This window comes from Tenrec ecaudatus, chromosome 2 (assembly GCF_050624435.1).
Source record: "Tenrec ecaudatus isolate mTenEca1 chromosome 2, mTenEca1.hap1, whole genome shotgun sequence".
NCBI classification, from domain to species: domain Eukaryota; kingdom Metazoa; phylum Chordata; class Mammalia; order Afrosoricida; family Tenrecidae; genus Tenrec; species Tenrec ecaudatus.
This window is the reverse complement of record NC_134531.1, coordinates 117,457,128-117,529,216: the sequence shown is the minus strand read 5'-3', so window position 1 is coordinate 117,529,216 and position 72,089 is coordinate 117,457,128. Positions and strand designations below refer to the sequence as shown.

The 72,089-nt window shown below is 41.5% G+C and overlaps 1 protein-coding gene and 1 pseudogene across 1 annotated transcript; both read left to right on the top strand.

Annotated features, from left to right (window-relative positions):
• Positions 1-14,084: 14,084 nt before the first annotated feature.
• FEM1C (fem-1 homolog C) lies at positions 14,085-39,593 on the top strand. Its single transcript, XM_075541407.1, has 3 exons — positions 14,085-14,242; positions 15,027-15,752; positions 35,013-39,593. Exons 2-3 carry the CDS (start codon positions 15,209-15,211, stop codon positions 36,320-36,322), a joined length of 1,854 nt encoding a protein of 617 aa, XP_075397522.1. The 5' UTR covers positions 14,085-14,242; positions 15,027-15,208; the 3' UTR covers positions 36,323-39,593.
• A 10,342-nt stretch (positions 39,594-49,935) lies between these two features.
• Positions 49,936-50,429, top strand: LOC142440941 (proteasome maturation protein pseudogene; annotated as a pseudogene).
• Positions 50,430-72,089: the final 21,660 nt, after the last annotated feature.

Genomic DNA, 72,089 nt, shown 5'->3' with positions numbered 1-72,089 from the left:
AGCAGTCCTGGAATTTGGGATGGTCACCTTGGCAGAGGTAGATGCATCGAGAATGATTCATCACAGCCACGCGGAGGGAAGTTGACTTTCAAGCTGAGTGTCCAAGGAAACACTTGGGAGCTGTTATATGGGGATGGCATTGATAGGTGTGTGAGAAGGAAATATTGAAGCAGAGTCTGGAACTGGGGCAGGCTATAAAGATAAAGGAGTGGAGACAATGAAGGCACAGTTTGCTTCCCAGGCTGCGTAAAAAGTGAAGGATGAGAAGATGTTTTGGGGTCTCTAGCATCTGGCCTGCAGAAAAACAAACAAATCTGTGTCAGAAGTACAGCCAGAATGCTCCTTAGAAACAGGGAGGGCGAGACTCCGTTTTACGTACTTTGGACAGATTCTCAGGAGAGAGCAGTCCCTAGAAAAGGACATGCTACTTTGTAAAATAGAGGGTGAGCAAAAAAAGAGGAAGACCCTTCCTGAGGTGGATTGATGCAGTGGCTACGATAATAGGCTCACACATCAGACAATTGTGAAGATGATGCAGACCTGGCATTGCTTCATTCTCTGAAACAGCCCCAACAGCAACAGCTTCTGGCCAACAAGGAGTTGGGAGCAGGGCTCAGAGACAGAGGTAGGAGCGGCCTAGATCTAGTTAGAGAGGGAACTAAGCATTTTCTGCTCTGTTTGGGGGCCTACAATAGAAGAGATCTGACTCCTCCCACCACAGTAGAGCTGGCTCCTAAGACTTCAAGTGGAATCTCCTATGTCTATAACGCACAGGAAGTGACCCCATTTAGCATCAGTCTGGACGATGATGTAGAACTCAAGGCCAGACTTCTTCACTTAGGGTGTGAGTCAGGATAATAACTTTATTCATAAGCAAATTCTCTCACCATTGGTGAAGTAACCCATCAGCCATAAAGACAGATATTGCTGGACCTAGGCTAATGTTTCCTGAAAGTCCTTGGTCATCTATCTGTCAGCATGTCTTGCTGAGCACAGACTAACTTCACAGGAAGGGATTGTGGTTGGGGCCTATACCAGTCAAACAAGTGACTCACATCCACATTTGTGATGCCATCTTTTCTTCAAAAAGCTGAAATGAAAGGATCATTATTCTCAAATTTAGTAGGCATGAAGATCATCTGTAGAATTTGTTTAAATGCTGCTTCTTGTGGTTTACACAAGACCTATGAGTATGAATTTCTGAGAGTGGATCCCAGCAATTGTCATTTTAAAACAAGTTTACCAAGTAGTTCTGATGCCTGAGATCTGTGGACTCTACTCTAAGAAACCATAATTTAGAGGCCCACTTCCGGTAGCAAGTGAAGATAGATTTCATATCATAGGTAGAATTGGGGAAATGCCCCAGTTAGACTTACTCTGGTCCACATGTGGTTACAGTGGAATTTGTGAGAAATGTAGCTAATCAGACTGTGTGATGGTAAAAATGTGAAAAGATAGACAGATGTTGAGGCTGGATAATTTCTGGACTCATCAGCAGACTGGGGCCAATGCCAAGAAATTATTGATGTCAGAACTACTTCTGGTTGGTTGGAATCGCATCTACAACAGGCATGGACAGCCATTCAGAATCATGGGCAGAGATTATGGAACAGGAAGGACTGAGACTGAAGTTGCAGCCAAGGTCATTAACACCTAGGGTTTCATTTCCAGCTGACGGGAGTCTGCTACTGGCAGTGGCCTCATGTCTGAGATGCTGCTGGTCTCCTTCATTTGTCCTACTCCTAGAGAGACTAGTAAGCTATCAAGAGATCCATTCCCTTAGAATTAACCCTCTCCTCCCAAATTATCAATGATGTCCTCATCGCAAAAAGGGCGTGGAGGTATTGTCCAACGTCTGACTTCACAGGGTGGAAGGAGAATCAAACTGCATATCAGCACAAAGCCTGTTTCGATGTAGCAGAGGTCAGATATACCTCCACCATTTTTCCTCCTTTGCCAATTGTGACCCCAACTTCCCCTCCCACTGAATTCTACTCAACTCAAAAAGACTCACTGCCATTGAGTCAAATTCAAGTTATAATGGACCTATAAATAGATCTGCCCCTGTGGGTTTCTGGGCTACAGATCTTTATGAAGCAGAAACACTTATCTTTCTCCCAGGGAGCAGCTGGTGGGTTTGAACTGCTGCCCTTGTAGTTAGCAACCCAACTTGCAACCCACTATGCCACTAGGGTTCCTGAGCTTGAGATTCATTGCAATGGTCACACAGAACTCTAGACCACACTCAACAGTCATGGGGTTTATTAGCAAAGTCAGTGTGTTATTCAGAATCAGAAATTCTCAGGGCACTGTTCTTCCCTCCCCGAGAGCCTCTTCTCAGCTGGGGCCATAGGTCCTTGGCCTCTCAGTCACACAGCCTTTGAAGCCTCTGCCCTCCTCAGGTAATGTAAAATTCTTTATTTCTCTTGATAAATGCCCAAAAGGCATCCTACTCTGCCATAAGCCTCAACCTGAAGGCACTCAGCTCTAACCTCGTAGCTCAGCAAACCTAGCCCCCTCCAAGTTAAGTGCTTGGAAGTACTCTATTCTGTAAACTTCCTCCCTGAAGACAATCAGCTTTATCAACTCCTTGGGCCAGGGAAGCCCACTGCTCTGACTCATACTCTGCCTCTTGGCTCTGCTGTTGCTACTCCTCTGCCGCTTCTGTGGTGGCACAGCTTTCTGGCCCTGGGCCCAGTAGGTTCGATGCACAGGATCTGGGGGTGCGGAGGACAAGCTCCACTCCTGCCTCTTTTTAATGATGGTAGTGAGATCCTTCCACTTCCTGCTTCCGAGATGACTCTCTGTGTTTATCCCCCCACCGGTCCCCCATCAAGATTACAAATTTACTAACTACCTCCGTAGAGTTACATGTTTTTACATTCACAATTAGCCATGATAGTAATCACTAGCAACTGAATCATATCATCATCTTCCTCTACCTTCTCTTACCCAGACCCACCAGGAAAAGAGGAAATAAATCCAATCTTTGAGCTTATTCAGGCAGTTGGTGGAAGTTATGAAGACAATGGCTGAAGAAGCATGTCAATTGTGTCACTGCACCACATCATCTTTCCAAGAAACTCAAGCTTCTATTCCAGAAGGGCTGCCCAATCTTTGGCTGGACTGGGCTGTTGGCAGGGAGATTACCAATGAATGGAAGTGGTTTCTTCATAGGTTCAAAATTATTCTCATCTGTTACTCATCAAGAATTGAGTTAAGGCTCTCACGTTAACAACGTTAGGAAAGAAGATAACAAATGAAAGAAACAGACTTCTAGTTTATCCCAAACAAGAGATTTCTAGTTTGTGATAAGAGGGAGACTGTACTAAGAAGAAAGTTATTAGAATTTGGTGACCAACTTGCCGCTCCCCTCATCTTGTATTGTTCAGGGGAGTAAAGAGAGACTAGATCAAAATACACAAGGAGGAAAGTTCCCTTTGAAAATAATTCTGCCCCACCAATCACCATAATTTTAAGATCCTGTTGGGTTCATTGTTTCCTTTGGAAAATACCATTGCCCCAATTAAGTATTCTTTCCTGAACTGTACTATTTTAATCAGGTTACACTGCTCCTGAAGTCTCTAAGAGAGCAGCTGCACTGAGGGACTGTGAATTCTTGTTAAGAGGCAGAATTGGAGATGGTGTATTTGATGTATCTGAGCAAAGGTTTTTGTACATCCAGCCTCGCAGACTTCCACCCTCCTGGAGAGAAAGACGGAAAAAGAGCCACATCAGACCTCCTTCCAGTTCCCTGCTGTCTGGACGGCAGCTTCTTCCATTCCATTTCTGTTATCTTTTAACTGGGCTCTACGCCACGAATGCAATCGTATGCAGTCTGTATTCTGAGAAGCTGGATGACATGAAGAACGTGGCTGCAGGACTGGAGGAAGACTTAGTAACAGCCCTCAACATGCCAATGACCCAACATTGGACATATCATGAGTAGACCCCGGTTCTTGAAGAAGGAGATCATGCTTGGAAAAGTGGACAGTCAGCAAAAGATAGCAAAACCTACAATGAGATGGAGTAACACACAGTGGCTGCCACAATGAGCTCAAACATAGCAAAGATTGCGAGGCTGGTGGAGAACTGGGCAATGTTTTGTTGTGTTGTCTGTAGGGTCACTAAGACTTGAAAGTGACACAATGGCACCTAGCAACAACAAGTCTTTTAAATACATTTTAATCATTACCTCCTTCTCAAACTCAGCCAAACTGACTTAGTGGCCCTGTCCTTAGGTCCTTATGATGGGTTACGTATAAATTTCTCTAGGACAGATGATCTCTTCAGGACCAGTGGTGAGAGTGGTGGTAGTGGGAGGGGGGAGGAAGGGTGAGGTAGAAAGATTACAAGGATCTACATATAACCTCCTCCCTGGGGTACAGACAACAGAAACGTGGGTGAAGGGAGATGTCAGACAGTGTAAGATATGACATAATAATTTATAAATTATCAAGGGTTCATGAGGGAAGGGTAGCAGGGAGAGGGGGAAAATGAGGTACTGATACCAAGTGCTCAAGTAGAAAGCAAATGTTTTGAGAATGATGATGGCAACAAATGTACAAATGTGCTTGACACAATGGATGGATGTATGGATTGTGAAAAGAGCTGCATGAGCCCCTAATAAAATGATGAACAAATAACAATAAATAAATAAAGTGAATCTTAATGGATAAAAAAATTCTCTTTGATATGTTTATAGCTATTAAGACCATGAATTTCTAACATGCAGGGATCATATAATACTTATTTTTGTATCTCCAGCATCTGATACAGAAAATTCAATAACTATGTATTGACATGATAAATGAATTTATGGCAATTAATATATCTCATGTTGGATTAGCAAATAATCAGTATTAAGAAAATAGAGTTCTTATGTAAGAAAGATGTTTCTAAATAGTGTGGACAGAATATAAATTGCTGTGCTATTTTTGTTTTACTTCTGAATTTATTAAAGCAGTTTCCTTTTATGCTGTTCTAAATTAGACTGTTGCCCAGTTCATTATACAAAAATAGAGGGATTGTTTTTTTCTTCATCCTGGACTTTCCTCAATTTAGACCAAATTACAAGGTTTACCAAAGCCATGCCAGCAATTTGACTGAAGTTTCTTGGGTAAGCAGAACCAGCAGGAACAAAATGTCTGAAGATATCCAGGAGAAATATTGTACAAGGACTATTCTACTAATTACAGAGGATTGCATATGTCAAAAAAAATCACAATGGTGGCCAGGTAAATTTGGTTGCATCATTTTATACCTACCAAGCTAGAAATACTTTAAATAATATATAATATCCAGCGGGGCCACGATTCTGTGAATTGGCACACTCCCTTGCTGGAATGGCAGCTCATTCTAACTCTTCAGGAATGCGCATGACAAAATATACGAGAAGCTAGAACAATGTTCCATGATCTTTGAAATTCACCCCGAGATGATACATACAAAGATGAAAACAACTTACACAGCTGAAATGATTCATTTTCTAATGAATGCTGGCCCAGTTCTTCCCACTACCCCTTTCTCTATGGGACAGTGACCCCTTTGGGTTCCGGAGTGGTATAAACAGCCAATGTGCTTGACTCCACCCTGAGGCACCTCAGAAGAAAGCTCTAGCAGTTCAGATCTGTGGACAGCCCCTACAAACACTATGGGGCACAGTTGCACTCTGATATATATGGGTCTCCACGAGTTGAAATTGACTGAGGCAACTGACTGGGGTCGCTGGTGGGCTTACTGTGGGTGGTGGTGAAACCTTGGGCTCTGGACAAAGCTCAATGCTCAGGATGCAAGTGGCTTAACATGCCCTGTAGGCATACACTAGGCCATCACCTGGGGCTCTGCTCTGCCATTCCCTAGGCACTGCTTGAATGAGTAAATCAGAGACTCTCTCCAGTCTTTCCCCCCTTTTCCATTTCTATGGGTCCCACTACACCATCTGCAGGACCCCTAACTTGAGCTCGGTGTTTGTTTGTTTCTTCATTTTGGACCCCTAAACGTATTCGGAAGCTTTCCGAAAGTTTGCAATTGTTAAGAATTCCAAGTTTCAACAACCAAACCCGACTTGACCAAACCAACCAAAAACAATTTATCTCCTCCATCCATAATGGGTAGGGAGGATCTGAGTGCTTACAAACACAATGTATAATTTTTATCCAAAAAAGAAAATTTAATTGAAATTTTATTTTTTTTTAAAATAAAGTAAGTACAGATAGTTCCATGACTTTTAAAAATAGGAAATAATGTCCAACAAGAGATGAACATTGTCAATATTTTGCTTATATACTGGGAACAAAATCCTGAAAACTTCTTAGCCATAAACAAACACCTTTGTGGTGGTTATGTAATTTCATATTAACTTGATAAACAGGTCTAGGGGTGGAGTCTAGCCTGTCAGGTCACAGCCTAATGATGGCTTCTGTGGGAATGGCCTTTTCATGAGGATCCTGGGAACTTCCTCTCTCTCTCCAGGAGGTGGGTCCCACACTGTCTGCTTCACCTTCCTATGACAGCCACTTTGAGCCATGCTGACGGCAGTCAGACCCCCGAGATGCTTTCACCACCACTGGATCCAGCAGACTTTCCACCACTGACCTATGATCTTCCTGCATTTGGCATCCTTGTATGTGCTGCATGAGTCTGAAGAGGAATTTATAGACAAATATTGGACATATAGGCTAATATCGGACATATGGACTTGATCTGGGCTGGGATATTTTCTTAATGATATACAACTGCTCTTTGATATAAAGTCTTTCTTTTCTTTTAATCATATTATTGGGGGCTCATACAACTCATCACAATCCCAAGTACATTTGTATATATGTTGCCATCATCATTTTCAAAGCATTTTCTTTCTACTTGAGCCCTTGGTATCAGCTCCTCATTTTTCCCCCTCCCTCCCTCCCTCCCTCATGAACCCTTCATAATTTACAAATTATTATTTTTTCATGTCTTGCACTATCTGGTGTCTCCTCCCCACCCCCTTGTCTGTTGTCCATCCCCCACTGCGATTGATTCCCCCTTTCAATCTCCCCTTCCCCTTGCTCTCCTGATGTGGCTGTACACGTATGAGTGTCCTGGATTTGATTCGCTGGTCAACTTAGACTAACACAGCCTTTTATAGAATAGGACACTGGGCCTGGGGCTCAGGACCACAGTCCCAAAGGACACTAAAGTCAATGTTAGTGTTTTACATCTTTCTTTATAACATGTGGAGTCTTAAAAGCTTGAAGATTAACCATTGAAAGTGCAGCTACTGGTCTCTCCCATCCAGAAAAAAGAAGAGTGAAGAAAATTAAGGAAACATGAAAGTAATTAGTTCAAAAGACTATTGGATCACATGAACTCAGCCATCAGGACTCTGAAATCAGAACAAATATATAGTGCCCGACAACTACTGTTGATCACTTTAATAAGGATCATAATAGTGGGTCCTGCGTAGACTGGGAGAAAAATGTGGAAGAAAACTGAAAATAATGAAAAGTACTAGGCTTGCCAGTCTGATGGGGACTTGTAGAACCCCAAGATTATGCCGCAAACACCTTTCAGGCCTGGAACAGCTTTTAGCTAAATGATAGAATTATAACGTGAACATAAAATAACACCAAGAAAACATGCACTCCTTACAACCCTTAACCATGCAAGATCAAAGGCACAGCATTTGCAGAGGGATAAAAGTCAGAAGGTAGAAAAGACTGGGGAAAAGAAAGAGTGGCAACTGTAACCACAGAGAGAAGGTGAGAATAGTGTTACTATTTTGTGGGGCTTGCAATCAGTGTATGAAACAATACATATGAATTGTTGAAAGGAAAACTAATATTCTCTGTAAACTTTCACCCAAATCACAACAAAACATATATTTAAAAAATGTCCCCTCTGTACACATGAAAAGAAGCCCGGATAGAATAGTAGATTACACATTGGGCTACTATTTGCCGGGTTATCAGGAAGAATTCACCAGCTGTTCCATGGGGGAAAGACAAGGCTGTCTGCTACCATAAAAATGTACAGTCCTTCTAAATACAGGCATGTAAACTTTTAGATAAGGATTTTATATAATTTTTATATAAGGATAGGGAAATAGATCTATGTACATCTATTTATATGTTAAGTATTAAAGCAGCAGATGAATATTGGACCTCTACTTAAGTACTCCCTCAACACAAGAAGACTTTGTTCTAATAACCCGGCATTCTGTGAGACCTTCCCTGACACGATTGCTGAAAACAAAATGAGTGCACAAGCAAATGTGGTGAAGAGAGCAAATGGTGCCCAGCTATCAAAAGATACAGCATCTGGCGTTGACGTTAAGTAGACAGTCATCTAGCAGGGAAGCAAATAAGGCCACATGGAAGAAGCACACCAGTTTGTGTGATCATGAGGTGTTGACAGGGTCAGGCATCAAAGACCCAGAATGAAAAATCCTATCGCCAGGCATCAAAGATCCGGAATAAAAAATCATAGATTTGAAGGAGGAGTGTGCTAGTTATAAAATCTGTTGTCAATTTGAGAGGGTTAAAGTGAAGGGATGGAGTTTAGCCTGTCATCAGGGCATAGCCTAATGACTTCATTTAGAAGTGCGAAGGAGATAAACAGCTCGTTGGAGGCAGGACACACGCTCAGTCCCTGCAAGACATTCTCAGTGACAAGTCACATGGCTGATGGCAGTCGGAACCTCGGAGCTGGAGAAGCCACGTGGAGCCCCCTGCCAGCACTGAGATGCTCACAATGCCACTGGATTCACGAGACTTCCCACCCACTGGCCTGTGATCTTCCTGCATTCAGCATCATTGCATGTGTTTTGTGAGTCTGAAGAAGACTTTATAGATTGGTATCAGACTTATGGATTTGACCTGGACTGAGCTGGGATGTTTTCTCAATATTCAATTGCTCTTGTATATAAAGCTCTTTCTTGTATACATGTGAGTATCTATGAATTTGTTTCTCTAGTTTACCCGGACTAACACTAGGTAGAGTGGACACCCAAAGTCCATCTTTAGACAATTGGACATTTCCTTACAGAAGGTTCATAAAGAAGAGACGAGCCAGCCAGGGTGCAGTATAGCATGAACAAAATATACAACTTTCCTCTAGTTGTTTAATGCTCCCCCCCCACTATGATGACCCCAATTCTACCTTGCAAATCCAGCTAGACCAGAGGATGTACACTTGTACAGATAAGGGCTCAAAACACAGGAAATCCAGGACAGATAAACTCCTCAGGACCAATAATGAGAGTAGCAATACCAGGAGGGGAAGGGGAAGGTAGGGGGAGAAAGGGAGGAACCGATCACAATTATCTATATATAACCCCCTCCCAGGGGATGGATAATAGAAAAATGGGTGAAGGGAGACAGTGGTCAGTGTAAGACATGACAAAAACATTTATAAATTATCAAGGGTTCATGAGGGAGGAGGGGAGAGGGAGGAAAATGAGCTGATACCAAGGGCTCAAGTAGAAAAAAAATATTTTGAAAATGATGATGTCAACAAATGTGCTTGACACAGTGGATGCACATAAGGATTGTGCTAAGAGCTGTAAAAGCCCTCAATAAAATGATTTTTTTAATGTACAGCCTTGACAACCCTCGGGAGCTGCTCTATTCTGTCCTCTAGGATCACTGTGAGTCCGAATTGATGCAGTGAGTTTGGCTTTGGTTATATTCATGAAAAACTATCTACTCATGCATATGATTTGGTTGACCTCTACGTTTTTTCATCATAAGTTTAAATAATTGCAAAGGACACAACTTCCTGTGTAATATAAAAATCGACCTTTACAAATGAAACCACCACTCTTCAATGAATCCATACCATAGCAATTTATCACCAACCACTTAAGTAGGCAAACTCTCTTTTGCCTATCGAATATCGCACATGGTTCCTGCTTATTTTCACATTTATTGCTCAGTTCCACATCCCTACCCCTCAGGTTGCTGCTGTTAGGTGCCTTCCAGTCCGTTCCAGTTCTCAGCAACCCCGTTTACAGTAGCAGCAAGCACTCTCCAGCCCTGTGCCATCTTCACAGTGCCCTCAACGCTGGAGCCTGTGGTTGCAGCCGCCTGGTCACTATGCCCTCCCGAAGGCTTTCTTTTCTGTTGCTGACTCTCAGCTTTGCCAAGCATGCTGTCCTTTCCCAGGGACTGGTCCTGACTCGGACTGCGGGTAGATGCGATGAAGTCTCACCTTCCTCACTTCTAAGAAGTAGCCTCGCTGTTCTTCCAAGACTGATTTGTTTGTCCTTCTGGCAGTCCGTGGCGTGCTCAGTAATTTTCATCAGCACGATAACTCAGAGGAATTGGCTCTCCTCCAGCCTTACTTACTTACTTTCCCATGCATTTAGGGTGATTGAAAATAACATGGCTTGGGTCAGGTACACCGGAAAGTGCCATGCTTGCTCTTTAGTAGTATGAAGAGGTCTCTTGTAGCAGACTTTTCCAATGTAATGTTTGATTTCTTGACTGCTGTCTCCATGGGTATTGATTGTGGATCCAAGAAAAATGAAATCTTGACCAAAAAATGTCAAGATGTTTGTTTTCTTTATTTTGAAGCATAAACTACACTGAAGGCTGTAACCTTTTGGTCTTCATCGTTAAGTGCTTCGAAGTTTTTGCTTGTAGCAAGCAAGATTGTGCCAGCTGCATGTCACTGATAGTTAATGACCCTTCCTCCAATTCTGATGCTACATTCTTCATATATTCTATTTCCTGGGATGATTTGCTCAGAATAAACATTGAATAAGTATGGTGAAAGGCTATAACCATGCCACACATCTTTCCTGATTTTAAACTGTGTAACAGCTCCTTGTTTTTTCTGAACGACTGCCTCTTGATTATGGACAGAGTAAAATTAAGTGCTATGTAATTCCCATTCTTCTTAATGCTTCCCCGTAGTGTGTTATGAGCCACACCATCCAGTGCCTGTGCATAGTCAATAAAGCTCCAGTCAACACTGTTCTGCTCTTCTATCACTTTAGATACATCTGCTGTCTATAATATGATCCTTTATTCTGAGTCTGACTTGACTTTCGTGGCAGCTCCGTAAGAGGGATTTGTTTTCTTTCTAATTATCTTCAGCAAAACTTTGCTTGTCTGTGACATTACTGATATTGTGGATGATTTTCACTTTCTGTTGGTTGACTGTGCTTTGGAATGGGCACAAAATGAATCTCTTCAGTTGGCTTGTTCAGGTAGCCATCTTTCAAATTTACTGGCACAGACGAACGAGTGCTTCGGCGCTGTATCAGCTTTTCCACATCCAATGGTGTTCCGCCAATTCCCGGAGTCTTGTTTTTCACCAATGCTTTCGGTGCAGCTTGGATTTCATCCTCTACCATCGATTGATGATCACAGGCTACCTCTTGAAATGGTTGAATGTCTATAGCTGATTCTGAATTGAACTGAGTACCATCTACTGGCCTTAAAATGAAAGCCCACCTCAGACTATGACACCAGAAAAGCAGCAAAGACAGACCGAGAAGTGGTGGCAGCATAAGTCACAGCACCAAGAAAATGGGAGAGAGCCGTGGGCTTCTGGACCCATTAGAGAAAGCTGAAAACGCTCTAGGGCAAGAGATTCACTTGTGAAGTTGGGTCCCTGTAGGCCAGTGGTTCTCAGCCTTCCTAATGCTGTGATCCGTTAATACGGTTCCTCATGTTGTGGTGACCCCCAACCATAAAATTATTTTCGTTACTACTTCATAAGTGTCATTTTGCTACTGTTAAGAATCATAATGTAAATATTTGATATGCAGGATATATTTTCATTGTTACAAATTGAATATAGTTAGAGCATAGTGATTAATCACAAAACGATATGCAATTATATATTGTGAAATATTTATTTATAATTAAAATAAATGAAATTTTGTCTTGAAGCATGGTGGGCATATCTGCATGTGGGCGGACCCGCCTGGAGACGGATAGAGGAGCGGTATCTTGGTTCCTAAGACCATTGGAAATATGTGTTTTCTGATGGTCTTAGGTGACCCCTGTGAAAGGGTCGTTCAATCCTCAAAGGGGTAGCAACCCAGAAGTTGAGAACTGCTGCTCTAGGCGCTTACCTAAGGGAACTATTTTTTGCTGACCCACAGGCAGAAAGGTGAGGCTGAGGCTTCTGGTGGAGGGGAGTGTCCTTTGAGCATGTATGGACACTGCTAAAAGAGCTTTTGCCTGATCAGTGCAGAGGCCAACAGCTAGGCTAGCTAAGAGGTCAAGGACAAGAGAAAGGAGCGCCTGCACGCATGGCTGAGAACAGGTGTTCTTGACTGGAAGAATTGTATCAAGAATTTCTGACCCTGAATTTAAACCTCATAACTTCAGGAATAAATCCCATAATCGCTAGTTTGGTCTGTGAGGTCATGCACTGAATCATCAAATCCAGTACAGAATTTTGAAGAGTGCTACAGTTCAAAACCACCTTGGGACAAAGACTGGGCTTTCCACAGTCTTGAAATCCCTAGGGAGGTCACAGAATCAGCAATGACTTGAATGCAGTGAGGTGTTTTTTTGTGTGGGAGAGATGGTTGGTGTTACAATTAGTGAAGAAAGTAGGAAGGTGGAGGCATGCCTGACATTCACCTCTTTAAGAATCAGCCTTAGGCAGATGTTGAGTTTGATTCTCAAATTTGGGACTTTTTAGCCTCCACAGACATGCAGACCAATTTCTTGGAGTTTTGTGAGATGATTCTGGGACCCCAGATGGGATGGAGAGTACTGAGCGGAAGAGGAGTAGCTGATGTCAGAGTTGATGAAGTGGCAGAGCAGATTGGAAAAGTTGGACATTTGGGACATCTTTAACCTTGACCACCTTTGTGCTGATCCTTATGAGAACTTATTTATTCAGCTCTCATTCAATAATTTCTACACAAACTGTTCAGTGACACAGGTTCCATTTTTCACAACATGTATCACATGATTTCTGTTCTGATTGCTCAGTTTCCTTGTCCCCTGACTTCTCATCTTTGTTTTAAAGTAATTTTGATCATTTCTTCTCACATAGGTAATTTTGAAGGCACATAGTAATTATGTGTGATATTCATTATTCGTGATACAATCTATCGTACAGAGGTGAGTTTAAGTCTCATTTTTTCTGAAGGAATTTGAGATTCTGTTCCACATTTTCCTCTCATTGTATTGAGATGCATCTTTTGGGGCTCTGATAAGAGTAGTCAGTAGTGGTAGCTGGGGATCAGGGTAGATGAGGCCTTGATCCTATTAACTTGTTAGCTTTGATTAAAAAATCAAACTACATGGACTTGATGCCGACCATATAAGACAGGGTAGAACTGCCCCTTTGAGTTTCTGAGACTGTAACTCTTTATGGGTGTTGAAGCCTAGTCTTTCTCCTGAGGACCAGCTAGTGCCCACCGTGAGGACAGCAGCTCAATAGAGAAACACTGTGCCACCAGAGTTTCTATTGGCTTCATCTGGTTTTAATTCAAAGTGGTCAGGAAGTTGATCCTACCTACGCTATACTATTCTTAGGTGTTATAATTTCCTTTTAGTACATTTTATTAGAAAGTCAGTCATGTTTGACAGCTTCCAACACAACATGTTTACTATTTTATTTGTGTAGCTTTATAAAAGAGCCTAATTATGTGCTTGGCGTAATCCAAAAGCCACTGCAGGAAAGGAGAGGAGCTAATCTGGCAGTGATCGTGTGAGAGTGTATTAATGATCGCTCCCTTTCTGGGGGGTTTTGGGGGACAGCTACAAATAATCCTAAAAAGAGCCTGAGCCGCGATGTTCTGGCCCGGCCCCGCCCCCTCGCCACGCCTAGACTCCGCCCCGGCACCTCACGCAGGCGCGTACTCCACGGAGCTCGCGGCTCCGCCCCCACTGCGCCGCCCCGCCCCGCCCCTCCCCGCCCCGCCCCTAGGCGGTTGCTCGCGGTGGCCGCCGCCCTCCACCAGCCCAATGGCGCGGCAGCCGCGTCGGTAATGTGAGGCAGTGCTCAGGCTGGTCCGGCCCACGGCCCGCAGCCCATCACACCATTCGCCGCGGCCGCCGCTGCAGCCGCTGCAGCCGGAGCCGACGGGCAGGGCGGGAGGCGTCGCGGCGCGGCTGGGCGGGGCGGGGCGAGCGGCGCGGCCGGCCTCATTCCTGTGGGGTGCGGGGTATGGAGGAGCAGCGCGGCCGCAGGCGGAGCGGGGCTGCCCGGGCGGCGCCGAGGACAACGGTTTCGATTTGAAGGGCCCGACCAGCCGGCGGCGGCGTGAGGACCGGCTCTCGGGCAGGTAGTGGCGGCGGCCTGCCCAGGCCGCGGCCTGAGTCGCCGCGGAGAGGCCCGGGCGGGAAGGACGGGAGCCCTGGGAGCGGCAGGCGGGCAGCAGATTGGAAGCCGTAGACTGGTGGGCCGGCCGGCCGGGCGGGCAGGTTGGTGGGCGGCCCAGGAGCGTGAGGCAGGGCTGGCGCGTGAGGAGGAGGCAGAAGTGAAGGGGGTGTAGGTGCGGGCCCTGGGCTCTGGAGAGCCGGAGCCGTCCTCGGGGGAGATCAAAATGGGGCGGGCGAAGTGACTGTCTACAAGGCAGCCGGATTTCCTGGAAGGAAGCCGCGAGTCCTTCTCAACGAAGACCGGCGTTCGGGGGCGAGTTTTGGCTTTTTGGCCGGCCGGGGTTTGCTAGCGTGGCTGGCCGTTTTGTTCCTTCTCGAAACCTGCCCCGGCCCCCGTGAGGCCTTCAGCCGCGCGCCCTTGGCACGCTCTCCTCTGCAGATGCGAGCAGGGCGCCCTGGGTGAACCCGCGCCTCCTGCCCCTCGCCTGTGCTCCCCGGGCATGTGCTGGGCAGAACGGAACAAAGCTTGGCCGCCTGGAGCGGGAGGCGGCCCGGAGCCCGCTTGCCCGTGTTTAAGTATTCCTTACACGAGGAAGAGGCTGCATCCCACCGAGACACTGGATCTCTGTGTTTGCCCTGACCACCCCCCACCCCCCACCCCCGGCAGGAGTAGGGATTAGGATAGAATAGTGCTTGTGCGTTTACCTATCGGAACTACAAATTACTTTTTCCCTCCCTCGCCTCTAGTTTGCTGCTCTGGTTGTCAGATGTTGGAAGTCGGTCGGACAGGACACCTTCTCCGCGGGTTTAGATCCGTGCCCGGGTGTAGTGATTAACACTGAACTTCGGTGCCTATAACGCCTGCCCCCCCGTGTCGATAGAGCTTGGCTTTGCGGGATAATAAAGCGCAGCCTCTCAACTGGACATAAATGGATCTAAAGACAGCCGTCTTTAACGCAGCTCGGGATGGTAAACTCCGGCTCCTCACAAAGTTGTTGGCCAGCAAGTCCAAAGAGGAGGTTTCCTCCCTGATCTCGGAGAAAACTAATGGGGCCACGCCGCTGCTGATGGCAGCCAGGTATGGGCACCTGGACATGGTGGAGTTCCTTCTAGAGCAGTGCAGCGCCTCCATCGAAGTCGGGGGCTCGGTGAATTTTGATGGCGAAACCATTGAGGGGGCGCCCCCTTTATGGGCCGCTTCTGCAGCTGGGCATCTGAAGGTGGTCCAGTCTTTGTTGAATCATGGCGCATCTGTCAACAACACGACTTTGACCAATTCCACTCCGCTTCGGGCTGCCTGCTTTGATGGCCACCTGGAAATCGTGAAGTACCTTGTAGAACACAAAGCTGACTTGGAAGTCTCGAACCGACACGGGCATACATGCTTGATGATTTCATGTTACAAAGGACATAAAGAGATTGCTCAGTATTTACTTGAAAAGGGGGCAGATGTTAATCGGAAAAGTGTTAAAGGTGAGTTCAGCATCTTTTGTTGTTTCTACTGCTTATTTCCAGGAAGTTTGATGTAAAATGTATGTGCACTCCTCAGGCTGACATGGACTTTGACAGGTCTCTTTTAACAAGATATCCCTTCCACAAGGACCTCATTGAGCGCTTATCTCATATTTAATAGTCATTGAACAAGTGTGCTAAAAGATCTCCTTATGTTAAACAGCATATAAGAGTTTTTTTCTTAGTTTTCATTTAATTTTTGGAACTGCTTTGTGGTCTAAACTCTTCTTTTTAGTGAGTCATCTTAATGCGTGTCCTAAATTGGCGCTTCGGTTGTTAATTGTGTCAGGGAGGGCTAGGCTAAACTGACCTGAAAGGATTAATTTAAATGGAAGAGGAGAAAAATCTGCTCCTGTATTCCACATTTCATATGTGGCAAAGAAAACTTAAATAATGAGATGCCCAACTAGGATAGACTAACAAAAGTGAATTTGTCCTGAAAAAGAGCTTAAGTTTAAGATGGCGTGTAATTTACATGGATTAGAATACATTTAGAGTAGCAAATGATAGTTTAGAATTTTTAAAACTTTCAAAAATAGTTGTTTTGTGAGAGCATCATTTTGACACTTGGGAACGTATTTTTCTGTGATAAATGTGTTTAGGTCCCAGCAAATTAATTCACGTGCTGATTTTAAAAACTGATTAAAATTTAAAGTAGAGGAGTCATGTGGTGAAAAATCACAGTCACACAAATTGGTTTACAATGTTTGCAATGAAAAAGAAGTCAGGTTACTCCGGATTTCTAGACTACAAACCCACTGATGCAATCACTACTCCTATGTGCAGATTTATATATATCCTTCCAGAGAGAATCTATATAAATAGTTTGTATGTCTGTGTGTCCTCCCCCTCCTCCACCTTCACTGTTGGTTGATCCATGGTGTTCAGTGTCTTTATTTTTAACCTTACTTTAATTTACCTTGTATGTCATTCAGCACCAACCTATAACTAATTCATTCTGTTTAATGACTGCACAGTATTTCATTGTATGCATGTAGATCATTGATTCACCTAGTCCCTACTGATACACATTGAGGTCACATCTGGTACAGTGCCACTGTGAATGATCTTGCACACAAGTATAATCACTAGCATAAATGGAGTGGAATTGCTGAATCAAAGTGAATGTGGATTTATAATTATGATAGTGTTAAATTGCCTTTCTGATAGGTTAAACCACCCAGTTGTGGCACGGTATAACTATATAGTGTCTGTATTACTGAATGCAGACATCATCACATAGTCTATAATTTAAACTTTAAAAAGAAGTTTGTTTTTAAAACAATACCAGCTCATGATTATCTGTAAAAAAAATTTTCCAGAGGAAATGTAAAAATCCCATAAAATATCAGCCCTTAGAGATATTTTTGAAATTTGCATGCAGGCATATGTATGCGCTTTTATTTGAATATATGAGAATTATTCTATAACCATTTTTAAAAGGTTATTAAATGTTACCTTGGGTAGCTCCTTCATTTCAATAGCTGCAAGCTCTTCTGTTTGATGGAGTTTTTTGTTGCTTTTGGTTTTCCAGTTTGATAAAAGTTTCTCTGCACACCTTTGTTACATGTGCTTCATTCCTTTCTAGTTTAAAGGTTGATTCTTGGTTGAAAGGATGGCATGGTTTAACAAAAAATTTTTTTAAACCATCACCATTCTTTTAAAGTATGTTCATTTTAGGGAGAACAAATTAAAGTGACCACGTTACTCTTCAGTTTGCTCTGTAATCCTAACTAAAAGAAAAGGTTAACAGGTATGAAAAGAATCCTTTTTTTAATTCATTGGGCTCACCTTTGGCTGATAATTTCATATATTAAAGTCAGATGGGTTATGTTCTAGAGTTTTATGTCATTGTAGAAATGAATACTGGTATAATTTTCCTTATGCTTTTCAAAGCTGCTTTCTGCACTTAAGGAGAGATACAGGATATTTGAGAACTAGATGCTGTAGACGTCATTTTTTTGTCAGCATTTTTCTCTGTTAAACTGAGCTGTTTCATCAAAATACTCCCTTTATCACCATTGACTCAACCTTGTGTGTGAAGGTGTGATGCACTTTTGGCCAAATGCCTTGCTGAATCTTAGTCCGTGCCCCCCGCCCCACCCCCCCTTTTTTGGGTGCAGTATCAATGTCTAATATTTATGCCTTAAAACAAACAAACAAATGCATGTAACATGGGGAAACAAATTCATCCCCAAACTTCGTTTCAGGTAGCCTCAACTTTATATATGTTCATGTAGTGTTTTTATTTAGTACCTTTAATTTTGACGGTGATTCTTAATGAATTGTTGGGACAATTGAGGCATACATGCCCCCATTTCCTCACTCTGATACTAAAGCTTTCACTTTTTGATAATTAATAATTCACTAACTCTGGGTTTCAATATGGACACAAACCCTTGAAACTGAGACAGGGCCACTGGAGCAGAGACTGGGATAGCAGCCCGGCAGGCTCCGTTAGAATTGAGAAGTTGAAAAGACTGGGAAAACAACAAAGCTCCAGGGGTGAACTTTTTTTGAAATCTGTGTCAGCCTTAGGAAATGGTTCTGGCGGAAAGTGTCCAAAGATTGTGATTGTCCTGCTTAAACTTAAAATACATATGGTTTTAATTTCTTTCCATTATGTTTTTTTAATTAATAAATCATTTTATTGGGGGCTCTTACAGCTCTTATAAAAATCCATACATCAGTTGTATCAAACACATTTGTACATATGTTGCCATCATCATTTAAAAAAATTTTTGTTAACATTTTATTAGGGACTCATACAACTCTTATCACAATCCATACATACATCAATTGTATAAAGCACATCTGTACATGCTTTGCCCTCATCATTTTCAAATCATTTGCTCTCCACTTAAGCCCTTTGCATCAAGTCCTCTTTTTTCCCCTCCAGGATGTTTTAAAAGACTATTTTGAATGTGCTATAACCTAAGGTGAAGTTTCTTCATTCATTCAAGAGAGCATTTATTGAGTGCTTCCATGTGCCAGGCTAGACTTAGGACAGACACAGATGAGTAAGACAAGATAGCCAGTCCTTGATTACTTGCTCTTGAGGAGCTCATGGCTTGAACCTAGAGACAGGTTCATAAGCAGATACTTAAACCACACCAGGGTAAACCTAAGAGCATTTTCTCAGTGTTACATATTTGGAAATACATTATCCCCAGCCAACACACTGTATGAAGAGACAGAATGTTCCTTCTTTTTGCATCACATTCAAAAAGGGGGGAATCTATGAAGTACTTAGGAATACTTCTACAGTTTATTATGTCATACAGTAATTGATTTTTGAGAAACATTAGTTCCTTTTTAAGACCTAAGACCTCAAACTAGAAGTGACTAGGCAAGCCCCTCTCAAAACTATCATAATGATCATCAAGCACTTCATGGCTAATCTTCTTTGGCTTGAAATGAAAATATAACTTATTCTAACGTTGAGCTTTCTTCTCTTCTTTCTGAGGGCTCAGAATACAGCTTTGCAGATCTCTAGTGAGGTAAATTAAATCTTCAGTTGTGCTTTTCCACTCAGCTTTTCCAGGAAGTAAGCACCTAAAATGCTTGATTCTATACTGCAGATTAACTAGTACTACACATCAACTCAAGGCGCACTGGTGGCATTTGACTGTGAACCTCAAAGTCCACAGTTCAAAACCACCAGCATTCCATAGGAGAAAGATGGACTTTCTGCTCCCATGAAAAGTTGCAATCTTGGAAACCCACAGGGCCAATTCTCTGTCCTATAGCGTCACTATGAGTTGGAATCAACTTAATGGCGGTGACACCAACTCAGCTCTACGTTAGGATTGGAGGCTGGCCTCTATGACTCTGTTGCCCCTGGTTGGGCAGTTACTGGAGAGAAACCAAAGGTAATTAAATAAATTGGGAGTGAGATGTTTGTACATGTACTTTGTGTAGGCAAGGCATTTATTGGACATTGTGGAGACCAAGAGAAGATGTAAGATGTCACTTTTATTAACTGCAAAAGGAACAACAGTGTAGAAACAGCCAGTGCTGCAGGGTTTTTGAGGCAAAGTATACACCGACAAGGAATGCTTCATGGAGAAAGTGGAACTTGAGCTGGACATTTGAAAGATCACTGGCATTCAGAGCTGTAGAAGGGATTTCATTTGGCAGACACAAGAAATGTCATATAGAAAGGCACAAAGATAGGCTCGCACGAGGAACAGTTTCAAATGTACACAATTGGAAAATAGGCGTACTTGGACCCAAGGACACCCAGGGCTAGATATGAAGGATATTAGGCTCCAGGGAAAGGAGCTTGATTTATTCTTTATGCAGTGGTAAGCAGTGAAAGTTTTCCCAAAGAGATCTGGGATTTTTGTAGAGAAACCATCTTTCTTCCATAATATAAGTTCTTTGAGGCAAGTGACCTGGTGCTTGTATTTCATACATTGGGAAGAATAATTGTCTCATAATGGGCATTTGGCAATTTGTTGAACGAATGTGCTAAATTTAAGAGAGGAAAGTTTGCAAGCTCTTTGATGACAAGAACTATGTCTTTTCGTCCTTTTCTTAGACCTAAGTGTATGTAGAAGACTTAAAGTAACTAAGTAATTAGCAAAATTGAATCTGAAAGGTAAGATTGAGAAAAGGGAGGGAATCAGGTAAGTATGTAACAGATCCAACTTTGATTGGAAGGATTTAAGGAAAAACTAGTTTAGGCAGTTGGTTGACTTTATTTTGCCAATTTTGTAACTTTATGCCCAATACCTTGCTTCAACAATTATCCACAATTGCCAGAGTCTTAAAAAATATATTTTTCTTTCTCATTCTTATTTTTTGATGTAGGGGAGCCTGGTGGCATAGTGGTTATGCATTGGGCTGCTCAAAACCACAAGCCCTGTGCAGGAGTAAGAGGGCTGATGAGACTTTCTATTCCTATAAAGAGTTACAGTCTTTGAAACCCACAGGGGCAATTCTAACCTGACCTGTAGGGTTGCTATGAGTCAGCATCAACTTGATGGCAGTGAGGTTGGTTTGGGTGAGTTTAAAGCAAGCCCCATATATCCTGGTAAGGAAATGTTTTTAAAGAAAAAAAAAATCCTATTTTCTCCCACTGTAAATGCAAAAGAATCTCAACTAAGAAAACTGTCCCAATTAAGGGCTTTTGGTGTTAAGATCATGACTGCTGTCATGGTTTATAGGTTATTTCAGTGTGTTGTCTGAGAATTGGAAACTGAAGTTCCGATATTCTTCTTGACTCATAATAGCCCTTAGCTCTTAGTTACCTGAACACACCTATTTGTAGAGAAGAGTAGAAGGGAGAGACTTAAAATTTCATTCTACTTTATAGCATATTTATATTTACTTTAAAATAAGGTTAAAATATCCTATTAAAATTCATTAACATTTTAATATCAACTCATCCAGTTGCCCTTGCACCTTGTCCCAGGCTTTTTCTTTTGCCACGTGTATCTTCTGGCCCACTTTGCATCCTACGGTGTGGATTGTCCTAGTTGGAGAAGTTAATAAAGTTCATTAGGGAAATACCCAAGTGGTCATCCTTGGAGACTAATCCTTTCTCGGGACTGACTTGGTTGGTGTGAATGAGTCTCCTGAACCTCTTCTGAGTTGTTGGTGGCAGCAATGTGAGTGTAAGACCAAGGTTATGTTTTACTTAATGTTATTTGGGTCTCTGTAGCCCTTCACTGAAGGAGGCCTCTTGGAGAAAGATGGGCAGTCCGCTTCCATAAAGACTGTGACTTCAGAAACCCCATGGGGCAGTTTTCTGTTCTGTCAGGTGGCTGCGAGAACCCAGTGGGTTTGATGTAGCCGCGGAATAGGTGTGGAAGGCCTGGCTAAAGCTACATGGATGCAAATCTGACCCAGACCTTTCTTCCTCTTTTTTCCCCTCCCTGTGGGAAGGGCAATAATTGAATAGGTATCTGTGAATGACCAGGAAAGGGAATTTGTAATGAAGTCTGAACTATAATGTAGGCTTTTTTTTTTAGAGTTTCGATGGACTTTTTATGCAGATTGACTTTTAGGAGCTCTGGTAATTTGGATGTCTTAATGTTGTTTTTAATTTTTTTTATTCTCTGGGTTCTAATATCCATTGTAGTGGCTACACAGAACTCACAGATAAAATTCATGATTAAAGGTAATTTTAATTCCCAGTGAGAAATGCTCAGGGTTGAGTTGTTTATCAGAACATGTCACAGAATTCTCTCGGGTCTGCTAATAAATGCCCTCCGGGGCGGATCACTCTGCCGTCAGCCTTATTTGGAATTGGAGAATTGGAAACTGGATTCAGCTCAACTCCGTGGGTCAGGAAACTTAGGTCTTTAAATTAACTGCCCAGAGGCTTCCCCTGCAGTAAGCCTCAACCAGAAGGGACTCAGCTCTGCTTCCTTGCCTCAGCAAGCCCAGCTTCCACAATTAAATGCTCAGCGGTACTTGACTCTGTGTGCCAGCCTCTCGCTTAAAAGCACTTAGCAGTATTTGCTCTGAGTTGTGAAGTCCACCACTCTATTCTGTTCTGGCTTCTGGTTTTGCTGATGCTCCTCTGATGTTATAGCTGCCCTCTGGATCCAGGTGGTATACTCTGTAGGAATCTTGGGTTCAAGAATACTCGTCCCACTCCTGGTGCTTGCTAGTAATTCAGTCCCTCTTCCTGCTTTTTCAGTGGTCTCATTTTATACATAGCAGGATGGCACTCCAGGAAATCCTGTTTGCAATTACTTACAGGTGACTCTTAGCAGTATCTTGCCCTACCTGCTGGAAAAGCTCGTTTGGTGGGAGTTAAAGAAAGGCTAGAAGAGGCATATTAAATAGTTCACTTCCCCTGCAGTGATGTTGTGTGTTCAGCTGCTTCATGGGAGAAAGATGAGGCTTTTTACTCCTATAAAGAAACCCAAGGTGGCAGTTCTTTTGAATTTTACGAATTTATCTTTCCTGTACAGATGAAGATATTTTTGTCATGAGCTCAAGGAATTGTGTTGCTAAATTTCTTTAGGCTTCTAGCTCTTTGCCTAACACAAGGTAGGAGAGAGAGAACACACAGTAGTTTAGGCATAATTTGTCTTTGATTCTTTCTGACTCCCTCCATCGTGTGTGTGTGTGTGTGTGTGTGTGTGTGAGAGAGAGAGAGAGAGACAGACTGAATTTCTGTCTTTCAATATCTTTGTTGATAGACTATACATGGAGATGGGAAAATAATCTGAGCAAGGGAACTAGCTAGTGTTTTTTCAATATCCTTCATAACTGTCTTTCTAGCCCTTTTTAAGGAGCCTGTGGGTATGTCATGGGACACTACCTTCAGGGTCAACAGTTCAAATCATCAGCTGCTCTGTGTCTAAAGATTTACAGCTTCAGAAGCCTTGAAAGGGTCGCTGTGAGTTGGAATCTCCTTGGCAGCAGTAGCTCATTTTATCAAGTTTGTCCTGTTACTGGTGACCCCATACACGCCGCGTGCAGCTATCTCCCTCGGGTTCTTGGTGATGGTCTTTTCCAGAAGCAGCTCACCAGGCCCTTTTCTGAGGCACCTTTATGAACTGGTGCCAAACAGAAGACTGAGGGAGAAATATGAGAATTGTTTTCTTACTTTTTTTTTCATTATGAATTTAGTGCCAGAAAATTATTTTTCCAGATGAACCTTTTCTTAATCAAACATTGAGAACTATATGTGTGGTATTTATCTTTTTTCTGTCTGTTTTCCTTAGTTAAAAGTAAATTTATTATAGTTCAGTGCTGATCAGCCTTCATTCTATCTAGGATGTGTGGTAGTACTTACACTTTTTGTTTTATGTTCTGTTTACTTTTTCATTGTCTTGCTCATTCTGAGGACAGAAAATAAGATACCACGAGGTGGAGACTCACACTCTTTTAGAAGAGTGACCTTCACAGATATTGTTATATATTAAAAGTTTAAATCCTTGAAGTCATTCAGCAAAATCAGGTATGGTTATTTTGGAAGTAGGCACAAGAACATAATAGTACCCTGGTTCTTAAATGTGACATGATAATTCTTCATAAGAAATTACATTGAGTACAGATGTGCTTTATACAATTGATGTATGTATATGTGTAGATTGTGATAAGAGTTGTATGAGCCCCTAATAAAATGTTTAAAAAAAAAAAAGAAATTACATTGAAAAAAAAATTACATTGAATACTTAAAACATATATAACAGACAATTGAGTATTTTTCTATTGTATTTTAACATGGAAACTTAGTTTAAACCCAGAACTGTTCCATAAGTAGAAAGATCACAAAAGAAATTAAGATTTGTAAACAGACATGAGAAAATGTTCTAACTAGGATTCAAAGTAATATGTTACAATAAGAAAATTCTTCTCAGTACTAGAAGAGATACTATAAAAATGGAACTTCAAAGAAGGGGGGAAATCCCATTGGAAGTATATTGAAGATAGCTATTTAAGCCATTTAGACATTTGTGATTCCATTTTAAATTAGGCATTAATTTTTTGTTACTTGTTTTTTTAGGTAAAATTTACATGCAATAAAATCCAGTTTTATAGTGGACAATTCTGAGTTTTAACAAATATATACTATAATTTAATCACTGTCACAGTAGAGAGAGCGCAGCTTCATCAGCCCTAAGAGCTGATGACCCCTTTGCAGTCAGTCTCCCAGGCCCTGCAATCATTGGTCTGCTGTCTGACCCTTAACAATTTCTTAGGCATTAATTATAATCGTGACTGTTTTGAAGCAGTGCACACATCCATCAACAGGGAAGCACTTGTGTAAATTATGGCATATTTTATGTATAAATTATGGCCCCCTCTTCACCATTGAATGGTTATGGACTATAGTTAACTACATGACAAAATGACTAAGAAATAGATGAAAAATAGGAAGAAGTGGTTTATGTACTGTCAAAACATACATATAATAAACCTAGAGAAATGACACAAATCATTAATTTTAAATAACGATTTTCCCTTTTTTTTTAATCTCAGATTTTCAAACTTAAGGTACTATTCCAATCTATAATTTAAAAATAAATTTTTTTTAAAAGACCTTCCAGGGCATTTCAATATGGTGTTTATATTGGCATATTATAGTGATTAAGAAGATCCTCTCCTTCTAAGAGTTTACTCTTTGGAAAATATTCTTTTCTCAGAAGCTAAGTTTGAATCTTTTTCGGTGACATCAGTATTAAATATTTGAGAAGTGTCTTTGTCGTCAGCCCTGTGGTAGTTTTATCTGGGATGCAACAGGAATATAATATCCATGCACTTTATAAATGTGCAATTTAGGTGAGAAACTATTTGTGAATCAGTAATGTTACCCTCTTGGGACTTTGTAAGGCATTATATATACTATTAGATATTATATGACTGCATACATACCAGATAAGTTATACGTCAGATATTTTTTAAATGACAAATTGGTAGGATGTGCCTGTGAGATGATCTCTTTGAGCTGTCAAGTTTTTAGGTGAAATATGAGGGGCAGCAAGTAGTTGAAAAGGTAATGAAGAGGGCCTTGCATGAACTTCAGGAGCAGACGCATGGAAGTGGAAGAGGGCTGTTACTGGTGTTGGGTGGAGGGAGTCTTAGGAGAGAATAGTGTGAAGCTTAAGCAGAATCCCCACCTTATGAATGGAAGGTATTGATCATACCTTTTGGGTTAAAACAGGGATGGGAAGCTATGATGCCAGGGGCCAAATCTACCCTGCCCTAAGTTTTATATTGCCTGAGAGCTAACTAAGAATAGATTTTTATGTATTTTTAATGGTTGTGAAAAAAATCAAAGGAATATTTTGTGGTACATGAAAATTATATGAATGTCAAATTTTGGTGTTCAGATGTGGGAGTCATATTGTGGTAATAATCTCTTTTAGAAGAATTAATGCCACACTAGTCCCAGGATTTGGGGATTAATGATACCACAAAAGTCCAACTCTTCCATGATGCTATTCAGCTCCACCCCCCCATCCCATCGCCGACCCCTCCCCCCTTGAGTATATTCCCTCATGTTCCTGTGTTTTATGAATTGCTGCTGTGTCCCACAGAAACTCAAAACTGAGTAATTGTCTCACAGGTGGTAGGCTCTGGCCATTCCAAAATCTGAAGGTCAGGCAAGGGTAAGCCAAATGCAGGGTCCAGAGAAGAGGCCAAAAATGTCCCACAGTGACAGAAAAAACTCAGTAGAAAAGTAGGAAATCTTTTAAAAAACCAACAATAACAACAGGATAAATTTAAAATGGCTTAAAAGGGAGCTCTCATGACAAGATGTTACATTCCAGCCTAACTACAGCTACTAAAACCCACTTGTTTGATGTTGAGGCTCTTCACATTCCTAGATTATGATTACTAGGGATTCACCAGAGAGTCATTCCACGGAGGATCCCTGTAAGTGGATGTTGGGCTTCCACTCTCATCCATAATGCTCCACAAACTGGATATTTAGTATTTAGGCTCTGGTATCGTTCCCTCCTCAGAGTTTAGATTTTATTACTTATAATCTTTGGCTCATACAGCATAGTGTGCTTAGCTGACTACGCACTTAGATTGTTTATTTTAAGACAAGCCTTTAATACCCCACACACTGATTTTTCTATTCACTGCACAGCATTCTCTGTTTTTCATTTATAGATTTACCTTCTCTACCTTGCACAGTTATTAGGTGGTTTAAAGAGGTTAATTGTTTTTCTCTCTATAGCGTCTCCTGCTTCTGTAAATATATAAGAAAACATTTGCCATTTCAATATTCTTTATATATATAGTTTGATATTAATGTTTTCATTATTTTTTTCTATCTCCCAGTGTAGAAGCTTAGTTTCAAATAAGCATTGGCCCTCCATTCCCCCTCCTTGTCTTCCCCTGTTAACTACTGATAAACTTGGTCTCTCTATAGTTTATTATAGATAGTTCATGTATGTAGGATCATATACATTTTTTGTGGGACTAAATTTACTCAGCATAATGTTTGTAAACCTTTTCAGCATGCATCAGAATCTCCTGCAACTCACTGAGACATAAACTTGACTATTTTAAAAAGTATTTTCTGTGGGGGAAAGGCCAGCCCCCCACAACTAATTGCAGGTTTGATAGGTGCAACTGTACGGTTAAAATATATATAAAGATTATAATAAAGTCATAGAGAGCATGAGCAATAAAAGAGAGATTGAAATAATGGAGTCAGACACATTTCATGGTAGCATGCTCACCTCAGCCTCACTTGGTCCAGGTGGAAAGACCAGAAGGCAGGAGAGAGGGGGAGGGGAAGATGGACAGGGAGAGGAAGGGGGAGTCAAGGAGAGCTCTTTATTGCTAACCAAGGCTTATATATCTTTGGGGGTGTGCAAGCCCACTAATTACAGGTAAAGACATATGTCACAGGAAGGGGTTGTGGTATAGGTCATACAGTAATGGGAGGCGAGTGATCTAGGGGCTTATATGCTATAGGAAGAGGAGGGAATAAGGGTGTATACATGTGACAAGATGGGCGTGCCCTAGATTCAGGATGGAGGCCTAACTTTGAATGTCACTGAGCAGGTTTGACCTGTTCTCTGACTCACTATAGAAACCATTATCAGTAGGGTGTAAACCTCATCTACAGTGACCAGACTGATGGCCGAAAGCCTTTAGGGAGAAGTAGCCCATTGTCTTTAACAGCAGGGAGCGGGCCCTATCTGTGTTGGGACCAGACCGAAGTCTGGCAGCTGACTGCCTTCAGGGAGGTAACTTGAAGATCATTTACCATTAGATGCAAGCAGTGTCCTAAGTCTAACATATATTTTGGGGAGACGACTTGGGAGAAATCCTTCTGTTTCCCACAATTCCCCCTTTTGTTTTATATATAAAATTCAAAAGAGTCACTTGGGCCACATGGTTATTTCTATACATTGAAAGGTATTAAGGCAAATTTAATGACCAAATTAATATAACCAAAAATTCAGGTTTATGAATCCAGGATAAAGTCCCCCTATGCTCATCTGCTATTGGAGGAAGGTATGAGAGGGATTGGATGCCAGCGGGAAGAAATAAAACCAATAGGATTGCCTGCTTTTTTAGGGAGATAGAATCAACCATTTGTTCACTTTAAAGCAGCACAGCCTAAGGGGAGAAACTGTGGAAATGATAGACTACTGCAGGAAAACGTACCCGGACTGTAACTCCAACTACCAGAGTGGCGGTCTTCCTGCTATGGAATACTAGTCTCCCAGATTCCCTCCGTACCAGTCAGGGAATAAGTCTCAGTTCTATTTCCCTCAGTGCTAGTATCCCATATCCCACATTTCCTCCTTCTGCATTATGTTTAAGATTTAATAGTGCTACGGAGGCAACACGGTCTCTCTTCATATCTCTTAGCTTCCTATAGAAGCTATACAAGACTGCAGGCATCACAATTATGATGATAAACAACACAGTCAGACTGGAATTTAAACTATGTGAAATGCTTTTCACCCAAGCATGTGGGATCCAGCCTCTTTCTATGCCATCCACCATTTGTTTAAATACCTCAGCTAGTGGAATGCCTTAAATCCACCCTTGGATATATAGAAAATATTCTTTTAGCTGAATCACATCTAATGAAATGTTTCCCTTAAACCCTTGCAAATGTCTCCTAATCAAATCCCAATCATGCAGTATCTTATTGTATGGGTAAGGGGTTATATGAAATCAGTTGCATTCCAATTACATTATAGCATTAATTGACAAGTCCAAAATCTTCATCTTTCAGCAAAAGAATAATCTGTAGTAATAGTCCAGTCACTATTGTATAAAATGTTCAGTTATGATAGACTCCCAGAGTGTCCCTTAGACAGTGTCAGCAATGGAAGAAATATCTCAGCAGTCAGCGATAGCCAGTCTCAGGAATCTGCAAGGTCTTCTTGACATTTTGGATAACTTCAGTAAGCCGGACAGGGTCAAGTCATACATCAGCTTCCCTCCTTTCTTCTGGGCGCCTTGCTGGCTGAAGAGAAATCCACCTATCTCCTTTGCCTCTGAAAACATAAGCAAACAGCATCTCTCTTTGGGGTGTCAGCAACCTGGAAACAGAATCAAGGTTAAGATTTTGGAGTTTCTTCCTTTTTTGTCATTCATCTTTCTCCAAAAGTGGTTGTGTCCGCCTAAGGGGGAGTCCATCAGTTTTATTCTGCAAAAACATAGATGCATAGCCCTTTCTCCAGGTGACAAATGGACCTGAATCCCAAACGCAATGTCTTGTCTTCTGGAACTTCTTAGGATCAGCTTTTTCTGTAGAAGTGAAAATGTATATCTCTGCCCTAATTTTGTTACAAGCTTTTAACAAGGAAAAATTTTTTTTGGTTAAAATGACTAAAATTTGTCACACATAAGATTCCTCTTCTCCTCCTATGTGCCCCCAACCTCTTTTCCACTACTATCAAATAAATCCTAACTCATAGCAACTCAATATAGGGGTTTCTGAGGCTTTGTAAATCTTTAGGGGAGCAGACAGCCTCAAAGGCTAACATAAATTTCTATTTTTACCTCTTGATGGACAACGCAAAGATTCTAGAACACTTTGTTGTTGTTATTGTTAGGTACCATCAAGTTGGTTCCAATGCCGCGCAATAGAGTGAAGCACTGCCGTCCTCACAATTGTTTTTTTGTTTGAGTCCATTGTTGAAGCCACTGTGTCAGTCCATCATTTTGAGGGCCTCTATCTTTTGCTCTGCCCCTCCATTTTAGCAAGCATAATGGCTTTTTCCACCGATTGGTCTCTCCTGACAACAGATCCAAAGAACATGAAATGAAATCTCGCCATCCTTGCCTCCAAGGAACACTCTGGCTGTACTTCTTCTACGACAGATGTTTGACCTTTAGGCAGTCCTTGGTACTTTCAATAGTCTTTGCCAGCACCAGAATTCAAAAACATCAATTCTTTATTTACTGGCCAACTTTTCACATGTATATGAAGTAACATGCCTTTGATCAGGCACACCTTAGTCTTCATAGTAATATCCATGGTTTTCCACACATTTTAGATAGCTTTTATGCTATTGCTGTTGGGTGTTTTACATCTTGAAATATACACATTTCAAACCACATGTGAATTGTACTTTTAAAATCAATATTTATGTAGCTTTACCTACACATTTATCCATTTTGTTGATGTTTATATTCACATCTCCAGACTTCCATATGGATTCTGTTTTACTTCACATTTATTCTTTATGCAGGTTCAGACGTCTTAAGTTGGCAGTTAATTCCTTTATGCGCTAAAGATAACATTCCATTATCTTCTGACTTCTGTTGTCCTTGAGGAGAAGTTTGCTGTCTGGATCCCCTGTAGGACTTTTCTATCAGTGTCTGTTTCTTTTTGTTGGATGTTAGAACTGTTTTCTGGTCTATTTACAGTTCACCTTACCCAAAGTGTGGGGTTTTCAAAGTCCCCTTCGCTGTTTGTGGTAGTCTTTCCCAGCAGTGCAAAACTGTCAGGAGCTCTGCTCGGTGTCTCAGTTGCCTCTCTCAGAATTATTAGAGCTTGTTTGTCAGAAGCTACCTTGAGTCCTGGGCTTTACTTTTCTAGTTTTCTTTTTTTGTTCATTGACCCCTTCTTATCACATTTTCTCTGATTTGGAGGAAAAATAGAGTAAAGGCCAAGCATGTTTTTCTTTTTAAATGTTGTTATTTTACTACTGTATTACCAGATGTGAAGTCTTCTTTAATATTTTTGTTGTTTAGGTCCACTACTTTTGAAAAGTATCTGTCCTCAAAATGTAGATATTCTGTATTTTTTTTTCAGTATGGACCTTTATTAATGAAAAAAGCTAGCTTTGTTGCATTCTTACTGTTGATGTATTACTTTGAATGGAAAATCCTATCTAAATTACCTTTTTATTCAGATTTATCTCTGTAAAGTATTTAGCTTCAATTTTGAATAAGTGGTAGGACTTAAACAAGTCTTTTGAACAAGTGGTAGTACTTGAATACTTGACACAGTACTGGAAAATCCCATTGGACACGAATTCCAGTAAGAATCATTGAACTCTTAGACCAAAATAAACATATCCAGAGTAATTATGTCGTCATTGTAGTTACCATGAAAGACTAACCAGGATAAAGTTGAATAGGGATTAAAGTCCTAATGTATAGTAACTTTGGATTATTCTTATTTATGGTTTGTGTTCAGATTTAAATCACTCTCTGGTGCACATACTGTGTTGGGGGCTGTGTTAAGCCGGGTTTACTAGAGAAACAAATCCAGAGACACTCATATGTGTAGGAGAGAATTTTATATCAAGAAATAGTTAAATATCAGGAAAACATCTCATCCCAGTCCGGATCAAGTTCATAAATTTGATACTAGTCCACAAATTCCTCTTCGGACCCACGCAGCCACAAGCAATGATGCCGAATGCAGGAAGGTCATGGGCTGGTGGGTGCAGAGAGTCTTGTGAATCTGACAGCAGTGGAAGCATCCCAAGGCTCCGGCAGGTTCAATTCCACCCCTTCATTTCTATACCTTCAGGTTGACAAGGCACTCTAACTATCACAGGTACCTTCAGGGCCAGCCCTGTGATTGGAGATGCTCAGCATATAGTTGTACTTCCAGAAGGGACTTATGACAGCAATATTATGAGAATACACGGCTGGGTCATAAAAGGAAAATGTTTAAGTGTAGTCTGGAGAGGATTCATGAGCCAGCTTCCTTAAGCTTCCCCCCCCCCCCCGCCCCGTACGAAGGTACAACTCTTCCCTAGCAAGAAAAACCTGCCTAACATATATTTGATGTTCCATATTCCCAGGAGGAAAGCCGAGGTTCAGCAGACATTTTACTATTTCTACTACAGATTATGGAAGGGGACTGAGCCATTCGTTATCAATTAGGAAGTCTTTTGCTGTCGTCATGGAAAATTCTCAGATGCTAGCTAAAGACCAATCTTGCAAGCAATCTTAATCTGCCATGTTAACTCTTTTCTGCACACATGTTTAAAATGATGCTGTATTGAAAATTTCAGAAAACACTAGGTATATAACTATCAGAGGACTGCATGATAACCACTATTTTGTTAGTTAGCAAAATGTTTATCATTAAACTTAGGTAATAAAAATACAAAAACCTAGACAGTTGTAATGTCTTATGTGCTTTGTACAGGCTTTTACAAATGCATCAATTTATCCTTGTGTGGGAAGAACAGGACATGTTGGAGCGTTTAGTACATCGAAAAAGAATGTTTTAAATATTAAATTATAATGGGAAATTCTCCATTATGAAAGGAAGCTTCAGATGTCTCCTTTTAAAGTTCACATTGAACCACCCACATGTTTTTTAGCTTTCAGTGGACCTATTTTTCTTATGGAGCTTTTTGAGGAAAATACTTTTTGAGAATTCTGGCTAAAATAAAATTTCTTTGCAATAAGAAATACTGAAAACAAAATTCAGCCTACTATTAGAATAAAATTATAAGATCTTATGTATTATAGGAAAGGGAGGTCTTTATGTGTTGGACTACCATCTGCATGGTTGGCAGTTCGAAAACTACCAACAACTCTGGGAGGGAAAGACTGGACTTTCTACTCCGTAAATAGTTACAGTCTCGGAAATCCAGTGTGTTGTTGTGAGTCAGCATTTATGGGATAGAAGAGAGAGAGAGAGACAAGAGAGCAAAGGAGCTCTGGTAATGCTGTTGGTTTGGCAAAAACAGTGATTCAAATTGTCTGCTCCCATAAAGATATAGTCTTAGAAACCTTATATAAGGTTACTCAGTCAGAATGGACTTGGTGGCAGTGAGTTTGGGTTTTGGTTTATGCATTTTAGACTAGATCCCTTGTTTTTAAGTGTGTAATCCATATATTTTTAAAAAGCTAAGTGGAGACATGATGCCCCTCAGTGACTAAGGGCGATACAGGGGACAGCACCGGAGACACAGTGTGGGAATTGCACCTGACCTGATCCCACCACACCGAGGCAAATCACTGGGGGAGTGCAGCGGAACAGCAAGGAAATGGAGTGGCAAGGTCCCCAGAGAATGCTGAAAGTGGACTTTGGGGCCAGGGCGTGGTGCCCCAACAGACTGGACTGGAAAACGCTCCTAAGGGCCAGCAAACGATCCCCTGAACTAACTACAAGCTTTTCTCTTGTGAACTGTTTTGTTCTGTTCTTTGTCAGTGGTTTGTTTTTGTTGTTTTGTTGTCTGGTTGTATACTGTTGCTTTGTTTTCCTCTGTCTTGTTTTCGTGCATGTTAGTGACTCCACAGGTCTGTCTGAATAGGACAGGCTGGATGAACTATCTGGAGGAAAAACAACGGGACCGACAGTTCCGAGGGGACTTGGGGTGGGGGGGTAGGGGGAGTAAGGAAGTGGTGATAACAAACCCAGGGACAAGGGAAAAACATGGGACCCCAAATGGTAGAGAAGGGGGAGTGGCAGGCATGGTGGGAAATGATCAAGGGTAAGGTTGCTTAGAGAAGAGGTATACTCTAGCCCAGGTGGCAAAGAAGCATGGTAGTAGGGCAGGAGGAAAGTCAAGGGAGATGGAAGAAAGAGCTAGGAGTCAAAGGGCATTCATGGAGGTCTAGACAAAGACATGTACATGCAAATATATATAGGAGGATGGGGAAATAGATCTATGTGTCTATATTTATAGGTCAAGTATTAAGGTGGCGGAAGGACCTTGGGCCTCTACTCAAACACTCCCTCTATGCATGAATACCTTCTTTTATTAAATTGGAACTCTATGATGCTCACTCTCCCGACACAACGGTTGGAGCCAAAGTGGGTGAACAAGTAAATGTGGTGAAGAAAGCTGATGGTGCCCGGCTATCAAAAGAGATAGTGTCTGGGGTCTTAAAGGCTTGAAGGTGAACAAGCGGCCATCTAGCTCAGAAGCAAAAAAGCCCACATGGAAGAAGCACACCGGCCAGTGCGATCACGAGGTGCCAAGGGACCAGGTATAAGGCATCATGCAAAAAAAAAAAAACAACAATGATATAAGTGTGTGTATGTATGTGTATATATGTGTATATCATATCAAATGAAGGGGGAAGTGCAGAGTGGAGACCCAAGGCCCAAGTGTCGGCCACTGGAGATCCCCTCATAGAGGCGTTTAGGAGAGGAGATGGGTTAATTAGGGTGCGAGGTAGTACCGATGAAGAACACAGCTTTCCCCCAGATCCTGGATGCTTCCTCCCCCCAACTACCATGATCCGAATTCTACCTTGCAGGGCTGGATAGGACAGAGGCTGTACACTGGTACATATGAGGGCTGGAGGTACAGGGAATCCAGGGTGGATGATACCTTCAGGACCAAGGGTGTGAGGGACGATGCTGGGAGAGTGAAGGGTGAGTGGGTTGGAAAGGGGGAACTGATTACAAGGATCCACATGTGACCTCTTCCCTGGGAGAGGGACAGCAGAGAAGGGGGGAAGGGAGACTCCAGATAGGGCAAGATATGACAAAATAACGAGGTATAAATTACCAAGGGCACATGAGGGAGGGGGGAAAGGGGAGGGAGGGGAAAAAAAAAAGGACCTGAGGGGCTTAAGTGGAGAGCAAATGCCTTGAGAATGATTGGGGCAGGGAATGTATGGATGTGCTTTATACAATTGATGTATGTATATGTATGGATGGTGATAAGAGTTGTATGAGTCCCTAATAAAATGTAAAAAAAGAAAAGAGGAGAAAAAAATTATTAGGGCAAAGACTGTACAGATGAGCTTTATACAATTGATGTATGTATATGTATGAACTGTGATAAGAATTGTATGAGCCCCTAATAAATTGTTAAAAAAAAAAAGCTAAGTGATTGCCATCAAAAGGAATTAGCTGGTTAATTTCATTTTATTAACTGTAAGTTCTCCAATTTAAAGCTCTAATGACAGATAGGGATTTGTCATAGATTAATTTTGAGTTTGATCTGGTGACTTTGGATAATCTTTGATACCTAATTTAACCATTTCATTTATTCAAGTATAATAAGTAATTTCCTTAACCTCTGCACTGTGTCAATATTCATTCTAAAACTCAAAGCCATCAAGTCAATTTAAGCTCATAGAAACATTATATAGGGTTTCCAAGACTGCATCTTTTCCGGAGCAGACAGCCTCACAGTTCTCCTGTGGAGCAGCTAGTAGGTTTGAACCTTTGACTGTGTGTGATTAGTTTGTCTCCCTTGTTATCAAATTAAAGTGTGTGCTACTTAAGAGTGGCCTAGAGTTGCCAATTTTTTTTAGATACTGAAGTACATTTATGTATTATTTTATATCCTGGTCTCTGTAAACATTTGTTACTTTTTTCCCCTTCTCCTTAAGGCAATACTGCATTGCATGATTGCGCAGAATCTGGAAGTTTGGATATAATGAAGATGCTTCTTATGTATTGTGCCAAGATGGAAAAGGATGGCTATGGAATGACTCCCCTTCTCTCAGCAAGTGTGACTGGTCACACAAACATTGTGGATTTTCTGACACACCATGCACAGACTAGTAAGACAGAACGTATTAATGCTCTAGAGCTACTGGGAGCTACATTTGTAGACAAAAAAAGAGATCTGCTTGGAGCTTTGAAATACTGGAAAAAAGCAATGAACATGAGGTACAGTGATAGGACTAATATAATTAGCAAACCGGTACCACAGACATTAATAATGGCTTACGATTATGCCAAGGAGGTAAACAGCGCAGAAGAACTAGAAGGCCTTATTGCTGATCCTGATGAGATGAGAATGCAAGCACTATTGATTAGAGAACGTATTCTTGGTCCTTCTCACCCTGATACCTCTTACTATATTCGGTATAGAGGCGCTGTCTACGCAGACTCTGGAAATTTCAAAAGATGCATCAACCTATGGAAATATGCTTTGGATATGCAGCAGAACAATTTGGACCCTCTAAGTCCAATGACTGCCAGTAGCTTATTGTCGTTTGCAGAACTGTTCTCTTTCATGCTACAGGACAGGGCTAAAGGCCTGCTAGGCACTACTGTTACGTTTGACGATCTTATGGGAATACTGGGCAAAAGCGTCCTTGAAATAGAGCGAGCTATCAAGCAAACACAGTGTCCAGCTGACCCTTTACAGTTAAATAAGGCGCTCTCCATCATTTTACACTTAATTTGCTTGTTAGAAAAAGTTCCTTGTACTGTAGAACAGGACCATTTCAAAAAGCAGACAATATACAGGTTTCTGAAGCTGCACCCGAGGGGTAAGAATAACTTTAGCCCTCTTCATCTGGCTGTGGACAAGAATACTACGTGTGTAGGGCGGTACCCTGTTTGCAAATTCCCATCTCTGCAAGTTACTGCGATACTGATAGAATGTGGTGCTGATGTGAACGTCAGAGACTCCGATGACAACAGTCCGCTACATATTGCTGCTCTGAACAACCACCCAGACATCATGAATCTTCTGATTAAATCAGGTGCACATTTTGATGCCACAAACTTGCACAAACAAACTGCTAGTGACTTATTGGATGAGAAGGAAATAGCTAAAAATTTGATCCAGCCCATAAATCATACCACATTGCAGTGTCTTGCTGCGCGGGTCATAGTGAATCATAGAATATATTATAAAGGGCACATCCCAGAAAAGTTAGAAACCTTTGTCTCACTTCATAGATGATAAGTGGTAAAATGACTGTATTTTAGCACCGTTAAGGCACGCATTGGGAACAGTTGTTTCATAAATGAGCACTGTTGTGATACCACCAGCATTCATTTAGCTTGATATCATTGTGCTGTCATTGGCTAAAGCAGTATAAGCATCAAACTTACAGAATTGGTTTCCCAGTATTTAATATAAATATGCCATATAATATATTGTTTGTGAATTATTGAGAAATGTTATTCCATATTCAAATTTCTAAAATTGTTTGCCAAAGGCTTATCCATTCTGGTGTTATTTGCTTTTGGGTCTTTGGGACTGAGTTAACTGTTTTTAGTGATGTCTTTATACTTTACTGGTCATGGATTTTATATGAGCAAAGATCTTTTTCCCCCCTGCTTCCTTCTCCAGGCTTTGCTCCTGTTTCTATTTTTGTGGAATCATTTCTACTTAACAGTGTTTTCCCCTTATGGACCTTTGCTAGGTTGTACAAACTTAACGGACTTGTTACCATTTGCAGTTACCATAAGTGCTTTATCTTCTCTATGCACCGGCTTAAACTTGACTGTTGTATGTTAGCATATTTTCTATGCAGCAGTTAGTCAACAACTCAAAACACTGTTATTTTTTGTTTTATTTTGTTTCTAAGTTTCTCACAAAGCTCATTTCATGAAAGTTCTCTATAGCATGATACTTTTTAGAGCTACAGGTTAGCTATCTGAGCTCAACAGTTTTTTCTTCACATCTGAGTTTCTTTCTCTGATCCACAGAAATTATTGTGTGCTAAAATTGGGAAACAAATCTATTCTAAGTCATTAAACCAGTTGAAATTTAGGTCTGCCATCTTAAAATATCATGCAGCCACAGGAAGAGCCTGTAGAAGTGACCCACCTTTCATGCTGCTCCAGCATTGTCCTGCTTGTGCTGATGGTGTGATTAGGTGTAGAGAATTTGCTTAAAGTTAATCGCAAACTGTTATCTCACAGCTTTATGAGTCACATTGAATACTCAGTAATAAGCTGCAAATCACTTTTAGTTACAAAAAGAGCTAAAGCATGTCAGTGGCATGATGCTTGCCAAATCAGATCTAGGATAATTAAAAGTATTTTAGTACGCAATCTACTGCCATAGTATCAAAGGTCAGTAACAGTGTGCTTTCTTTCTTCAAGCTTAAGTATACTTTTAAAAAATAACTTGCATGAATTACTTTGGTCTCAATTATTTGTCACCATAGTTCAACACAAAGGTTGCACTGCCTCCTTTTCCCTCACTGAAAGTTAGCTTTTTTTAAAAAAAAACTTTTTAACAGCTTTGCTAATGCCACAGAAAGGGCTCTTTTAACTTAAGTGAAAAGTACTAAAAAGATTCAGGTAATTATCATTCAGCACTTTATTGTTATTCAGAATTAAGATTTTTGAAGGCATATTTGCCCTGCAAATGTCTTAATGAAGTTGTTCTGAATAAAAAGCTTCATATCGATTTAAGATAAATTCAGTTTACCTGTGAGTTTAATGAGCTGGATCACTTGGGCTTTTGTGTTGACATTTTATTTTGAGGGTTGATTTAATGATATTTAAGGAGTCATCATTGCAAATAGTCATGTTAGCGTTATCTTCATTTTTATTCAATTAAAATAACTTGTAATGAAGAGTAGTAAGTAAATAACAGAACACACTTTTGCGTTCAACAATTGAGGTTTAATTTCTTTTAAACACCATCCTTACCCATTTTACTAGGTTGTAAATTTAATTTCCCCATTGAAAAAGATGGACTGAGTATAACTTACTCACCAATCTTTTAATGAAGAAATTTCAATATCTTATGTACTGTGGGCATACTTGATGAAATATCTGAGCTGTCATATATATTAAGAATAATTTGTGATTTAGGAATATTCTAGAAATCAAACATCAATATTTTTAAATCACTTGCTCTAACCTGTCGTATATGAAATATATGCACAAGCTACTTTTTCAAAACTAAAAATAATGATTATGGGGTAAATGATGAGCAGTTGAGCTTTTGAGTGATTTGATATTTGTTCCATTTTGGCGGAGGAAGTAGAGGGAGGGGTTACATGCTCTTGAAGTAAGGCCCTCCTCATGCTCTTTTGCAGGTGAACTTGATTTGTGCAGCTCTAGTATAAAATAAGGGTTTCTTTAGATAGCGGTGTGCCATCACTAAAAATTGATAACTTAAACCTGTTCTTCAATTTAGATAACTGAAATGCCTTATGTCAGGATATAATTCTCACTTCTCGCTTTGCCATTTCTTCAAATGCCACGGGAAGTTCCTGAAAATTAAGTTAGTTTAACAGCTCAAAATTGCCTATAATCTTATTGTAATGGAGATTGGTTAATAAATGTGACCTCAGACACTGATAAAGCCTTCCTCAGAAAGTATTCTCAAAATTATTGTGAGACTGAATAAAAGACTTTAAATTGTGTTATTTTTTTAAACCACAGATGAGTAAATTTAATACTGAGTTAATCGTTCTGATTTGTGTCAAAGTGTAAACTGTAGCATGGTGTTGACGAGTTGTTCTGTAAGTTGTGAGTACTTGTCCACAAAAAATGCTCTTTCGAGACCTACGGAATATTAAATCTTCCACTGTTGACATTTTCAGGTTAAAAAAAGGGGGGGGGTCATTTCAATCAGATTGGATGCCAGTCTACTTTGTAAAGATTGTAGATTTTAAAATGTTCATTTTCTAATCTATAAATCTGACAGGGATATAAGCCCATATCAGGCGAAAGATAATTTAATGCCCTTTATGATTTTGAAGTTAAGCAGTTGCTCACCAGTAAAGTGATATTTTAATATGTGTAATATTTTAGAAATCCCTCCCCATGTACTGTGATTTGGAAAAAATGTTGAGAATATATTTGAAAAGTAGCTCTTTTAAATCATTGCCCAGCAGAAACTTTAGGCTGATTTTACAAATATAATAATCCTTGTGATTTATTTTCTGAGACTTTTGTGGGCCAGGTGAGATAATAACCATATTCTTGTACACTGTAACAGCAGCATTATGCTTAAACTTTAACCATTCTAGCATTAGATACTAAGGAAACTGAAATGAATTGGTTATCTTTTTTCCTTTTGTTTTTGCCCTCATATATCACTAAAAGCTAGTTTCTCTCCCTTTGTCAGTTCCCATTGTGTATTTAAAAAAGAAGTACTGTATTCAGATGCCAGCCAATGAATTGTCACACAATGGAAAATGATAATGCCACAACATTCATTGTAAGGTTTAATAAAATTAAATTTGCACCAAATATAAGTGTATTTTTATTAACCCCAGATACTTGAATGGTGTTATCTTAATGTATATGATGATGAATTCCTTTTGCAAGCAACACATAATTGGTAGTTTGTGGCCACTTAGACCATAGAGATAATATTTGTTACTAATACTTCTCTGTGAGTAAAACAAATAAGGTTCATATGCAGTGTAGTGTAAAATTTCCTTAGAAAGTTAAGAAGCAAAATGCCTTGAGCATCCCCAAAATTGTCGCCATGACCTCTGCTCAGTATTTGCTTTTAGTTATTTTGTATCTTCACTTTTAAAATTTTGATTTTTTTGTATTTGTTCTTGGATGCTCTATTTGATGAGTCTTCATGAATTTTTTCCTTCTGATTACCTTCTCGGTTATTTCTTAGTGGTTACCTCATACACAGGGGTCTTCAAAAAGCTCCAAAATGATTATTAAGAAAAAACTTAAGGATTCAAAAAAGTTTTTCCATGAAAATGAAGTTGTAGTGTTAAGTTGTTACAACATATCTGCACAGTAAGTAGTTTCAGGTACTAAGAAGGCTGAGGCATCATTTGAAAAGATCCCATTTTCTGAACAACTTGAATTTGCTAAAAACCCAAACAAAGCAAAAGTCAAATTTATGGTACCATTTGGGTAAGAAAATGGTGAAATTACTGCTGCCTTTCAAAGTTCTATGTGAACAGTGGCTCAACAAAATTAGCACTTTATAAACAGGTAACTCCTTTTAAGAAGGACAAGACAATGTTGAATAGGAAGCCCACAGTGTCAAACCATCCATATCAATTCTTAAGGACGAATTTAATCTTGCTTCTGTCCTGCATGAGGACTAATGATTAATAGCAGAAACAGTAGCCAACACTACACACATCTCAGATTTGTTCAACTTACACAGTCTGACTGGAAAACTAAGGGTGAGCATACTTTCTGCTTGAAGGGTACCGTCGCCATTGTACCCAGATAGCTGCAGACAGGGCAGGGCTTGCAGTGGAAATTTTAAAGTAATGGGACCAAGATTCTGGAATATTTCTTTGAATGGCTTTACCAGTACAGCCCTGAAGACAAAGAACAATCAAAGTGATGGCTACCAAGAGGTGGAAGTGGTCTAGTCAACCCAACCCCCACCAATAAATGAACATTTTAAAAATGATAAACAAAACTAAAAACAAATGCCTACATGAATGGGAATAGACATGTGGTTTTCAGTAATATCCTTACATGTAAGTGGTCTAAATGTTCCATGAAAAATGCAGAGTGGCACAATGGATAAGTTACAATGCATCGATCCGTCCTTTGCTGTCTTTAAGAAATATTTTAGACAAAGACAGACTGAAAATGAAAGAATGAAGAAAACTACTCCATACAACCAGTACCAAAAAAAGTACAGATGTGGTCACGTTGATATCAAGTAGAATAGATTTTAAATAAAACATATACAAGAGCTATCAGGTGCTGTCGAGTCAGTTCCAACTCATGCAACCCTATGTATAATAAAGCGAAACACCTCCCTGCCCTACAATAGTTGCCTACAGCAAGAGATCAAACTACTAACTTAAGCAAAATAGAAAAATGGTAAGAACCAATAACAAAAAGTTAATGGAAAAATAATAACAAGGGCAGAAATAAAATAGAAAGGCAATAGAATCACTAAAACCAGAAGCTGTCTCTGAAAGATTCAACAAAACAAACCACTAGCTAGATTGACATTAAAAAAAAAAAGGAAACCCCAAGACAGCCTAGCTATTCAAGTATGGACCAACTCATTCATATGTTAGAATAAACAGTCATTTAAGATCAAATGAACAGCATTTACACCCAAAGACAAAATCCAAAGGGTTAGGGAAGGAGATGGAAATAACAGGGAGGAAGTGGGATAAGTGATGAGATTGTATCGGTGAATTGAAACAAATGTATATGAATTGTTGATTGTAAAACTGCTCAGTAAACTCTCACCAAATTCATAATTTTTATTCAAATACTACAGTAGAGGAAAAAAAAAAAACCCAACAAAATCAACCCCCAAGACTAGATGGCTATCTTGGGAAATTCTACCAATTGTTTAGAGAAGGTATGTGTAGAAATAATAAGACCTCAAAATTAAAATTGTTAAAAGACTTTTAAAAGAGTAAAAAAGACAACCTACAGACTAGAAACTCATTTTCAAATGCAATTTATCTAATAAGGGGCTCATATCTAAAACCCATAGAAAACTTCAACAAGACAACTCAGCCATAAAATGGGCAAAGAACATGAGCAGAAGCTTCACCAGAGAAGACAGCCAGGAGCCAACAAACAAGTGCAAAGAAGCTCGGTCATTTATTTTCTTGTTAGGTGCTGTTGAGTCTGTTTCTACTCACAGTGAACCTCTGTACAACAGAATGAAAGGCTTCTCAGTCCTGGACCATACTCAGAATTGTTCTATCTAAGCCAGTGTCAATCCATAGAAACCAAAGTTCCCTCACCATATATTGTTGCAACCATTTAAAATTTTTCTTTAGCAGAATTTTACTTGTGCATGATTTTAATGTTATTGGTTGATAAGTTCTATATTATGTTGGGTCACCTTTCTTGGAGTGAGCACATATATGGGCCTCTTCCAATCGGTTGACCTTGTAGTCATCTTCCATCATTGGGCTAGATGAGCGGGCACATCTCAAACTGCATCTGTTTGCTGAAACACCTTAATTGGTATTCCTACAATTCCTGGGGCTTTGTTTTTCACCAGTACCTCAGTGCAGCCTGGACTTCTCTTGGGATACCATAGGTTCTTGATCATATACTACCTCTTAAAATGGTTGAACACCAACCAATTCTTTTTTGGTACATTGACTATTCCTTCCCTCTTCCTTTGGTTAACAGAGAGATGGAAATTAAACGTGCAGTGACATACTATTTCACCCTAGCTAAAACAGCATTGATTTGAAAAAACACAATGATGACAAATGGTGGTGGTGATGTGGGGGGATAGGAACACTTGCCCATTGGTTGAAATAAAAGAAATTTAAATTCTTACTAATGAAGGTAAAGGAATATAGCCTGTAGTGTAAACTACAACTCAGGGTAAACAAAGACAAAAATCCTTGGAACTGTATTAACAGATAATAGATGTCATGATAAATAAAAGATTTAAGTCGTTGAGGATTTCACCCTGCCTAGATTTACAATCAGTACTCACGGAAATAGTACAACTATTATGGAAAAGGGGATGGTGCTTTCTCAAACCTCTGATCTTGCAACCAAACGCCTAGTTATACACCCTAAATCAAACTAAGTAAATACATTGGCATTTCAGAACCAAGAGCTGATGGGCTCATTCTTCTGGTTAGCAACCAAGTGTTTTAACCTCTGTGCAAACCAAGGTTATTTGCGTATATGTTCTAACCAAATAGCATGAGAGCCACTACCATCAAGCCAATTCCAACTTGTAATGACCCAGTGGGACACAGTTGAAATACCCCATGAGGCTTCCTAAGCTGTAAATCTTTACAACATACCAACCATCTCTCCCTTGCAGAAGGGCTGGTGGGCTCAAACCAATAGCCTTTCGGTTTGCAGCCCAGTGCTTTGGCCATTGAGGACTGGTGCATGATGATAACAAAGTATGTGAGAATGTTCATCCTCTTTTCTAAGAACCATTCTGACTACACATCTTCCAAGACAGATTTGTTTGTTCTTTTGGCAGTTCATAGTATTTTCAGTATTCTTATCCAGTACCATAATTCACATACATCGGTTCTTCTTGGGTCTTCTTTATGAGGCACACCTTCTTCCTCAAAGTAACACCCTTACTCTTCAACACTTTGGAGAGATTGCAGCAGATTGACCCAATACAATGCATCATTTGATCTCTTGACTGCTGTCTCCGTGAGCATTGATTGTGGATCCAAGCAAGGTGAAATCCTGACAACTGCAATAATTTTTCCATTTCTAATGTTATTGGTCCAATTGTGAGGGTTTTGTTTTCATCGAGTTCGTTAATCTACATCAGTAGATGTTTCAAGTCCTCGTTGCTTTCAGCAAGCAGGTTTGTGTCATCTGCATATCACAGGTTGTTAATGAACCTTTCTCCAGTCCTGGTGCAGTGTTCTTCATATAATCTGGCTCCTGGAATTATTTGCTTAACACTCAGATTGAATGCATATGGTGAAAGGGTACTACTGTGCACACACTTACAAATTTTTTAAAAATCATTTTCCATTTGTTTTGTTAGAAAACTGCATTTGGATCTATGCACAGGTTGTGCTTGAGCACAATGAACTGTTCTGGAATTTCCATTCATCAAAATGTTTGTTCTAACCCCGTGTTAGTCTGGGTACTTTAGAGAAACAAATCCATAGAAACTCATGTATAAGAGAGAATTTTAAGTGTGCATCAAGAAAACATCCCAACCCAGTGCTGCCCAAGCCCAACATTAACCCATATGTTCAACAACAATTCACAAAGTCCTCTTCCATCTCACAAAACGGACACAAAGATGCCGACTGCAGGGGGAAAGCCGCATCAGTGAATGTGTAAACATCTCAGTGCTGGCAGAGGTTCATGTGGCTTCTCCTCAGGGATGTCTTGCAAGAAGTGAGTCTTGCCAGCTAAGCAGGGAACTGGCTAAGGCAGCTGCACCCTGGTCCGACCATCAGAAAGCCAGAGACCCGAGAACTAGAAAGGTGAGGCTTACCGAGCCATTTATCTCTCCGCCCTTCAATTAACCCCACGTGTTTATCGGCCAGGTTGACACAATGACCTCAAGCCCATACAGTCAAATGCCTTTTCATAGTAAATATTTTTCTTGTATTCCCTATTTTGGACTAAGGTTTATCTGACATCAGTAATAATACCCGTCTTTCTACATCCTCTTATGAATTTGCCTTAAATATCTGGTCTTCCTGTTGATGTGCTGCTGCAACTATTTTTAAATTATCTTAAAAATTTTACTTGCATGTGCAGTAAGCACAATGAGGGCTGGGGAAAGTCCCTTGCCAAGACCAGGCCAGTGGTACATCACCAAGCTGTTGGCAGTGCTCTGTGTCACTGGCCTGAAGCTTAATCAGGACTGAAGAAGAAGCACACAGTAAGGGCCACCTTGTGTTGAAAGCTGAAACGTTAGATCCAGGTGTCCTTAAAAATATTGTGCCTGGTCTCCAACCTTGGTAACTGAGGAGCAGTCAGGTCAGGTCATCTGGACTATGGGTGTTCTATTCTCATCACAGAAAAAAATTTACTTGCTTATGATAATAATATTGTTGGATAATTCCCACATTCTGTTGGTTCATCTTACTTTGGAATGAGCACACATACAGATATCTTCTAGTCAGTTGGCCAGGTAGACCCCTAAGTATCTTACAGCCATATATGACAAATATAATGACATACGCATATATGATACATATATTCATTGCTGCTTCACATTAGGAAATAATGAACACAACTGAAGTGACATGCATAAGCTTACATACATACAGTTGACTACTTTGCAACCAAATAGGACAATTGAATTTGGGAAATATGGACATGTTATCAGGAGAGCCAGACCCTGGAGAAACATACCATGCTTGGTGAAGTGGAGAGGCCACCAAGAGGAGGAAGTTCCCAGACAAGATGGGTTGAGAGGGGTTGCAACACTGGGCTCATCATAAGGACAGTTGTGAAGAGGGCACAGGCGGGTGAGGGGGGGGGGGCTGTTGCCTTCTGTTGTGCATGAGTTGGCATGGACTCGATGGCACCCAGCAAGAAAGACTATATAGAGGTAGGGATGCAACCCCAAACCAAACCCACTGCCATTAAGTTGATTGCCTCGTAGCAATCTTGTCTACCCGTCTATCTCTGACCAGTAAGCCTGGTCTTGATTCTGAGTTCTGTTCCACCTTTTTCTTCCATTCTCTCCAGGACCTTCCACTGTGATACTTTTCAGAGCTGTTGGTCATGGTAGCGGGGTGACATCTAGTTCCTCTGGTCTCAAGGTGGAGACCAGTGTTGCATGGTCCAGTAGTCTATTGGAGTCATTGTTAACATGTATTTTTTTATTCTCTTCTGTCCTTTGCGTGGGCGAGACCAATAGTTACACCTGAGATGACTGCTCACTAGCTTTTGAGACCGAAATCACTACTCACTCACTGAAGTAGGGTAAGGACATTGTCTTTGTGAATTTTGCCAATTTTCCTTGATAGCTTCTAAGACTATGGCTCAGATCACCGAGGCCTACCCAATGACTCATTCCCTCAAAGAGGATTTCTTACGTCTCCGAAGATTTCATGGCTTTTAGCTCCTGTATGTGCCATCATGTTTGTGGATGTATTTGCAGCAAAAGCAAATTCATGTACATGAAACACCTTCTGTCAGACCTATATGTGCCCCAACTCTTTGCCACACCTTTTGGTTAAGTGTATATGCCAGCATCTACTTTCGGATTACCACCATCGCAGCGTGTGTTTATAATGGAATCTGCTACTGCTAACTTGAACTCTTGCAAACCTCCAAGTGTATTCCCTTTACTGCTATCATTTTTGCTAACTTACCTCGTATGGTCTATAACTTTGCCCTTCACCCAAGTTAACACTTTTCTATTCTCCAGCCCATAATTTTCCTTTCCTCCTTTCCCCTCTCACTGCCGCTAACCATCAAATATATCTGTATGCATATATTTATTTTTTAATGTGAAAACCTGCTCTGGATGTTTTATAATAGTGGTCTCATACATTATTTGTCTTTTGGGGATTGGCTAACTTTACAAATTTTGATTCAGAGAGAGAAGAAACAGCTGCGAACATCCATTAATGTTTGGAAAGTGGAATGTATGAAGTATGAATCCAAGAGACTTGGAAATATATGAATCGAATCCATGTATAACCACTGCTAAGCAGTCAACCCCGACTCCCGCTGACGTTATGTAGGGTTTCTGAGGCTATGACTCGTTCTGGGACAGATAACCTCATCTCTGTCCCACCGAGTGGCACGGTTTCACACTCCCATCCTTTGTGATGAGCAGTCCAATGCTTACCTAGCCCTGCCACCAGGGCCCCATCACTTCTATATCTATGTGTCCACGTAGACTGTTAATAAACCTGAGTTCGTACAGTATATTAAAATCGCATCCTCTGCCTAAGCATTCATCCTAACTTTTTCTTTCTGCTTCTTTTTAATATATTACTTTGTCCATGAAAAACCTAGCTTCCATCCATCATCTAATACTCATGGTTTGGCTGATAAGTGAAAGACCATTGGTTCAAACCACCAGTTGCACTGCAGAAGAAAGATGTGGCAACATGCTTCCATAAATAATTAGCCTTGGAGCCCTTTGGGGCAGTTCTACTCTTTCTTTGTCTGAGTTGACTTGATGGCAATGGTTTGGGGCTTTCGAGAGTATACATGTGCTTTGAGAATTACTAATCTAGTGCTCCTTAAAAGTGTTACCAACTAGGTACTGCACAGTGTGTATGTACATTTGTCTTTCACCTTGCAGTATCAAATAACAATGTTACTATAAAGCGGTACGCCCCCCCAATACTTCATTTTTTACCACATTATTGACATCACCTATATGGCATACAATTCAAGTGTTCGATCACCTAAGGAAGAGTTGGCAATAATCACCACAATGCAGTTTAGGGCATTTTCTTCTACTGCTCATTGTTATTAGTCCCTCTTTTCCCCAACTACTCCTGCCATATCCCTATGAAACTCTTCGTCCAGTTACTGTCTACGGATTTGCCTATCTTGGGTTTCATAAACAGAAAACATATGAAACAAAAATAAAACAATCCTTCAGTTAAAAAGAGCTGAAATATTAAATAACCAACTTAAAATGGGTCAAAGGGGAGTTAAATTTTAATCTAACCGCATCTACAATTCACTTTCCAATGCACTCTGTCTGATAGAAAGGTAGTCACATCCCTGGTCTATATCAGGGTGTTTCACTGGAGGCTTAATCCCAGTGGGCACCTTGCAAATGGATTTTGGGTTTTCACTGTCATCCATAGCCTTCTGCAAACTGAGTGTTCAGAACTTAAAGTCTGATACTGTCCCTTTTCCCAGTCGTACATGTTATTATTTGCACTCTGTAGATCACACAGGCTTGTGTGCTTCTTCCTCATCGTCTTAGCCGACACCTCACTTAAATGGCTGCTCGTTTCAGACATGCCTTTAAAGCCCCAGACATCATTCTTTCTGCGAGCTGATTTCTTCCCTACATTTTGCTATAGCACCCATATCTCCCGCGATAGCTTCGTATGGCAAGTATAGAGTAGGGCCGTGTCAAAGAGCGATTTGTTCTTAGATTAGGGCAACATTTACGTGTGAGCTCAAAGTCCATTCATATATCTGTGATTTATATATGTCTCTGGTTTGCTTTAGGGATATCATTGTCATATTGGAGAACATTATAAATCATCCCCATGGGACATATGGTAATTCTATACCAAAAAAAAGTCTCACTGCCATCCAGGTGGTCCCAACTCATAATAAACATTAATGTCGCCAATGGTATAGAACTTAAAACACTGCTGAGAACATGACTGTATGTGTGTAGGACAGCGTTACAGACCAAAATCCATGCACTATTGACTTGTACAGACTGAAAGTGACTGGCACTATTTACCCAATGAGGGGTGGAGAGAGGGTTAATCTTGCAATAACATTCATTCATAAAGTCAGAACCATGCCTGCAAGACTAAACATGTCATAAAAAAGCAAAGGCAACATGAAAATAGCAAATATGTGATAGTCCCAAGTGACTGGTCATTGGCACCTTCAAAGCAAGAGATCTGAACCAAAGTCCAATGGCCTCCAAATTCATAACCTTGGCATAGCAGTCATCTGCTTCTTATCACATCTGGTATTTCAGCCTTAAACAAACAAACAACAATCTCACTGCCATTAAATTGATTCCAATCTTTTACAACAGGGTAGAACTGGCCCTGTGAGTGTCTGTGACTAACTCTTCACGGCCTCATCTTACTCCCATGAAGCAGCTGGCGATTTTGAACTGGTGGCCTTGAGATTAGCAGCCCAATGGGTAACCCCCATGCCATCAGGGAGTAATACCATAAATCTGCTACAGATGAGTTTGAGGTAAAACCCAGTTCACTTTAGATTTAATAAGAATCTGATGTGGCTTATAAAGGATATTGTACTCCTCAAAAGAACAGAGCCTAAAGTCCCAGAAGTCTACAACAGGCCTGGATGACCAAGAGCTGAATAGAAAGTAGGCCAAAAGTTTCCCATTAGCAACATAATACCAATTGCATTCTCCCCTTAGGGGTCTATATAAACAATGCTAAGCATTTTTCCTAAAGGAAGGTTACCCCATCTAGTTTACCCACCAACAGAAGTGAAATAGTCTTTTCATGACCATTTTTTTGGTAGACATCCACAAGATGATGGACGATCTGACCGAGAGCAACAAGCTTGTCTTCGATCAAGAAGGGACTGTATAAAAGACCATTAAAAGCAGAATAGGCATTAAATCTGTTGCCACTTGAATTTGTTCTTTCTGTCGCACCAGATCATTCAAGAAATCCAACTCTAGTCTCTGTCATCGCTTTTGCTCATTTTCTAATTTACTTAGCTTACAAGTTGTCATTGCTGAATTAGAATTGAAGTTTTCAGTTGGAGAAATTTGTCTTTCTGACATTTTTAATAAGACTTCAAAATGAAGTGATTTTGAAAGACAGGAGTAAGTTGATGATTGAGAAAGAAGTCAGGGTGGAGGATTTTTCTGGTTTTAGATTTAATAAGAATTGAGACAGGCTTGATAGTGAACTTGCTTATATGTTACATTTCCACCTTTTTTTTTTTTTTACTTTTACAGTTCACACTGGGCTGACTGGCATAGATATATACATCAAAAGGAGGTTTAGGAGACAATTGCATAACCATTGACTGAATTTTTCTTCATCTTTTGGAAGTAACTATTGTAAAGTTCAATAGCTTGTAATTTGTTTTATATTAAACCCTGTACTTTTCCTCAGAGAAATTTGTAGAAGCTACCTTTAAATGTGCATGTTTGCAAGTGACTTTTTTTTTGCATTTTAACCTCATTAAAACTGACCCATTCAGAATTCATACTTACTATGATTGAAAATCAATCATTGTATACCATGTTTGGAAACAAGATCTGTCCTCTACAGACAAGAATTTACCTTTTTCTTTTTCTCAATAAAGATTGAATTACACATCAAAAACAAATCTCACAGTTTTAACCTATGCTAATCTTTAAGCCATATAGAAATGATCCAAAAATAATAATAAACCGAGAATGAAAGATAAACAGAAGCTAACCTAGAAAAATGAATTCATCACCTCTGCTTCCAGAATCAGGTAAAATTTGGTTTGAAAGTGGTTACAAAACATTAAAAAATGGACTGGGCTGAGAGCGGCGCGCTGAGCGGGTTCAAGATGAACGCCAGAGGACTCGGGTCTCAGCTGAAAGACAACATCCCGGTTACTGAACTCTGGGCCAGCGGGCCCTTCGAGAGTCATGACCTGCTGCGGAAAGGCTTTTCTTGTGTGAAAAATGAACTTTTGCCCAGCCATCCTCTTGAATTATCAGAAAATTTCCAGCTCAACCAGGACACGATGAACTTCTCCACCCTGAGGAACATCCAGGGCTTGTTTGCACCCCTCAAACTGCAGATGGAGTTCAAGGCGGTGCAGCAGGTCCAGCGCCTTCCCTTTCTGCCCAGCTCCAACCTCTCACTGGACATCCTGAGGGGCAGCGATGAGACCCTGGCCTTTGAAGACATCCTCAACGACCCTGCGCAGAGCGAGATGATGGGCGTGCCACACTGCATGGTGGAGCACAAGCTGGGGCTGCTGTGACAGGTCCACGTCCTGCGGCATTAAAAGTCCTCACGCGGTGGAAATGCCTGGCGTTTTCATTAAAGACCGGCGGCCTGGAGAAGTAGAGCATTTGGGCACCAGCTTGACGGCACTGAGGGAATCTAGTGAGACGGGCCTTCTGTGTCTGAGACCTGTGCCTGGGGATGCCACAGAGCAGCCACAGCCCCCTTCCTGCCTGTCCCTGACAGGCCCCGAACCAGCCTCAGTGCTTGCCTCTCTCGTTCCCAGTGGCGTCTGCCAGGACAAAGGCCTACACTCACTCCCACAGCGGTATTTCCAGCGGAACACGGAATGCAGTGTTTGTAGTGGATCTTGCAGCATAGTCCCTAGAGAGGACATAATCCCTAAGAAGAGTTTTCGGAGACTCATTGAAAAAAAAAACATTAAAAAATTTCTGTGTACTTCATTTTGCATTATAATCTTAATGTCATAGAACCCAGAGTCAACTGAGAATGCCAGCCTAAGACACGGAGAAACGTGTTAAGCACGTGATCTGAGACTGACTATTTAGAGCAGGAATGGTGCATATAGCTGTTATTTGACATCTAATCTGAATTTATGTTCTAACAATTTCACTGCAATTTGCTTCCATTTATAGTAATGTCTAGTTTATGTGGACTTAATTTCCGCCATCTTATTTTATCAAGGTTTTGTTTTACTTTTATTTTTTCTTTTCTATAAGAAAATGTCTCTGTATTTCCGTCCACATTATTCCCTCTATTTGTTTAGCTATCATTATCCATTTCATTTGAACAACAAACATGTTTTTGGTGGTTCCTTTATTAGCACGTTTTAACACGTGTTGTGGTGGTTAGGTGCCGTCAAGTGCACCCGGTGCACACAGAACGAAACACTGCTCAGTCCCACGCCATCCTCACCATCATTTCGTGATTGAGCCGTTGTTACGGCCACTGTGTCGATCCGTCTTGTTAAGGACCTTCCTCTCTTTGCTGCTTTTTTGTTTTGAATTGTGAGCCCCAAAAGACAAGTCCACCTGAAACCTCAACATGTGACCTTATTTGGAATAAGGGTCTTTGCGTTTGTAAATAAAGGATCATGAGAGACGATGGTAAGTGTCCGTGTAAGAGACAGCAAGGGAGAAAACACTGAGCCCTCGGGAGAGGCAGAGATACGCAGAGGGGGCCATGCAATGGCGGAAGCAGAGACTGGGGTTCACAGCTACAAGCCCAGGAATGCTGGGAGCTGCTGGCAGCCATCAAGAGTTAGGGGAGTGGTACGCACAGCTTCCAGGAGGATCCATCCCTGCCAGTCCCGAGATTTCGGGCTGTGGCCTGGAGAACTGTGAGACGCTGCTTTCAATGCTCAGAAGGTGCGCACTTGTTACGGCAGCCGTAGGGAATGGATGGTATGTATAGGGGGTATAGGGTCTTTATTGTTGCGAGTTGCCATCTGGTGGGTTCTCACGCCTAGTTCGCCTCTGCACCGCCCGTCCCTCCAGCCCCACCAGGGAGGTTATGTTTGAGCCCAGCGTTGCAGCCCCCTGTCAGTCCATCTTTGTGCTGCTCTCCCACTGCACCATGATGCCCTTTTCCAGGTCTCTTTTGACCCACTGTGTTCACACGTTGGACCCATAAACTCGTCTGTGCTGAGCCCTTTCTCTGTTTTCACCTTGCGCTGTACTAGATCGCAAGCCTCGGTTATTACGAGGTTCGCTATTTCATACATTGCAGATGATTCAGAGTCATGTTTTTATTGACATTCTCTCTGGAATTGTTACTCTTTGTTAATAGGTCAGAGGAGGAAGGCATTCGAATAGTGCTGAGAATCGTACACGGATAACCTTGGACCCATGGGGGATTCAGCGCCGCCTGGGAATGCCGTCCATGCTCTGCTGCAGTAGATGGCTTAGGGTCGCCACCCTTTTATACAGCTCTTGTAGTGACCCCCAACCATAAAATTATTTTCGTTGCTACTTAATAACTATAATTTTGCTACTGTTATGAATTGGATGACCCCTGTGAAAGGGTCATTTGACCCCCCAAAGGGGTTGCGACCCACAGGTTGCGAACCGCTAGCTTAGCGCAACCTGTAAGGAGGCCTCCATTTGGGTCTGAGCCACTTAGCAAACTTCATTTCAAAGCCACAGACTAGTCCGAGCTCAAGTAAACGCTTCTGCAACGTCCAGGGTGAAATGGAAGGTGACAGTTTGGATAGTACATTTCTCCTCATTCATCATGAACATTCTCTCCTGGCTTCCTCTGGTGCCCATAGTACAACGCTTAGTTTTGGTTTTTACTTATGTGAATTATTTAGTGTTGAATGGCCCTTGAGGGCATATTATTATGCCTTTAGCAATGGACTTATGTCTGATGGTATCTAAAAGAATAAACATGCATTTAATAAACCCTTTCACCCATATGCACTCCATTTAGTATATATTTTGTATTGACTGTTACAGATTTTGTATTGGGTAAAGATATGTATAAAGAGAGAGAGAGAGAGAGAGAGAGAGAGAGAGAGAGAGAGAGAGAGAGAGAGAGAGAGAGAGAGATTCAGGACCAGTGGTGTGAGTGGCAATGCCTGGAGGGTGGAGACAATGTGGAGTAGAAAGGGGGAAGTGATTACAAGAATCTAGGTATAGCCTCCTCCCTGTGGGATGGACAGCAGAGAGGAAGAAGGGGGAGACGTCGGACAGTGTAACATATGACAAAATAATAATAATTTATAAATGATGAAGGGTTCATGAGGTGGGGGAGTGGGGAGGGAGGGGGAAATGAGCAGCAGCTATTAAGGGCTCAAGTAGAAGGCAAATGTTTTGAGAATGATGATGGCAACAAATGTACATATATACTCTTGATACAATGGATGGATGTATGGATTGTGATAAGAATTGTACGAGCCCCCAATAAAATGATTTTTTTTTAAAAAGAGACACAGAGAGATAAAACTAGTGAGGACCCTCCCAAGACACTGATATTTAGCTAAATGATAATGCAGTTAGATGTGCCAACAGCATAATGGATGACGTCTATGCTATAGCACTTGTGTTAAGGAGTGACTTTATTAAATCATGATGGCAGGGCTGTTTTTAGGCATGGAAAATGCCTGCCATCCAAGGGTCAGGTGTCTAAGAAAAACTTAGATCTGTATCAGATTGGAACACATTTTAAATCATTGTGACTGCATTTGTTTTGCTCGCTCGTTGCCTAGTTACCCACAGAGGCCACAGGACTTGACAGAATTATACATGCAGAAAAGGTGTGGCACATGTCCCTGATACCACACAGCTGGAAAAAAAATAGTTTGACACGGGTGGTAAGGAACTTATCTGTTCAGAAAATAACTCCGCAGCTCATGCAGCTTTGGGTTGCATTGAATCCATTCCACATGCTTCCTTTGTAGCCCGAAACTAGAGTGTTAAAGGGTTAAGGATTACTTCGGGTTGTGTTCAGGTTTCCTTAGGTAATTACGGAACTGTCGCCTTTTCTAGAAATTTAGAGTTACACATGGTTTTGTTTATTCAATTAAGTTCAACAAAGTAGGCCGAAGGCACTGATGAGCAGAACATAAGATAAAGGAGCTAATGAATAAAAAAATGAACGTGAAGATTAATGTATTACTGAAGTGCATGTACATCTCTCCATTCATTCATGATCTTGAGCTGGGTTTTTTTCTAGAGCCTCAGTTCCATGGCTTATGAGAATGAATAACCTCACAAGGTTTGCATAATGAGCAAGCTAAGCATTTAAAGCAATCAGCAGAGTGCCAGGCACACAGTAATTTCTGACTAAATGGCCGTCAGCACTATGATGTGAAGGTCCTGGTGGTGTCATGGTAGGCCCTGGGCTGCCAAAAAGAAAGGTCGCTGTTTTAGGCTCATGCAGTGGCTGCACCTGAGAAAAGCCCTGGAGATGAGCTCTCGTGAAGCTTCGAGTCAGGGAAGCCCTGTGGGCAGAGTTCTACTCTGTCCTATTGGGTCATTATGAACCAGAATCGACTGGACGGCACACAGAAACGACAGCAAATTCTGGTATGATTGGAAGGGAGATCAGACAATCTCATAAATGCTAGATTTATTTGACTTTGACCTTTAAGCAAACTTCACAACTGCCGGAAGCTTGTATTTGATCAACAGGCTAAAATTTTTATTTTCTGGGATCTAAAATATAAACTGAAACAGGGTAGTTGGCATTCAAAACTAGTAAGCTGATATCCTTTCTCGAAAGAATTTGAGTGGGGTGGGAGGAGAAAGTATAGAATTAAGCGTCATTCTTAATTTTGAATCATGAAGAGCAAGGCGATGGGACCTAGCACATTAACATTCTGTAGCATCATTCAAAAGAAACCCGGCGATAACAGGCCTGGGATGAGGAACGTGCCAAGCTCTTCAGAGCCTAACTATGAAGGGTCTCCATTGCAGTGTCTCTCAAAGGTGCAGAACTGCTTCCTAATTCTGCCTCTAAAGAAAAATTGGCCACATTTTCAGTATTATGAACAGACTTCTAATGCCCATAGGGAATTATGTTCTGTCTTTTAGTGCCTGTGGGAGGGGCGTTGCTAAGAAACAGAATTCCTGATACATTCTGAGGAAAGCAGCTTGTCATTTTAGTGATGCTCTGAGAATAAAAAGCAGAGAAGGCAATGTATTTTCCAAATCTAAGGCTGTTACTAGCCAAAGAAGACGGCATCTCTGGCTGATTAGCTGTAACTCGTGTGATTGTGAGAGATTCGGCAAACAAGCCTAGAAGGCCTACATTATTCCTGATGCTCTAAGAGTATGTGGCCTGCCAGATCACCCTTTTGTGGATGTTTGAATGAAGAAAGGAAGAGAGCTACAGTGTTAGGAAGATGGAAAGAATTAACATGTACTAAGCAGTCTGGCTGAGCTCTGTAATGGTCTCCATCTTGCTGACTGATAACCTGTGGAGTCTTTGGCATTGCTTTATTTTATAGTTGACGAAATCCATGCATTTGAAACTTGGCCAACGCCCCAAAGCCACTCAGTGCCAGTGCTTGTAAAACTTCAAGCCCATGTTCTTCGACGCCAAGTGTGGAAACCATGCCTCTGTACTTACCACCTGCCAGCTCTTGTTTCCAGAGACACTAGTAGGGTAACGGAACACAGGTGCAAAGTATATTGGGCATGTTTTATAATGTGAAGATGTCGTTTCAAAAGGCCTAGATTTCTGGTTTCCTTAGGCTGCCAAAGGACAAGATCTTTGACTCGATGGCAGTGAGAGAAGGAGAAAGTTACAACGCTTTCAGATGGAGATGCTCTCTTGCCAAATATCTCTAAAGCACAGAGTCGGGAATTCTTGACTGTCTCTCGAGGAGAAGTAGACCTGCTGAATCAGTGACAGGCAATAAGATCTAGTAGGCTGTTTGTTAGGAGGCTATGTGAAATGAAGGAGGTCTCGGTTCCGATTCCGGTTCTGTTTACCACCAGGTTGTCAGGCCTCCACCCTCACCCTTTGAGCGCTCCAATGAATTTTCTCTCATATGTAATCCGCTTCGTATGTAGGAAAATGCACTCATTCAGCAAGTAGTCATAGATCGAGAGCATTCTTTGTCCTAGGCAGTGTTATAGGAGTTGGGGAATGAGCAGAAATCAAAACAAAATTTCCATTCACAGGGAACCCCTTTTGCAGTGGAAGAGAGACATGTGTATGCAACAGGATGGCAGAGAGGCACAGAGGCGGTGCAGAAAAGAAAGCAATGTCAAGGATGGAGAGTGAGTGGAAACAGTCGCTGAAGGCTTCCCCAGGACCTGCCACTTGAGCTGAGACCTGGCAGGAAGGAACAAACTATGCAAAATTCTGGCCAGAGAATGGTTGAGGCACCGAAAATAGCAATTGAAGACGCTACGCAGCTTATAGCTTGATTATTTAAGGATTATTTCAGGGATTGTCAACACTAGCCAAGGTATGGCATGAAGGTGTACTTTCTACAGATTTTCCATAGGATTTAATACAAACACTAAAAAATAGTTGAAGTTCATTGGATTGCAATGAACCCTTGAAAGGCTTCCTGTTGGTCTCATCTATCCAGATTCTCAGAGCAGCTGTCAGACCTTGCTCTTCGGCTTTCCCTTAGCTGACTTCCTTTCAATAAATCCCTTTCCTTTGCTAACTGTTGGTCTCTATTGCATACAACTGAAGAATCCTAACTGCGATACAGTTAAATTACACCCTGTACTAATAAGTACTAGTTTTAATAAAGACTGATTTTGCCTGTTTAGCAAAAGAATGATGGTAGACACCATTGGTCTGTTTAACCTGTCTAGTCATAGCTAAGAATTCAGATGGCCATGATGTTGAGTCTTTGTACTTACAAATGACTCTGGAAGTCACATCTACATGTTGGACTGCATCTAAAAAGTAAGCAATTTGAAACCACCAGGTGATCCTTGGGAGAAAGGCAGGATTTCTACTTCAGTAAATAGTTAACAGTCTCAGAAACGTACAGGGGCAGTTCTATCCTGTCCTATAGGGGAACCTTGAGTCAGCCCCAACTCCATGGCAGTGAGTTTGGTCTGAGGATTCACATCAGTTCCCATGACTTTCTCAGCAAGATAGTTGGTGTATTAGACAGGGTTCTCTAGAGAAACAAAACCCGGACACTTATGATGATAGATAGATAGATAGATAGATAGATAGATAGATAGATAGATAGATAGATACAACATAAAAAATAAACAGCTAAGTAGTCCACAGAACAGTACAAATGGCTCAGTTCAACTCACTTCTGTAAGACAGTTAATACACTGGCAGTCCTTCAACTCATGAGGACTGCTGGGTGCAAGTCAAGAAAGCAGACAGCTGAGTCTTCTGTAGAGCCATACAGGCAGTCTGGCCACAGGCAACAAACAGCAGGGCAGGTCAACAATGGTCAGCCAGATGACAGGGTCCAACAGTCCCCAGCTCAAGTGATGTGTACACCAGCATGGTGAAGCAGGTCTTGAAGGAACCTCAAACTATAGCAACACAGTTCATGCGTTGGGTGTCCCACAGGTAACGTAGCTCACAAGCTGAGGCAGAGAACTAGCTAAGGTAGCCTCACACTGGTCTGATCATCAGAGACCCAGAGACAGAAAGGTGAGGCCCGCCGAGCCATTTATCTCTTTGCCCTTCAATTAAATTGCAACCTTACTAACCCCACATGTGTTTATTGGCCAGGTCGGCACCATCAACCTACCTATCACAGTTGGTATTTCAAGGTAATGCTCCATTTATATCTATCTGTTTTCTTAATTGTTGAAAACAATAACATACATTATTTGAAGGTCTGTATTTCACTTGATGTCACTTATCTGTGGGTTCACTTGTTTTCTTTCTCTTTTTTCCCTGTCTTTAAAAGTGTTCACAAAGCACTAAATAATTGTTCTTGGCTTCTGCTTTGCCATGCTGGCAAGAGAAATGGTTAAAGCCCAGATCACCCACAGGGCATGGACAGGGTGGTCAAACGTATGGAAGTGGGTAGCTTGAGTGGCTTGAGCAGAGCTTGACCTACTGTATACAATAAATGGAAGTCAATGAGGGCATCCTTGGAAGCTGGTGAGGACATATTTTGAAATACGGAAAAAGAAAAGGGTAATTAGCTCTTTTTTTCTCAACCTTTTTCTTTCTCTTTTTTTCAGTGTGTCATTCTGCACAATAAGGCTGTTGTTTCCATGTTGCTTCCTTGTTTAAAATGGGGGAAAAACCCCATCCAATTTAAATAAAATATTCACAGATATGCAATAGGAGAGTAAAGAGAAAGGAAACTTAATTTGTAAATGACATGAAAGACAGGAAGAGTAGGAAGATAATTGACTTACGCAACTAAGTTCATGAAAAAAAGATGTTGGCTGGGGGTTGAGTAAAGAGTGTTTTAATTTGCCAAAGTCAGTGTACTAGTAAAGAATGAACAGTGTTCTGTGTAAACTAATACAGTGTTGACTGCCATCACTAAGACTGCTTTTCTCCTAGCAATGAGCTGTTTGAGGGAGCATCTTCGAGAGATAAACTAGTCACCTTCTTTCTGAAACCACCACCTCAGAAAATATTTTTGTTGCTCTTCTTGTGAAAAGCATCCCTACTCTCTCCAATAACCCTTGAGTTCCTATGGGGGAATGTTCACTAGCAACCCCCATTTCTGTGCCTTACTTAAAGGGAGAAGTAATCTGATTGTAGAGCTTCTTGGCCAAACCTGTTAGATTTCTCCCCGGCTAGCCTGCCCTCAAGTCAGGTGCAGGCCTCCATGCAGTAACCACACCTCGCTCAAGTCCAGAACCTACCTTCTACATCTGCTTCTGGAGACATGTGTCTCTCTGTCCTTGCTATTGGGGCTCCCCTTGTATAAGGAGCCCTAGTGGAGTAGCGGGCTGTGAGTTGGGCTGCTAACTGCAAGGTCAACAGTTTGAAACCACTAGCTGCTCTAACTGAGAAAGATAAAACTTTCTACTCCTGTGAAGATTGATAGCCTTGGAAATCCACAGGGGATTTCCCTTTAGGGTCACTATGAGTTGGAATCGACTTGATGGCAGAGAGTTGGGTATGAATAAGGTAGCACTCTCCTTCAAAGTTGACTGAATATGCTTCAAGTGGTCTTGACTTCCATTCCCCTCTGTGATGGATTCCAAAGTCAAGATCCAAGAAGTAAGTGGTAGAGATTCCATGCAGACAGCAAGCCAATTATAAGTGCTTTGAAGTGATCTAAGTAGTGTTAAGAGATGGAAGGCAAGGTTCTGTTTGGCACAGGTTACATTTGATATCTTATTGGATGTCCACGAACAAATGTCAAGTGTAGTGCTGTCCATAACTTAAGTGAGATGCTTGTCTGAATACAGGAAAGCTTTCACTGCAACCAAGGCCATAGAGCTTTCCCCAAGCAGACTGCCACATTTTCTCCAAGCAGCTGGTGGCTTCAAACGGCAGCCTTTTGGTTAGCAGCTGATCTTTTATCCACTGTTCCACCAGGTTTGCCCTATTAATGTATAGATGAAGATGCTTAAAGTCATGAGACTGGCTGATCTCACCTACATATAGGTCTACCTGGAGAAGAAATTAAGGATGGAGATCTCCTAATATTTAGAGATTAGGAATTGGAGACACAGTCAGCAAGGGAGCCAAAGGTAGGAAAGTTACCGTCTCAACATTCTCTGAACACTTTCTCATGCACATGCATGCCAGGTAGACAAAGGTGGCAAAGAAGAAATGGTACATTTCACTTTACAGCTGGATGCTTAGGACCCTATAAGTGATCATGGAGGTTGTTTTCCAAATTTCCTACTTAATGCCTATCCTTTAATTTCTTCTTAAACATTTCTAGTGCTAAGGTGCAATTCATTCCAAGATAAAGTTCTGTTATTATGTGGCCCTGTGTTCATTAATGAATAACTAAGTTGGGAGTATACAATTTTTATTCATTTTTCTGATTTTAAACCATACAGCATTTCCTTGTTCTGTTTGCACAACTGCCTTGATCTGTGTATAAGTCCCACAGGAGCACTATGAAGTATTTTGGAATTCCTATTCATCTCAAGGCTATATTTAGTTTGTTATGATTCACAAAGCTGAATGCCTTTGAATAGTCCATAAAACACAAGTTAACACCTTTCTGGTACAATGCTTTCAGCTAAGATCCATCTACATCAGCAATGATATCCCTCGTTCCATGTTAGCTCGCCATGAATGTACTGCTGCAATTCTTGTTAGACAATCTTCAGCAAAATTTTACTTGCATGTGATATTAATGATATTTTCCTATAAGCATTCTTTTGGTTCGCCTTTCTTTGGAAAGGGCTCGAATATATGTCTCTTCCAGCCAGTTGGCTAAGTAGCTGTCTTCCAAATTTATGGGCCTGGATCAGTGAATGCTTCAAGTGCTTCATCAGCTTGTAGATACATTTCAATTGGTATTCCATCACTTCTTGGAACCTTGCTTTTGTCGAATGCTTTTTGAACTTCTTTCTTCAGTAACATTGGGTCTTCTTCACAAGATACCTTTTAAAATGGTTGAATGTTGACTAATTCTTTTTGGTACACTGGTTCTGTTTTCTTTCCATCGTGTTTTGATGGTTCTTGCATTACTCAATATATGCCCATAGAACCTTCTAATATTACAACTCGAGGCTTGAATTGTCTTTACGTCTTTCATCTTAAGATATGCAGAGCATGCCTTTCCTTTTTGGCTTTCTAACTCTAGGGTTCGGCACACTGCATTATAATATTTTACTTTGTCATCTCGAACTGTATGTTGACATTTTCTGTTCTCTTTTACTTCATTATTTCTTCCATTTCCCTTAGCTACTCTATGAATAAGATCAATATGAATTTCTTTGAACTGAAATCTCTTTGACATTCACTTCGATCTCTCTTTCCTGTATTTTAAATGAACTTTTACTTTCTTCATGTATGGTTTTTTTATGTCATCCCACAGCTCATCAGGTCCTCTGTCATTGAACATTAGTGTCAATGTGTCAAATCTGTTGGTGAGTTGTTCTTGAAATTCAAGTTGGATATGCTGAACAAATAATCAGAGAAGCCAGATTCTGTGAATAATGATATAACATCGGGATTGGAAGAAGGTTTATTAACAACCTGTGGTATGCAAATAGCACCACCTTGCTTGCGGAAAGTGAGGAGGACTTGAAGTACTTGCTGGTGAGGATCAAAGATTACAGGCTTCAGTCTGGATCACAACACAATGTAAAAAGACCCAAATCCGCACAAGTGGACCATTAGGTAATGTTGTGATAAAAAGAGAAAAAGACTGAAATTGTTAAGGATTTCATCTAAATTGGATCAATGCTCATGGAAGAAGCAGCTAAGAGATCAAATGATGCCTTGCATTGCATAAAACAGCTGCACAAGACCTCTTTAAAGTGTTGAAAGGCAAGGATATTACTTTGAAGAGTAAGGTATGCCTGACCCAAGCCTTGATATTTTCAGTTGCTTCATATACATGTGATAGTTGGACTTTGAATAAGGCAGATCGAAGAAGAATCCATGCATGTGAATTATGGTGCTGGCAAGGAATATTAAAAGCCCCATAAGCTGCCAGAAAAACCATACAAATCTGTCTTGGAAGAAGTACAGCCAGAATGCTTCTCAGAAGCAAGGATGGTGAGACTTCGTGTCATGTACTTTGGACATGTTGTCAGGAGAGACCAGTCCCTGGAGAAGGACATCATGCTTGGCCAAGTAGAGGGCAGCTAAGAAGAGGAAGTTCCTAGACAAGACGGGTTGGCACAGTGGCTGCGACAGTGGGCTGAAATAGAAGAGGAACTGCCATGATGGTACATGAGTAGGCGGTGTTTCATTTGTTTGCTGAATATAGGGTTGCTACGAGTTAGAGCTGACTTGATGGCATCTAACAACAACAACTGTTTAGTAAAACAAGTTAACCTATTAGGTTAACAAAACAAAACAATTTCATTAGGGCTGATTCTCTCTCGGCTTCCCTATTGAGTAATAAGAACGGGCCCATTCCAATTAACCTAGCTAGCTTCAGGTTCCACCACTGTTGCAGAGGGTGGTAGGCTAGGAGGCATGCTTTATCTACCCAGGGTACACCCTGAGCATACATGTAGTTGGGTTGGGATAAATTCAAGCATTGTTTATTTTAAACTTCAGTTTTGACCCTCAGCCTTTCTGCTAAGCCTTGGCCATATCCCATCAGGCTGCTTCCAGATGGTGAACTCACTCTTACAAGCCTAGCTGACCTTGCAAGCTGGTTTCTGTCAGAACCCCGCGGGCTGTCAGTTCTGTCGGTGCATGTCTTGAATCCAACTGTGGACATGCTTTCTCTTTTCTCATCTTACATTTAGGTCAGTAGACAGAAATAGATCTGAGGAGTGAGGGCGAGGCCCAATTCCAAATGCCTGTGGGAATACGAGCTCCATTCCGCCTAGAGATCCTGTAGTTGGAATGACCACACATTGGCTCCAGTTTTTATCATAGACACTTTATCTTTTTATCCTATTGCAGTAAACTGTTCTCTGTTCTAATATTAACTCTAATTTTATGAAATTGTGATTAAGTTGAAGCACAGACATTGGTGAACAAAGCTGTTTCCTTGTAAATTTATTCCTGAATAGGCACCACATTCTAAAGGCTGCCACAGACCAGTGTTTTTCAATGTTGTTGTGTCTACATTGTGTAGACTTCTTTCTTCGGGATCTTTCAATGTAAATTGACCTCGAAGCCTACCGAAGAATAGTACCTGTTGCCATTAAGCCAATTCCCCCTCATAGCAAACTCTATAGAGCATAACACAACTGTGCCATATGGATTTCGTAGGCTAACATTGTAATTGGAGCAGATTTCTAGATCTTTTCTCCTACAGAGCTGCTGGTAGGATTGAACTTGCCTTCCCTGACCTTTCTATTAGCAGCCCAGTGCCACCAGGCCTCCTTTAGGAAAGAATGTTCTTATTGGAAAAGAAGAAAAAAGTAGTATTGGATTTGGTCCAACTACTTTTTGCTTTAGTAGAACAATGTGGTTGTCTGCAAAAAATTAAGATCTTGTAGAGATTTAAAATCTTGGAAACCCAAAAGGGCAAGTCTACTGTGTCCAGTAGGGTTGTTATGGGTTGGAATTGACTGGATATAGTGATTTTAGTTTTTATTTTTTACTTAAATTATAACAATGGCATGGGGGTGGCATCTGCCCTCCCTTATCGTCACATGAAGAGAATGGACCATCACCACTACCATGCCAAGGCTGGTCCCGATGAGGTGGAGGCAAGACATGCCTCCACTTTCCAAACTTTTTACCAATTTGGGCACTAACTACTCCTCCTGCGGCTCTCTCTACCTCTGAACTAGGTTCAATTATTTGTTACAATATGCACACAGAACTCAGAGGCAGTACTCACAATGATCAGGAACACGTAGAGACAGTTCTTCCATCAGGACAGCTTCTTTTCATCCATGCCCACAGGCATTCTTTTCTATGTCCCTGGCCCTCAGACCGATGTCCACCCTGCTCAGGCAAGTATTACAAAACTATATAACTTGGCAGTTGGTGCTGAAAGGCCCGCCACTCTACCAGCAAGCCTCCTGCCCAGCCTTCTTGCTCCATGGACTGGCCTCCTGGTTCTACCACCTCTACTGCAGGTGCTGCTTCTATTACCACTAGTTCACTCTGCCTCTTACCATCTCTGGTGGCATGCATCTCTGTCTCCAGGAGCAAGGAATTTTGGCACAAAATTTGAAGCCCCTTCATACAGACAACAAAAATATTTGTCATTTCCAAATGGGTGTATAAGCAAATGTGGTGAAGAAAGCTGATGGTGTCTGGGGTCTTAAAGGCTTGAAGATAAATAAGAGACAATCTAGCTCAGAAGCAGCAAAGCCCACATGGAAGAAGCACACCAGCCTGTGTGACCACAAGCTGTCAAAGGGATCAGGTTATCAACCATAATCAGAACAAAAAAATCATATCATTGTGAATGAAGGGGAGTGCGGAGTGGGGATCCAAAGCCCATCTGTGGGCAACTGAACATCCCCTTACAGAAGGGTCGCAGAGAGGAGACGAGCCAGTCTGTGCAACGTAGCAACAATGAAATATACAACTTTCCTCTAGTTCTTAAATGCTTCCTCCCCGCCCACTATCATGATCCCAATTCTACCTTACAAATCTGGCTAGACCAGAGGATGTACACTGGTACAGATAGGAACTGGAAACACAGGGAATCTAGGACGGATGATCCCTTCAGGACTAGTGGTAAGAGTGGCAATACTGGGAGGGTGGAGGGGAGATGGGCTAGAGAGGAGGAACCAAGTATAAGGATCTACATATAACTTCCTCTTTGGAGGACAGACAACAGAAAAGTGGGTGAAGGGAGATGTTGGACAGTGTAAGATATGACAAAATAATTTATAAATTATCAAGGGTTCATGAGGGAGGGGGGAGCGGGGATGGAGGGGGAAAAATGGGCATCTTATGCCAGGGGCTTACGTGGAGAGCAAATATTTTGAGAATGATGAGGGTAACGAATGTACAAATGTGCTTTATATAATTGATGCATATATGGATTGTAATAAGAGTTGTATGAGCCCCCAATAAAATGATTAAAAATATATATATTTGTCATTTCTACAATCTTCACATAGAAAGCTCAGTGACGTTATGTCCCTCATTCTGTTCAGCCACTACTATTAGCCAGTCCCCAAAACTTCCATCACCCTTAACAAAAGCTCAGCATGCCCTCATTTTGGCCTGCTGTTAATCATGAAGCGAGCTGGTTATACAAATACACATGTGTGCGCTTTCTGGTCACTGGGATCTCTTAAGAAGCTGAGGAGACCTCTGAGCAGAGATTTCCAGTGATCACAGACTGCTCTGTGGACACCTCTCTCCGACAACGCCCCGTTCTCCCTTGAGCTCTTCCCCAGCCCCTCCATGCCGCACAAAATAAACTTCATACACAAAATAATAAGCACATGCCTAGACATCAACAGACATGTTTCTTCCTCCTCGCCAGAGGTAGACACATAGTTCATGCAACATATAGTGTTAAGAATATTTACATTTACACTTTTGTTGTATTTGTTATGGCGTGATTTGTTACTAACTGCTCGTTTTACTGTGAACTTCTTGAGAAAGACAATATGTCAAGTATCTTTGCACTCGTGTATGTTAAATCTTTAATAAACTATATTCACCGAAGAGGAAAAGATAACAAACTAGATCTACCTACATAGTGACATTGCTGGGAAGCAATGGTTCCCTTTTGAAGGGAGAGCCGCTCTGGAAGTGCTTTGGTGAGCATCCATGGTCAGCTGACTGGGTAAAGAAGACTGTTCTGGAGAGTGTGCTGCGCCTCATCCAGCCAGCTGTCACAGACACACCGAACCCAGGGGAACAGTCACAGGCTGCCAGTCATTAAGAGTTCTCCATCTGAAGAAACCAGCTAGATCAAATAACAGGGAACTCAGATTTTTAAGAATTATCAGAACATAAGCATAAGTTTGGAAAAAGAAAAAGGGGTGCAGGCAGGCTTTATCTGACATAGAACATTGTGATGTCGTTTTTCTTTTTCAATTGAAGGGGACAGAAACTTTTGCGCATTTTAAACCATGACTTACATCTCTGTATAAAGCTCTGTCTAGTCATGTAATGACTCGACTAAAGAACTTGTCAAGGACAACGTAAGGTGATGTGGAGCCTGCAGCCATAGGAACCAGTTCTTGAGAGGACCAGGGTAGCACCCCATAGGTGATTTTCTTTTCCTTAGTTCTCATGATTTAAGTATAAGGTGTGTGTTCCTCTGTTCTGTTTTAACAAGTCAGTGGCATCAAGTATACCCACATGGGAGCCCCGGTGGTGCACTGGTTTACTCTGGGCTATTAGCCACGAGGTCAGCTGATCGAAACCATCAGTGTGCTCTGTGGGAGAAAGGTTATGCTGTGTGCTCTCATCAAGATTTATCATCTCACCACCCGCCTGGGCTGTTCCCCTCTGGGCCTTAGGGGTCACTGCGAGTTGGAATAGACTTGATGGCCATGAGTTTTCTTTTGAGTAGCCTAGCCCAAATCTCTGGTAACCAACATTTTTTAAGTAAATAAGGTCAATCTTCAGAAACCAAAGCAAAACCCCTCAGTTGCCTTTCTGAACTTCTTTTCTTTCTGGGAAGAAGATCAAATTTTCTTACTTATTGTTTCCTTTGGTCGATACTTCAGATCCTTAACAACCTAAATTATCAACGGCGTTGACAGGTACTGCTGCAGTCTTTGGCGCGGAGGTTAACAAATGGGCCAGAGGGGGCTGATTTTTGCCAGTTTTGAAACAGTAAGTCCCGTATTGTAAAAATGACCTCGTTCTTATCGCCCCTGCCTGAGCATGGCTAATTCTTGATCCGTGGGAGCATGTTTGTATTACAATGATCCTAATTTACCATAAATATATTATTCTCCTCTGAGGCCCATAATAGATATGGTTTTAATTGCATGCCAACTGTTAGACCCTAAAATTAGACAGCCTTGGCCCTTCCTTGCCAATGGGAGGAGGCGTTCTGGAACATGTTAGTTGAGATTGGCTGGGACTCCAGAGGCACTCTGGGAGAGGGAAAAGGCACAGATCTTTTCCATGAAGCTAACAGACTTCAGTTGTAGAAGCCTTATTTCGGGGTCACAAACCATGTTGGAATGCTTTCTCTACAAGCTGAAGGGTGATGTCCTCGTCACGCCTTTATCGTCATTTTTCTTTTGAATCCCCAGGGTTCCTTTGCATAGTTGGAGCCAAAGAAGGTGAGTCTGAAACTGCCCTCCTGCCTTGTTCCAACACTCCACTTCCTTAATTAGCAGGAGCGGGCCCCACTGAGGAATGATGTTTGCGCCCTTGTGACGAAGTGCCTTCAAATAGTCACTGGCTGAAAGAGAATGTAGGACAATCTTCCAAATGAACTTGAACCCAGAGGAACACAGGCCATGTGTGAAATTAGGTTGACCCCAATAGAAGTGAGGAACAAACAGGAGAGGCAACCGCTCTGCACCCGACCCCCCACCCTACCTCCATCCGCACTCCACTCCCACCCCGCTCCTGACACAGACACTTCCACACTCTCTCAAGCTGAGTGGCTTTCAGTAACTTACTTAACCTCTTGATAACTGTTTCCTCATTTGAAAATTAGAGAGACTAGCAGTACTTACTCTACTGATTGGTTTTAAGAGTTATATCAGGCAATGCTTCACGTAGTACTCACACACAGGGATGATAAATAAATTTTAGTAAATAAAGTTGCTATCCCTTTCTTCCCATCCCCTTGCTGAATAAGTAATTTCCTAGACTGCCTTAATTTTTGCTCCCTACATTTCTCTAAAGGAGCCCTGGTAGCATAGCAGGTACTTGTTGGGCTGATAACCCCAAGGTGAGCAGTTCGATACAACCAGTTGCTATGCGAGAGAAAGATAAGGTAGTTGGCCACTGAAAAAAGAAGACCACAGAAAAATCAATGACTCTGGATTGTGGTGCTGGAAAAGAATATTGGAAGTACCCTGGACTGCTACAAGGACAAACCCATCCATCGTGGAGGAAGCACGGCCAGAGTACCCCGTGGAACTGAGCACGGCAACCCTGTGTCTGCCGTCCTTTGGACATACTGCCAAGAGACACCAGTCCCTGGAGAAGGCCGTCAGGCGTGGCACAGTGGAGGGGAAGCCGAAGAGAGGAAGGTTCTCCAGGAGATGGACTGACACAGTGGCTGCAGTGTGGGCTAGAACATGGGGATGTTGTGAGGCTGGTGCAGGACCTGGCAGTTAAGTTCTGTGATACACAGGGCCGATGTGGGTCAGAACCAACTCCACGGAACCTAACGTGTTTTTTTATACCTACATTTTCTGTCTATGAAATGCTGAAGGGCAGATAGATATGCTGGAAAATTGTTTTTTTGTGGAACACAAAAAGGAGTTATCTGCTAATATGAACCCAAGACCCCAGAAAACCAAGCAAACCCCAGTTGCCATAGTGTTGACCTGAATTCATATTGACCCCACATGTGTTAGAATAGAGCTGTCCTCGTCCACTATGGGTTCCTGTGGGAATATATATATATATATATATATATATATATATATATATATGATAAATGACTGATATTTTGAAAGAACACTAATTGGTCTTTCTTCGGAGGCACCTCTGAGTACAACTGAACCTCCAACCTTTGATTAGCAGTCAGTGGTTAACCATTTGCCCTACTCGGGAACTCCATTCAAAATATTAAAAGCTGCTAAAAACCAAAGAACAATCCATCTTCTGATGATGACTTATGACTAGTTCTTCAAACTCTTTAAACGCAATCATTACTCTACAAAGACCTTTAATACTCCTGTGGCGTCAATTCTGACTCACGGCGCCCCATGCAGGACGGAGTGGAACGGCCCCTGTGGGTTTCCCAGGCCGTGAATTCTATAGTGGGGTAGAAAGCCCCCCCTTTCCATGGTGATTTTGGACCGTGGATCTTTTGAGTCATAACCCAATAGGTAACCATGACGCCATTGGGCTCTTTTAGGATTTATTGCAGGAATGTTTCTTTTCGTGCGAGGGCTGGTGGCCTACGTGGTACATGTCAGGCTGCATCTGAAAGGTCGGCAGTTGAAACCACTGACTTGTCCGTGGGAGAAGACTGAGTTTTCTGCTCTCAGAAGCAGTCTCAGAAACTCTCAAGGGTGGTTCTACCCTGCCCTATCTATAGGGTCACTGTGAGTTGGCATCGACTGGATGGCAGTGAACTTGGTTTTGGGTTTGTTTTATATGTGTAGTGTTTACTTATTCACCAGTCTTCACCCCTACACTTTGAGGACAAGAATTGTATCTGAGTCATCTCTGTAAACAATGGAGTGCACGCAGTAGGCTCCCAGAAAGTCTGTATTTATGTCATATAGCTTGGTATTTAACATGTATAATAAGCACTACTATGTGCTTAGCATGTTACATTGCTGATAGAGTCACTGTGGGCTGTGGAGACATGGAAATAAGTTTTAATAAAAGGAATGCACTCTTTTGCCACTCAATCAGAAGTTTGTTGTACCTTTAAGAGAGGATGAGCAATGATGCATAAAGAATCTGGAATAAAGGCAAAGGACCCATACTGGAGACGGTAGTAAGTAGCAGCATAGTATGGGGAAACTTCCAGGCAGGAAGCCAAAGGAAAGCGTGGGAGATAAAAAAGCATAAGACAAAAATTGCGACTAGTAGGAAATAATTAGTAAAAATAATGTGACTTTCTATGTAGATTTTCTATCTTCAAGCCACTTTATTTGGATTTGCTCACTTCTGGAGAGGTGAACTGGCCAATCCCCGTGGGACGGAAGCAATTGATGCTTCGAGGCTATTAGCTATCGAGAATGATAAGAATTGAAACCATTTCTTTGAGTAGTTCTGTAGGCGCTCTGGTGGGGTAGCAGTTCCATGTTGGTCTAGGAACTGCAAGGTCGGCGGTTCAGAACCACAAGATGCTCTGTGGGAGAAAAACGGGACGTTCTCCTCCCGTTAAAATTGCCATTTCGGAAACCACAGGGGCAGTTCTACCCTGTCCTGGAGGGTTGCTGTGGGTCAACAAGGGCTCGATGCTCGATGGGCAGTGAATTCTAAGGAGAAGCCCATGGTGACAATTTTCACAAGTGGGTAAAAGATAGAGAAAATGGCATATTTTTGGTGAAGAGGGAACAATTGCTAATAGAAGCTGATCTTTATTGAGAGTTTACAGGGTAGGCACTTACTGTAGTAACCTGCTTAGTCTTCACAATGTCATGCACCATTGCCCCATTTGACAGATGAGAAAACTGAGGCACAGGATGGCTCAGTAACTTTCGCAAGATTGTACAGTAGCAGTGGAAGAAGAATTTGAGTCCTGGCCCCTTGGCTTCCGAGCTACACCATTCTAGCCTTTTCATTGCATTCTGACCTTGCTCTCTCGGCTTCAGAAAAGATAGGGCAGTAGCGAATACAGACACACATTTGTATTCAATGGCTTCAGTGATGGTTGGCATAGCAACCGATCATTTTGTTCTTGTTGCTAGGCCAGCAGCACTTACTTATTGAACGCTTACTCTGTGTGGTTTAGTTTCATTCTCAAGCATCCTTTAGCGGTTGGCCTTCAATAGTGGTGGAAATAAGGGCAGAGCGGACAATCCGCACAGGTTCCCACAGAAAGGGGCAGAGCCAAGATTCCGTGACACTAACGGTTCTTCTCTTCAGAACTACACAGCAGGGCAAAGGACGCTTTCTTCTCTCCGAGATGCAGGCCCTCCACCTGCCCTCCACCACTCTGTGCTTAAGGTCCCGTAGTTTCCATCGTCAGTAAGGTGGCTGACCTTTGATATCGTTCCATCAGCTAGGCTCACCTTCTTCCTGGCTAATGGCACCGTGGTTGTATGTGTCTTTTAACAGGCCAGGGTTTAGCCTAGGCAGCAACACACCTGTGCTTCCGGTAAGGAGGTATGAAGGGCAATCTGCTGGTGCAAGGTGAGTTTAATACATTTTTTTGAAGTGGAAAAAAAGTGGTCTCTTTCTTCATTTCGCCGCGTTAGGAGATCTGAAGAGGAGCTGGGATGTTGAAGTGGTGGCAGTCAGCTTGCAGCCAGGAGGGAAGACTGCGGGATCAGGAAAAGCCAAGGTGCTGAGGAAGAATACAGGCTTGAGAGAGCGCACAGCGCTGATACTATCCTTAAACCACTAACTAACCGCTTTGCAGCCTTTTAACCGGGGGGATTTCTTATCATGGGAGACAAATAATATTTTCTTAGCTTTAAGTGATTTCTGCTGAGGTGAGGCAACTTCTCACCATCCTTGCATTAAGGAACATTCTGGCTGTGCTTCCCAGACAGGTTTGTTCTTTCTTCTCACGACCTAAGGCACATTCTGCAGGTTTGGCCAACGCCACCACCCAAAGACGTCAGTACTCTTCAGTTCTCCTGTTTCACAGTCCGACTTTCCCATGTAGCTTACAGTGCTCAATTGTCCAAGAATCCACAACTAGAAAATTGGCGGGAAAATGATCTGAAGTTCAGGTACTTTTACTTCCTTCTTTTTAAAAAAAAAAATTACCGATAATACTTGCAGTACAACACAATTTTAAAAAATCCTTTCATTAGGGGCTCATGCATCCATTGTGTCAAGCACATTTGTACAAATGTTGCCATCATCATTTTCAAAACATTTTCTTTCTACTTGAGCCCTTGATATCAGCTCCTCATTTGCCCTCTCCCCCACCCTCCCTCACTCATGAATCTTTGATAATTTATAAAATTTTTCATATCTTACACCGACTGCTGTCTCCCTTCACCCACTTGTCCATCCCCTGGGAGGAGATTATATGTAGATCACTGTGATCAGTTTCCCCTTTGTTCCCCCACCTTCACCCGACGTTCCTGGCATCACTACTCTCTTTATTGGTCCTGAGGGATTTATCTGTCCTGGATTCCCTATGTTTCTAGCTCTTATCTGTACCTGTGTACATGCTCTGGTCTAGCCAGATTTGTAAGGTAGAATTGGGGTCATGATCGTGGGGGGGAGGGAGAAGCATTAAAGAATTAGAGGAAAGTTGTATGTTTCATCTGTGCTATACTGCACCCTGACTGGCTCGTCTCTTCCTTGTGACCCTTCTGTAAGTGGATGTCCAATTATCTACATATGGGGTTTGGGTCTCCACTCTGTGCTCCTCCACATTCACATTGATATGATTTTTTGTTCTGGATCTTTGATGCCTGATACCTGATCCCTTTGATCACATGATCACACAGGCTGGTGTGCTTCTTCCATGTGAGCATTTTTGCTTCTCAGCTAGATGGCCCCCCTTTTAAAAAATCATTTTATTGGGAGCTTATACAATTCTTATCACAATCCATACATACATCCATTGTGTCAAGCACATATGTACATTTGTTGTCATTATCATTCTCAAAACTTTTGCCTTCTACTTGAGCCCTTAATATCAGCTCCTCATTTTTCTTCCTCCCTCCTCACTCCCCCTCCCTCACTCCCCCTTCAGAATTCATAAATTATTATTATTTTGTCATATGTTACACTGTCTGATGTCTCTCCCCGCCCTCTTCTCTGCTGTACATATCCATGGAGGAGGCTATATGTAGATTCTTGTCATCGGTTTCCCCCTTCCACCCTACATTCTCTTCACCCTCCAGGCATCACCACTTTCACCACTGGTCCTGAAGGAGTCATCTCTCCTGGATTCCCTGTGTTTCCAGGTGCTATTGTACCAATGTACACCCTCTGGTC

Bases quoted from the DNA above. Each gene is read 5' to 3' on its own strand.
- FEM1C (XM_075541407.1), top strand. From the start codon at position 15,209: ATGGATCTAAAGACAGCCGTCTTTAACGCAGCTCGGGATGGTAAACTC. The intron at 15,753-35,012 runs GTGAGTTCAGCA...CTTCTCCTTAAG, and splicing joins TAATCGGAAAAGTGTTAAAG to GCAATACTGCATTGCATGAT.